Source organism: Lutra lutra, chromosome 1 (assembly GCF_902655055.1).
Source record: "Lutra lutra chromosome 1, mLutLut1.2, whole genome shotgun sequence".
NCBI classification, from domain to species: Eukaryota; Metazoa; Chordata; class Mammalia; order Carnivora; family Mustelidae; genus Lutra; species Lutra lutra.
Window position 1 is genome coordinate 207,519,543 of NC_062278.1, and position 61,359 is coordinate 207,580,901.

At 45.8% G+C, this 61,359-nt stretch overlaps 2 protein-coding genes across 3 annotated transcripts in view; one reads left to right on the forward strand and one right to left on the reverse strand.

The window, feature by feature from the left end:
• Positions 1-536: 536 nt before the first annotated feature.
• On the reverse strand, positions 537-11,140 carry CCR9 (C-C motif chemokine receptor 9). Of its 2 annotated transcripts, none has more exons than XM_047695893.1 (3): positions 11,032-11,140; positions 3,463-3,570; positions 537-2,268 (listed from the first exon to the last, which is right to left on the reverse strand). In XM_047695893.1, exons 2-3 carry the CDS (start codon positions 3,481-3,483, stop codon positions 1,192-1,194), a joined length of 1,098 nt encoding a protein of 365 aa, XP_047551849.1. In that variant the 5' UTR covers positions 3,484-3,570; positions 11,032-11,140; the 3' UTR covers positions 537-1,191. The 2 variants fall into 2 exon arrangements, with proteins under 2 accessions (XP_047551849.1, XP_047551860.1); XM_047695904.1 differs by lacking the exon at positions 11,032-11,140 and adding an exon at positions 3,690-3,981.
• A 43,751-nt stretch (positions 11,141-54,891) lies between these two features.
• The window catches only part of LZTFL1 (leucine zipper transcription factor like 1), a 13,597-nt gene continuing 7,129 nt past the window's right edge, over positions 54,892-61,359 (forward strand). The window contains exons 1-4 of the mRNA XM_047695918.1: positions 54,892-55,035; positions 57,085-57,209; positions 59,704-59,898; positions 60,252-60,312. Coding sequence (XP_047551874.1) covers positions 55,033-55,035; positions 57,085-57,209; positions 59,704-59,898; positions 60,252-60,312 — 384 coding nt within the window. The 5' untranslated portion in view covers positions 54,892-55,032. The remainder of the gene's footprint in view (positions 55,036-57,084; positions 57,210-59,703; positions 59,899-60,251; positions 60,313-61,359) is intronic.

Here is a 61,359-nt window from a genome sequence, read left to right on the forward strand (position 1 = left end):
AACTAACTTGAATAATTTTTTATTTTTTTAAAGAATTTATTTACATGAGAGGGGGAAGCAGAGGGAGAGAGAGAATCCCAAATGGACTGCCCCACCAAGCAGGGAGCCCCCTGCGGGCTTTGATCTCACCACCCTGAGATCGTGACCTGAGCTGAAATCGAAAGTCAGATACTTAACTGACTGAGTCACCCAGGCGCCCCTAGTTAGCTCGAATTTATAAAAAGTGAAAAGAAAAAGCAAAAACAAAAACAAAACATAACAAAACACAACCTGCAACCCAGATGGCTTTAAAGTGTTTCAGAGATTTTATTTCCTTATCCTGATCTGTTCTTCACACTCTAATGTGGCTATGGGACCCCTCATGGGGCACTTCTAAAATACAGAAATGACAAAGAAAATGCCCGGTAATGAGTATTTTACACAGTCATCAAAAAGCACTTTTTCTGGTATATAAAACATTTTCACAGGTGAGATAGAAGACACAAAGATAGAAGACACAAAGCAAAAGTGAACTGCGTTACTTTTTTTTTTTTCCCCAGCCTCGTCTCAGAATTGGAAGCCTTTAGACAGGTCAGCACTGTACAATAAGAAAAAGAGAAGCAGCAGGGAGGCAGATATCCTTCCAGCAAGCTCAGAAAAAAGAGGCTCAATAAAACCAACCCATTTTATAGGGAGGAGACAAAGCAGACCATTCCAAAAGCCACTGGGCAGAGGGAGCCCAAGACAGAGCCAGAGCCAGTTCTGCCAACTTGGGCTCTCGGGGTCTCTCCGCAGGCTGACCCACCCCTGTGACACGAGTGGACAAGCAGAGTCCTTGGGCAGGTCAACCCGGCAGGCAGGTGTGGAGTTACAGAAACCCCCCCTCCGAGGTCAGCTGCATTAATGCTCAGTCAGGTGACAAAAAGCCAGGGGGTTCCGTGGGACCGTGTGTTAGTCCTCCTTTGAAAATTGCAGCCATTGTAGCCAAGAGCCAAGCAACAGTCTCAGGGGACAGCCAGTCAGTTTGGAAAACTCTGGCTTGGAAATTCTAACTAAAGCAATCGTCCAAATTCATCCCTTTCCGGGTTTTTCTTTATCCCCACTTCCTTTTTCTTCTTCTTCATTGGTTTCCCTCCAGTTGCATCTGGCACAGGTGTACCCGTATTTCTTGTAATTTCCAAAAAGGGCCTTCCATGTCGGAGCGGAGACCCCTCAGTAGGAGAGAGCGCCGGAGGTCGTCTCCAGCAGCATGGATGACAGCTTCACGCTTCCCTCTCTCCTTGTGAACGAGACCCACTGTGCCTGGCTGATACAACCCAAGTTCTTCAGGGTCTTTATGAGATCCCTGCGGAATCTCTCACCCACAAAGACGTAGAGGACGGGGTTCAGGCAACTGTGGAAGAAGGCGATGGTTTGAGTGACCTGGAAGCAGATGTCAATGTTGATGGAAATGGCACAGTCGGAAATGAACATGGTGTAGGCATCGATGGTCCGCACCAACAGAATGCAGTTGTAGGGGAACTGAGACAGGACAAAGACTGTAAGGACCGTGATGGTCACCTTCAGGGCCTTGTGCTTGGAGGACTTCCTGGCTTGTAACAGAGTGTGAATGATGATGGTGTAACAGCACACCATGACCACGAAAGGGAGGAAGAAGCCCAGGAGGACCTTCAGGGTCAAGACCGTGGACTTCACTCTGGTGCTCTGGTCACTGGGGTAAACCATGGTGCAGATGGTAATGTCCGATTGCCTCTTGAGTCGACTGTACAGGATTTCTGGGATGCAGAGCGTGGCCGCCACTATCCAGACGGTGAGGCAGATCATTTTGCTGTACAGGAGCCTTTTCTGCCTCCAGGTCTGGGCTCTCATGGCCTGAGCGATGGCGATGTACCGGTCCACGCTGATGCACATGATCAACAGCACACAGCTGTAGAAGTTCATCTTGTACAAACTGTTGACCACATTGCACAGGAAGGGCTGGAACCGCCACTGGTCGGCGGCGGCGATGGCCCAGAAGGGAAGGGTGATGAGAAAGAGAAGGTCAGCGATTGCCAGATTCAAGAGGAACATGTCGGTCATGGTCTTGACCCGTGTGCAGTACCAGTAGACGAGGATGACCAGACTGTTGCCCACAGCGCCCACGATGAACACAAGCCAGTACAAGGGGGGGAGGAAGTAGCTCGCAAACCGCCTGACGTGGCTTTTCTCACAGAAAAGGTTCTCAAGGTCATCATCCGTGGTAGACGTGGAGTGGTAGTTGTAGTCGTCAGATATGTTAGAGAAGAAGGTCTGCAAGGAGATATCGGATACCGTTTGGTTAAGGACAAGCCTTTGGAAGATGGCGGGATGACAGAGGCATGGACCACGTGGTCCTCCCCATCCCAAAAGTCTATGTTGAGACAGAGACACATGTGCGTGGAAAGTAGGCATTTCTGAGAGCGTCTGTCTGGATCACCCGACAGATTTATATATTCAATGAATGTTATCGTGCGCTGAGGCTATGTCAGGAGCTGTGTGCATGCTAACACCGCAGCCACGGCTGAGTCAGACATGGCTCCCACTTGTGGAACCCACATCCTAGCGAGGGCACACACAAGCAAACCAACAGTGACAGGACATGTGGCAAGTGCTCAGACCCCTTTGGGACCCATGATGGGCACAAAACTTTTATCAAACCCTGAATGATTCTGATTTCTCCTCTCCATTCCCTACTTCTAAGGGGTCCTCAGAGGCTCCTAAACTTTTCCAAGACCAGATTCCTCTAAGTCTTCTGAAAGCTATGTAGCCTCTGCTCATGAAGCACCAACACACACACACACACACACACACACACACACACACACTCACACGCAAACTCACATCCATACCCTCTCCCATGCGCACACATACATAAGCGCTGGTACAAGCAATGTCATTTTCAGGATCCTTTGCCCAAAATTTGGTAAGAATTTCAAGACAGCAGAGCATGAAGTCAAGCAAGTGGCCCTTCTAAGTATGGGCCCTGTACAGTTGTGCAGGTTGAGCACTCACATATCATTCTTTGGTCTCTCTAAAGACTCTGTCCTGTTAGGCAAGACGCCTAACCAATGGGCTCACCAAGGGTTTTGTTTTTTTTTTTTAAACCAAATTATGGATCGTCCCTCACCCTTGTTTGTCTCAATTTCGGAACAGACACACAGAAGCAAGCACATCTAGTTAAAGATCATAAATACCCTTACCTGTTAATAAAATCGCAAATAGCATTTTCCTCTCACTTTGCCACATACCCCCAAGCTCTTCTGGTTTTGCGTGTTTGCAGAGCCCTCTGTGCTGGCGTCAACGGCCCCTCCAGGGCACAGCTCAGCAGAGATCTCACCCCTGGAAACCACGCAGAAAAATCGCTCCCCGCAGCAGTTTCCTTCCCACAAACCTCCCCCCGCCCCCCAACAAACAGGCAAGATGACAGTGTGTTTCAAGGAGCTCAAGGAATGTGGATGTACTCACCGTGAATTCTGTGGCCACCATGATGGATAAGATTCAAGCTCACTTCTCAAAAGAGAGGACACGAATCAAAAAGGGGTCTGCCTTGCAAAAAAGAACGGCAATGAACACCTAAAGACGAAGACTGAATGTTAAATTCATTTGTTCTTAAGAAAAGAAAGAATCCCAAGCAAAAGTTAGAGTCCGCCTGACACTGATATCAAACCAAATATTCTCAATTTCAAAATGACCTTGGTCGTTAACATAGGAATAAGAGAGACCGCTCCCCTGAGAGCCCTTTGGGGCCTTAACGTTTTCCAGCACGTCCTTTTCACATTAGTTCTTTCTCTCTTGACGTAACTTCGCAATCATGGTCTGTTTTGCTAAATGTCCCACCCTTATTTTATCAACCAGGGGGCTCCTGAAGATCACGGGAGGGAGGTCAACTTGAGAACCCTCTGGGCCCAGACTCTGCAGGATAACCAGGTGGCAAGGACATGGGGACAAGGGCTGGGTCCCTCTCCCAGAGGGGTTCAGAGCCCTAGCACCTGCCTACATGCTCTACTTACAAACCCAGGATAAAGAAATTGGCCCTATTTTCTCTGTCTCCTGACTCTGGCAGGAAAATGAGGTCCCAGGGTTTGTTTAGCAAAGAAAATATAGTCAGTTCCCTAACACAAAGGGCCTCCAAGCTGACTTAAATAAATCTTGGCTATTGTTCACATGTGCTTTGAAGGTCTGTAAACCCACCCCGATATGACTCAGGGAACAGCAGCTTGCCTGTCTTTAAGGAAGGGTCTCTCTACCTGAGCCAGGCATTTCTTTGTACGCCTTAAGCGAGTATATTCCAAAGAACCATGTCCAGCGTCACACCCTAAGTTTCTAGAAGAAAATAATTCCCCTTCATAGATCCAACCCTATCCTGTTGGTTTCCTTTCCATAACATGACATCGTGATTCAGCCTCCTTTTCTGAAAGTATAGTGGTTTTCAGTACCTGACGTGTGATGCAACCACTTTGGAAAATCGTTTGTCAGGTTCTTAAAAAGTTAAACAAATGCTTACCATGTGATCTAACCATCAAGTAACCGTGTACTTACCTAAGAAAAATGCAAGCATGTGGCCACAAAAGACTGATATACACACTAGCAGCTTTATTTATAAGAGCCGTTACTGGAAACAACCCAAATGTCCGTCAAGTCTCGGGAAGGGATAAGTGAACATTGGCATGGCCACACAATGGAATCAGAATGAACAACGGATACACACAGCAACACGGATGGCTCTCAAAATAATGAGGCTAAGTAAAGAAGCCAGACCAAGGCAGCACATACTTTGTGATTCACTACATGAAATTCTAGAAAATGCAAAGTAATCTATCGTGAGAGAACTCAGACCAGTGATTTCCTGGTAAGAGAGAGAAGAGGCAGGGGAGAGCGTGGGGGTGGGAGGTGCAAAGGCGCACAACGAAGCCTTTCGGGGTGATGGAGATGTTCGCTGTGCTCATTATGGGAAGGTTTCGTGGGCATATACATAAGTCAGGACTTACATTCTGTACTTGGAATATGTGCCGTTTCTTTGTAGTTGGACCCCAAAACAGTGGTTCAACTGAAGAAAGGAAAAACAGTGAAATTCTCATGAAAACTTTCTGGTTTTCTTCCCTCCCCAGAGTCCTCTCCTGCCTTTAGCAAGCGAGAAGGAAGGTGGCCTGAACTGGTTCCTTGCAACATTCTTGCCAGCAGCATATGCCTTGGAGTTCCTTGTGCTATTTATTGGAATTGAGGGCTCAAGATGAACAGTGTTTTTATTAATTTTTTTTTAAGATTTTAGGGGCATTTGGGTGGCTCAGTTGGTTAAGAGTTGACCATTGGTTCAGGTCATGATCGTGGGGTCCTGGGATCAAGCCTGCATCAGGCTCCCTGCATAGTGGGAAGCCTGCTTCTCCCTCTCCCACTTCCCCTGATCATGTTCTCTCTCTCTTTGTCTGTCGGTCAAATAAATAAATAAATAAAATCTTTAGAAAAATAAAAATAAAAAATAAAGATTTATTTATGAAAGTGAGAGCATGAGCAGAGAGGAGGGGCAGAGGGAGAAGCAGGTTCCCTCCTGAGCAGAGAGCCTGATGCGGGGCTCAATCCCAGGACCCCACGATCATGACCTGAACTAAAGGCAGATGCTTAACCCACTGAGCCACCCAGGCGCCCCTGGACTCATGTTTGGTTTTTTTTGTTTTTTTTTTTTGTTTTTTTTTTGTTTTTTTTTTTTAAGATTTTATTTATTAATTTGAGAGAGAATGAGTGAGAGAGAGCATGAGAGAGAAGGCCAGAGGGAGAAGCAGACTCCCCAAGGAGCTGGGAGCCCGATGCGGGACTCGATCCTGGAAGTCCAGGATCATGACCTGAGCCGAAGGCAGTCGCTCAACCAACTGAGCCACCCAGGCGCCCCTGGACTCATGTTTTTAAAGCTTAGATAACTTGTGTGTATACGCATGTGTATTGTCTCCTGAGAGAACCCAAGAACAATGACACAACAGAATAAGGCGTCCTTGCTCAGATCTTAGTTTCTAAATACCTTCTTCCACCAAAAGGAAGCAGACTCTAGAGAAATGTCTAACTCCAGAGCTGGGGCAGGAAAACTGCAAGATGAACCTGGAGCTGATTTATTTATTTATTTATTGCATCAGGAAGCAAGTGTTTGAAGGACCATGAGGGCTTGTCAAAAGGACGTAGGTGCCAAACTTCTGGGCTCCCACTAGCCAAATCGAAGGTGATTTGGGCACCAAATTAAGTAAAGCAATCATTCTAGCTCATTCAACTCTGTGAGGCTCCGAGAGTCCATACTGATGCAAATGAATGACAAAATAAATGAAGAGGAGAGAAAGCTCTTTTTAAGGTGCTAGCTATTAAATATAGAAGGAATCCTGGGATTGGAAACTTGCCAATGGTTGCTGAAATTAGTGGGTGGATGTATGGGGGAGCTGGGGTGTTGGCCGCATCTCATAGGATAGCCCCCTCCCCCAAATTTTACATTGTCCCGTTGATTTTACCGTCCTCTTTTTGTTTCTGAATCATGCCCTTAAGAAGGAAAATCTCTCTCTCTCTCTCTTTTTTTTAAATGCCCCAGTTAAGTGTGGAAATTCCCAACTCAGCTCATGTAATTCTATTACAGGTTGGGAAATAGGAAGATGGGTTTTTTTGAGACATTAGCCAGAAAACACTTTATATATTTCTAGTACTTGGTTCCTTTCTACCTGCATAAGAAGACTGAATGTTGGGCGCCTGGGTGGCTCAATTGGTTAAGTGACTGCTTTCATCTTAGGTCATGATCCTGGAGTCCCAGGATCAAGTCCTGCATCGGGCTCCCAGCTCCACAGGGAATCTGCTTCTCCCTCTGACTTTTTCCTCGCTCATGTTCTATCTCACTGTCTCTCTCTCAAATAAATAAATAAAATATTTTTTTAAAAAAGAAGAAGACTGAATGTTAAGAAATAATATGGAAGAAAATAAACTCCCAAGGGGAAAAAAAAGGTCATATAAAGAAGAAAGAATGGCATTGGTTATGATTAGTTATAGCTAGTTAGTGGGAAGTATAAATCATGTGTCCCCATGCTCTCCAGCCTTTAAGGGCCAGCAAAAAAAATGTCACCTCCTCAGTGAAGCCCTCTGAGGTTTCTCTGGTGACGGAGACAGAATGGTTGATATTTGCACCCCTCCTGCACAACCTTTTCAGAGGATAGAGCTATCTCTTGTCAAAATTTACAAAGCACAACAGCTCTGACTCAGCCCTTGATCCTGGAAACATGTCCTATTGTTATTCTCACAAAAGAATATAAAGATACACCTTGGGAGATGCGAGAAACAACCTTAATAACCAGCAGTTGGTAATGTTTTGATCCGTCCTTCAATAACACACAAGTAGTCCATAACTAGAATGTACTGACCTCACACAGATAAAAAGAGGTCACTAAGAGTATTAGGTAGCAATACAAAAGAGAAGACTATGTTGCAAGATCTTTTTTTAAAAAATATATGTAACAGTTACACACTTCATTGCTTATCAGTACTGAAACATTTTCTGGAAGGAGACTAACAATCATGACCAGTGGAAAGTGAGACTTTCATTTTTTTTCCCTTCAGGTTTTGTAAACTATTTAAATATTTTACTTTGTGCATGAAATTTTATTTTAGGAACTATTGTAAAAATAACCTGTCACCTTTTTTTTTTTTTTTAAAGAAGCCCCAGTGTGCTTCCGTTCCCTACACCGTACACCAGTTTGCCAAGCTCGGCCCCAGAAGGCCCTCACGGCCCTCTCCATTTGGCCTGGAAGGTAGCCACGATTAGTAATTAAAAGTAATTAAATTCTCTGGGGTGCCTGGGTGGCTCAGTGGGTTAAAGCCTCTGCCTTCGGCTCAGGTCATGATCCCAGAGTCCTGGGATCAAGCCCTACATCAGGCTCTCTGCTCCGCGGAGAGCCTGCTTCCTCCTCTCTGTCTGCCTGCCTCTCTGCCTACTTGCGATCTCTCCCTCTCTCTGTCAAATAAATAAAATCTTAAAAAAAAAAAGTAATTAAATTCTCCATGACTACTTTTTGCAACTTTGAGCTCCTACAGGAGCATTTTGGGAAGGCTTATCTTGCCGCCTCTCAATGTGTTTCGGGCTCATGGAAAATTTAGGGAGAGTCAAAAAGTGTAGAGCTCTAGAGCCACCGTCAAAAGACACTGCCGAGGGCCCTCGAGCTAGAATTCCCCTCTCCCATCAGAATACTCTTGGGAGATTTTACTGCACCAATCGCAAAATCTCCAGGCTCGCTTTCATTTTCTTGTCACCCCTGAGAAGGAGGCAAACACCCACATATAACAAAACATACTGAAAGTGGGCCCCTCTCGGGTCTGCTGGGAGGGCCCCAGCTGCTGGCTCAGCGCTGCCCCAGTCTCTCCTCACCGTGCTCAGGATGGCCTCATTATGGGGCTACAACTGCTCAAATCTGAAAGGCCTGGCCGCATCCTACAGCATAATGGGTGCGGTGAGGGGAAGCACGACAGACCCCCAGCTGTCCCTGGGTCCATCCCTTTCTGCATGGGGACCTTAGCAAGAAGGGGCATGTCCTCACCGAGACTAGATTTCCTTGGCTTGCAAGGGTTTGTGGCAAGGGGCGAGTGCAACACTCTTTGCAGAATGCAGAGGGCTATGGGAGAAGGAGGGAACATTCTTCGCCCCCCAGCTACTCCTTCAATGTGTCTTGACACCGGATACACCGGATGCACCTCTTCCACTTAAACACCGTGTGAGACCTGATCCGTGTCCTCAAGAAGCTGACATTCAAGTACAATGGATATGTCATCGCAGCAAATACCAGCAATGCTAAGTGCTACCAGTCGCTTTGGGAATCAGGAGAATGAAGTCATGCCTCCAGCGTGGGGGAAACCCAGGAGGGCTTCTTTGAGGAGGTGACATTTTTTTGCTGACTCTTTTTTTTTTAAAGATTTTATTTATTTATTTGACAGAGAGAGAGATCACAAGTAGACAGAGAAGCAGGCAGAGAGAGAGAGGGAAGCAGGCTCCCTGCTGAGCAGAGAACCCGATGCAGGACTCGATCCCAGGACCCTGAGATCATGACCTGAGCCGAAGGCAGCGGCTTAACCCACTGAGCCACCCAGGCGCCCTTTTGCTGACTCTTGAAGGCTGGAAAGGATCAGGACGTGCAATGAGGGGAGAGAACATTGCTCGAGGGCAGGGAAAGGTATGCACAAAGGCATGAAAGTCAGAAAACAGATGTGTACAGGAGCTTTGATGGTAGTAGAAAGAACGGAGAGCTATTAATTTACTATAAAAAAAAATAGGGAAAAAAAAGTAACTCTGAGAAAAGTTAGGCTGGCATCCATTACCATCCAACTGTTATTTTTCGGTTCTCTGCTGTCCTTAAGTAATCGACGTGAAAATCATCCTGGAGAGGCTCCTGGCTGGCTAACTCAGTAGAACACTGGGACGCTTGATCTCCGGGTCATGAGTTCAACCCCCGTGTTGGGTGTAGAGTTTACTTGAGAAAAACATCACTATGGAGCCCCAGTCCCCCTGGTCAACCGTCGTGGGTGAGCTGGATACAGACACTAATGTGAGTCAGGAACCTGGGTGTTGCTCTGATTTTTGTTCACTTTGCTACACTGAGATTGAATCATCGCTTGCATTTTTTGGTAGGCCTGGAAGCAGGGTCTCTGAGCTGTCTACCAGGCCGTCTGCAGGCCAAGCCTGGGTAGGGTCCCCACCCCCGGCCCTGTCGTGGGCGCCGCGCTGAGCAACCTATGAGCCCAGAGTCCTGGTGGGGGGTTTCAGAGCAGACAGATATGGAGAAAAGAGGCATCTAGCCCCAGGGGCTTATTCAGCAGGGGGAGGAGGAGACGGGCTCCAGCAGGCTAGCGGCCGCCCCCAACGTCCAGCTCTGGGCTTGGCTACAGCTCACCTGCTGCCCTAGCCAGCTACAGAGCCTCAGCTGCTGGGAAACTGGAGAGGGTGCGTGTGTTGGAAAGGACAAAGCCGTAGTCACTGAGGAGTCCTTAAAAATAAAGGAGTTTTTGGGGCGCCTGGGTGACTCAGTGGGTTAAAGCCTCTGCCTTAAGCTCAGGTCATGGTCTCAGGGTCCTGGGATCGAGTCTCAGGGTCCTGGGATAGAGCCCCGCATCGGGCTCTCTGCTCGGCAGGGAGCCTGCTTCCCCCCCTCTCTCTCTGCCTGCCTCTCTGCCTACTTGTGATCTCTCTGTCAAATAAATAAAATCTATAAAAATAAATAAAGGAGCTTTGCTTTTTTCTGATTCTAAAGGAGATTTTGTATATTTCATAATACACAAGCAATAACAACAACAACCCCAGAGCAAATCAAGACGATGACAGTTAAAACTGTTCCAACAGCCCTCTCTTGAGTTGGCTCTTGGTCACTCCCTGAGATGTATCCTTTTAGACATTTTCTCTGCAACATAACCTCACACACACACACATACACACACATAGACACACACACACAATGGGAAGGGAATCAGGCTGCAGAAACCATTATTGACCCAGCTTTCTAGTTAACACTCTTTCTCAGCCCACTTTTGCCAATTAACATGGAGCTGTCATCAGACTTGACAGCTGTGGGGTGTTCCATCGTCTGGCTACACCATAGTTCACTTAACCAGTCACATCCTGGTGCAAACTTTGCTTGTTTCTAATTTCTCACTGCTACTGAGAATGCCACCCCAGACATCTTTCCATGGGGCAGACTCTCGGACCCAAGGCCTGTCTGGGAGCTTTACTTTCCTAGTCCTGACCCTCTTCTTGTCACCTGTCCTGAATGCTGGCTTCTCCCTCCTGTAAGGTACAAATCACAGAACAGACTGCCTTGAATCTTTACTTCCCATGTGTGGGTGGGAAGGTATCTTATTACTCATCCTTGAAGCCTGGGCAAACCACTACCTGATTCACCTTTGCCTCCCTGGAAGCTTCTAGCAAAGTGTCTGGTGCTCATGAACACTGGACAAATAAGCAAAAGCCATCAAGGCAATGCACAAGGGAGGGCACGGGAGACCTGGGAACGTGCAGAGGAGAAGGGTGATACTCACTGCGGAGGGCAGTGGGCGAGGCTCCAGGAGAAGCTCGCCCCACCAGCTCCGTGTAGAGGAAGAAGGCTAGTCTGCTCTCTGCCTGGGATGAGGACAAGGCTTCTGTGGGTTCTGTGCAGGCAACTTTGCAAAAACACTATAAAGGAAGTCAGCTACCCCCAGCCTGTGTTGTCACGGGTGGGGTGACCCGGGAGGGTGGGGACAGGGAGTCACCAGCTGTAGCTCCAGCAATCAGCAGACCTGATGATTTGCAACCAGAAGTGAAAAACCAAGAACTGCTGGGTTAAGGGAAACCATCTTTTCTGAAGACTTGTCTATGGACGGGAGAGGCTAAGAACACAGTCTTTTCCTAGACAGCACAAATACTTGCAGGGGAAGGGGGAAAAGAGGGGCTGTTGAGGGCAGTCAGCTTCGCCAGCTTGCTGGGCTGGGGCGGGGGACGGGGTCTGGCCAGACCTGCCAGGGACCAGCACCCCTGCACGGCACATCACCGCATCACCCTTTCTGGCCTTGACAGCTTGACCCAAACCCACAGAGCCCTCCCACCGGACACAGACACAGTCGCTACTGGCCACAGGGACCTTTTCAAAATCAAACTAATTGAAATGTAACTAGTTCCTTGGTCGCAGCAGCCCCACTGGAAAAGCTCGACGGCCCCGCGGGCTAGTGGCTTCTGCAGCAGGCAGCACAGGTTTCTGAAAATTCTACTGAATGACGCTCCTTTAGAAAGTCATGCGTGTGATGCCTGTCTAGGAAGCCAGGGAGCATTGGGGGGGGGGGGGTCAGAGACCCCTTAAAGTTGGGGTCAGATACTGTAAGCTTTCATTTCAATGTGACCACCCTCCGTCAGATACACGGACACCAACAACGTTTCATCTGATTAACAATGGCTGTTTTTTTTTTTTAAAGATTTTTTTTTATTTATTTATTTGACAGAGAGAGATCACAAGTAGGCAGAGAGGCAGGCAGAGAGAGAGGAAGGGAAGCAGGCTTCTTGCTGAGCAGCGAGCCCGATGTGGGACTCGATCCCAGGACTCTGGGATCATGACCTGAGCCGAAGGCAGCGGCTTAACCCACTGAGCCACCCAGGCGCCCAACAATGGCTGTTTTGATGACGTTTTTGTAAAAGCCTAAACATACAAAATGGTATGTTCTTTTTTTTTTTTTTTAAGATTTTATTTATTTATTTGTCAGAGAGAGAGAGGGAGAGAGAGCAAGCACAGGCAGACAGAATGGCAGGCAGAGGCAGAGGCAGAGGGAGAAGCAGGCTCCCTGATGAGCAAGGAGCCCGATGTGGGACTCGATCCCAGGACGCTGGGATCATGACCTGAGCCGAAGGCAGCTGCTTAACCAACTGAGCCACCCAGGCATCCCCCAAAATGGTATGTTCTTAATGAGGCCTACAGATGAAGTTCTCCGGCCCCCAGCTCTGGTTGGCCTTCAATCACAAAGTGGTGGCCCCCCTCCCAGGTCCCAGGGTCAGGGGCTGTGCCTGGCAATGGAGGGGTGAGTGGGGGGATAATCGTGGAAAAGAAGCTACAGCTGGTAACCTCTGCTAACAGGGGAAAGACCCAAGTCAGTTCCTTGCTGTCATTACAAAGAAGACCTCTCTTTTATCTTTGTTCTGGGGGAAAATCACAGCGGCACTCTCGTGGAGACTGGTTCCCTCTCTCCAGTACGTTGCTCGTCCTGTGGGCTCACCGGAACAGCAGGGTGGCTGTCCCCTGATGCTTGACCCATCAGTCACCGTCTGTTCACGCAGAGCACCGTGAGGCATCAGCAGCTCGGCCGACTGTCTCCATGGGAAAGGCCAACGAGCAGCACATACAAAAGTTACAGACCATGAGCAGTAAGAATGAAAGTGCTGGTTGATTCAGCAGCCTTGAGGGGGCCGTGAATTCCCTGCTCTCGGCCCAGAGTCATTGAGTATTGGTGTCTAAAACGGTACCCTAGCCAAGGGCTCTGGCCTTTCATTTCTCCCTCCACATTGGCAATTCTGGACAGAAAAAAAGAAGGAGCAATAGAGAGGAGAGATGCTCCCTGAACTGGTTTTTGGCTGTCCTCGGGCCAGCGGGGAGCCGTGGACCTGCTTCACCCCCCAATGGCTGGCCCGGGGCCTAGGAATGCTTTCAGGATGCTGAGACACGTGCTATGGGTGCGGGAGCCCCCAGCCAGGAAGACACTCGGCTCCCACCTCCTCGGGACTCAAGCCATCACCTCACCAGGTAAGGGCATCCCAGGGAGTGGGATGAGGCTGGCAGGAGGAAGGGAAGTCAGGGAGGGGAGTCAGGGAAGAAGAGAAGGATAAATACACTGTCGTGGGGTGATGTCTTCCACTGTGTGGTCACTCGTGGTCCCGGTGAAGTAGGGACGCTCAGGCGGCACCAAGTTCTAGAACACCCGAGCCCCTTCCCCAGGGATGCGGAGAGGAAGCTCGAGGCTGGGGAGGCAGGGAGACATGAAGAAGGGAGAAATGGTTTTCTCCAAGGAGCCAAGAGCAACATGATTCCTTTCGCTGAGGTCCAGTGTGGGTTCATTCCTCACGGGGAGGACCCCCGACTTCTGTCCCCTCGCCATATGTCTCCGTGTGCAGGTGGAAGTCAGAGTTGGGTGTTTATGAGGTTGTAGGCGTCCTCTGACAGACAGCATGTCTCTCTTTGTGTTCTCACATGTGACGAAGGAGAGTTCTAGAGGGCAGGGCAGTATGTGTGCATGTCCCCTGGTGCCAGGGCCGAATGAGGGAGCCCCCGGGGCACGGATCCTGCTGCCCACACGCTCTGCTGCCTGCAGCAGAGGAAGGACCCACATACCTCATTGCGGGGGCCAGTGGGAGAGCTTCTGGGTTCCCTCCTGTCGGTGCCCCCCTCCACATGTCTGACACAGTCTCTAGCAGAGAGGAAATGCGTTTTGCTTGCATCCTCTGCTTCCCAGATTCTCCGTGCTTAAACTGGAGTCGTAATCCTGGCTCCTTCCCGAGCCTTCCATCCAGAGTGGGACAGTTGTATTCCAAAAGCCCTGTGGGGTCTTTGGAGGCAGGCTTGCTAGATCGCTCCTTATCATCGACCAAGGAAAGCCTCACTACCTTGGGAAACCCAAAGCATCTCGAAGGGGTTTGGTGGTGAGGGGTTTGGTGAGGGTCTGATCATTGCAGGTGCAAGGAGTCTCAGGGCAAACTTCCAAGGGACAAAGTTGGTGATGACCCCTCTTTGTCCACTCACTCCACGAGGACAGGGACCGTGGGGTCTTGGCCACGGTTGCCGCCCAGCACCCCATTCTAGGAGCTCACAAATCGTCTTTTGACTACATTAATGGAAAAGACACACCTCCCATCAGCGCTGGGGGTCCAGGATAGTGCCACCCAACAACAGAGCTTTCTACAGTGGTGGAAATGTTCTCTATCTGTACAGTTCAATGGGCAGCCACCAGCCACAGGGGGCGGATGAGGACCTAAACCGTAGTTCGTGGGACGGAGAAACTGATTTATTGTATGGTATTTGTTTTCTTGCAACTAGTTTCAATTCACATGTAAATAACTACAGGTGGCTAGGGGCCACAGAGTGACCCACACAGGTCTATGTTGTAGCTAGTATCTGTACCTTAGAATGGCTCATTCTGCTACAAGCCGGGGCGGCCAACCCAGGGCAGAGCCACTCTCCCCTCCCTGACCTCAGAGGGGCTTAAAGAAGGTGGAGGTCCCTCCTACCACAGCAGGCTTCAATCCAGCACAGGCTTGTGTCCCACTGGTTTTCCAGGACACCTGTAGATTCTTTATGTTGCTGATGTTTGGAGATAGAGAAAGAGAGAGATGGCAGGCAGGAGTAGGGGACCCAGCAGCAGAAGCAAGGAGAGGGATGGGAGAGACACGGGACCCACAGGAGCTGGCAAATGATGGGCTGTTGCAGGAGCGGAGGGAGCAAGATCATTCGGAGGCTCTGGAGACCCGGGGGGCAGCTTTCTTGAGAGGGCGAGTGAGAGGAAATGTTGGTTTCAGCGGATACGGGATGCATGGGGCGTCCATGTCAGCAGCAGAAGTATAGATGCTCCAGGGCAGGTCATGGGTTCTCGGTGCAGCTGCCAAGCTCTTGCAGGACACAAGCTACGTAGAAGAGAAATAAAGGTCATCCACACCCCGAGATTCAGTGTTCATAGCACATGGATCGTGAGACCAGCTGAGGGCTTGGCGATTTTATTTGCCCCATCTATGAGTGATAGATTCTCCCCTCCCACCCTGCCCCTCTCTGTCTCCTTGAAGATCTCACTGCAATCCTTCATCCAACACAGATTGGTCCAGTTCCTACGACCTGCCAGCTCTGATCGCAGAGGTAGGTGGAGCAGGAAATAAGACAGACAATATTACATAAAATTGCAGGGAATTAAAGAAGAGAGAGGTGACGAAGCGACTAAGAGACCTCTTGACACTGGGTGGTTAGGAAGAGCTCACTAAGGAGGTGACTTTTTTTTTTTAAATATTTTATTTGAATTTCCCTGATGGCTAGTGACATTGCACATTTTTACATGTGTCTGTTAGCCATTCATATGTGTTCTTTGGAGAAGTGTCTGTTCATGTCTTCTGCCCACTTTTTTTTTTAAGATTTTTTATTTTATTTATTTGACAGAGAGAGAGATCACAAGTAGGCAGGGAGGCAGGCGGGGCAGCAGGCTTCCTGCTGAGCAGAGAGCCCGATGCAGGGCTCAATCCCAGGACCCTGAGATCACGACCTGAGCCGAAGGCAGAGGCTTAACCCACTGAGCCACCCAGGTGCCCCTTCTGCCCACTTTTTGACTGGATTATTTCTTTTTGGGTGTTGAGTTTGACAAGTTCTTTATAGATCTTGGATACCAGCCCTTTATCTGTAGTGTCATTTGCAAACATCTTCTCCCATTCCGTGAGTTGCCTCTTTTCTTTGTTTTGTTGACTATTTCCTTTTCAACATCATGAGCCATCAGGGAGATTCAAATCAAAACCACACTGAGATACCACCTTAAGCCAATTAGAATGGCAAAAATGAACAAGGCAAGAAACAACGTGTGTTGGTTAGGATGCAGAGAAAGGGGAACCCTCTCACACTGTTGATAGGAATGCCAGCTGGTGTAGCGACTCTGGAAAACAATGCAGAGGCTCCTCGAAAAGTTAAAAATAGAGCTACCCTATGACCCAGGAATTGCACTACTGGGTATTTACCCCAAATATACAGATGTCGTGAAAAGAAGGGGCACAAGCACCCCAATGTTCATAGCAGCAATGTCCACAATTGCCAAACTGTGGAAAGAGCCAAGATGCCCTTCAACAGACGAATGGATAAAGAAGATGTGGTCCATATATACAATGGAATATTATTCAGCCATCAGAAAGGATGAATACCTATAATTTACATCAACATGGATGGAACTGGAGGGGATTATGAAAAATGAAATAAGCCAGTCAGAGAAAGAGAATTATCATATGGTTTCACTCACATGTAGAACATAAGGAATAGTATGGAGGACATTAGGAGATGGAAGGGAAAAATGAAGCGGGGGGTAGAATCAGAGAGGGAGACGAACCACGAGAGACTATGGACTCCAGGAATCAAACTAAAGGTTTCAGAGAGGAAGGGGGTGGAGGGATGGGTTAGCCCGGTGATGGGTATTAAGGAGGGCACGGATTGCATGGAGCTCTGGGTATTATATGCAAACAGTGAATCTTGGAACACTGCATCAAAAATTAATGATGGACCGTCTGGTGACTAACATAACATAATAAAATAAAATAAAAATAAATAAATAAAACTCCTCTAAGACAGGTTAAAAAAAAGATTTTATTTATTTGAGAGAGAGAAAGAGGGAGAGAGAGAGCACAAGCAGGAGGGAGGGGCAGAGGTAGAGGGAGAAAAAGGCTTCCTGCAGGTAGTCCAATGTGGGGCTTGATCCCAGGACCCTGAGATCATGACCTAAGCCGAAGGCAGACACTTAACCAACTGAGCCATCCAGGTGCCCAGGAGGTGTCATTTAAGATCTGAATCCCAAGACCTTCCCACGAAAGTGAAGACTGGGATGACCATTCCCAGCAGTGGGAACAGGTGGCAGGAAGAGCCTGAGGGGTCGGAGGATGAGAGGACCAGCCCACTGGGGAACAGAGAGATGTGAGGGGCAGCCAGAGAAACAGGAAGTGCCCGACCATGTGGGGACTTGAGGCCAGAGGCTGTCGTTTTGATCTGATGCCAGGCGTGATGGAAAGTCCCCAGAGGGATTCATGTAGGCAAAACGACATGACCGAGGTTCTACTTCTAATAGAGCATGGGCTGCCGCATGGGAAACTTCAGGAGAAACAATAATACCAGGTTTCTGGGCAGGCTTGCAGCATGAGTTCCCACTGGCCAGAAGCCTTAGAGCTTCCCCCTTAGCTGGACCACCACAGGAGCCAGAGCTCAGCTCTGTCAACACCTCTCCCCTCTCCCACTTCCGCCTCTGGGAGGCGTGGGGTGAATTCAAAGTGCTCACCTCCTCCCTCCCTCCCTCCCCACACCCCAGATGGAGGGAGGGCCCCTGCTAACAGCTGGGGAATCTTGGAAGTGAACCATGACAGTGATACAGTCCAACGCACTAACAGGATTTACATAGAGTTCCCACACATTCCCGGTGTCCGCGCAGAAGCAACCCCCACCACGATCAGAAGCCTGCACCCCACGATACATTTGCTACAATCAATGAACCTACACAGACACATTCTTATCCCCCCAAATCCATGGTTCACCTTAGGGTTCACTCCTGGTGTAGCACTCACTATGCATTTGGACAAATGCAGACTGTAATGACGTATATGCACCATTGTGTCGTCCTACAGAATCCTTCCGCTGTCCTAAAAATCCTCTCTTCTCCCCCCCGCCCCGCCCCCCAGTTCCTTCCTCCCCCACCCCCAACCCCTGGCAACCCCTTTCATTGTTTCCATTGTTTGCCCCCCCCCCCCCCCGCCCCGCCGTCTAGTCCTATGGTTGGAACCCTACCGGGTGTAGACTTTTCAGATTGGCTTCTCTCACTTAGTAAAATACATTAAAGTTTCCTTCCTGCCTTTTCATGGCTGGATGGCTCTTTTTTTTTTTTTTCCTTTTTTAGCACTGAAAACTATTCCACCGTCTGGATGGACCATCGCTCATTTATCCACTCACCTATTAAACGACATCTTGGTTGCTTCCAAGTTTGGGCAATTATGAGAAAGGCCGTTATAAACATCCATGTGAAGGTTTTTATGTGGGCGAAAGTGTTCAGCTCCTTTGGGTCAATACCAAGGAGCTCGATTGCTCCGTCGGGAAGTAAGAATATGTTTAGTTGGGTTTTTTCAAAAAAGCACCAAACTGTCTTCCGGAACGGCTGTACTACTTCGCATTCCCAGCAGCGCTGAATAGGTAATCCCATCCCCCCAACAGGCTCACCAGCTCCCGGTGCCGCCCATGTCCCAGATCTTGTCCGCTCTCATAGGTGCGTAGTGATACCTTATTGTTTGAATTTGCATTTTCCTGATGACATATGACGCGGAGCATCTTCTTGTAGGATTATTTGCCATCCGTCTCTCTTTTCCAGGGAGATGTCTGTTAAGGCCTGTGGCCCCTTTTTAAATCAGGTTATTTTCTTATTGGTGAGTTTTAAGAGTCCTGTGTATATTTTGGGGTCATAGTCCTTTACCAGCTGGATCTTTGGCAAACATTTTCTCCTAGGTTGTGGCTTATTTTCTTTCTCTCCGCATCGTGTTTTGCAGAGCGGGAGTTGGTAACTTGAGTCTGTTTCCAGCTCTCGGATGATTTCTTTCACGGTTTGGGTCTTCGGTGTTGTGTCTAAAAAGTCATCACCACGCCCAAGGTCACCTGGGTTTACTCTTGGGTTGCCTTCTAGGAGTTCCAGAGTTTTGCATTTTACATTTTGATCTGTGATCCATTTTGAGTTCATTTTTGTTAAAGGCGCAAGGTCTGGGTCTAGACTTGTTCATCTTGTTTTGCACATGGATGTCCAGACGTGGTTGTAGGAAAGATTGTCTCTGCTCCGTTGGATCTCCTTTGCCAAAGATGACTGTATTTATGGGGGTTGATCACCAGGCTCTCTATTCTGTTCCATTGATCTCTTTGTATATTCTTTTCACTAATACCACACCGTCTTGATGACCAGCAGGCTTTATACACATAGGGACTTTTTCGTGACCCTAAAAATGAGACCATTAAACTTTTCATGTCTTCTTTTCCTGTAAGAAATGTAAACAAAAATGGACCCCCACCCCACAGCCTCATCCTATCCCTTGTCCTCCCCACGATGCGGACCCTCGCCCTGTGCCTGACCCCATGCCGCACTGATACTTGATAATTTTTTTTTCACAAGCTGAAAGTTCAAAATGGCTGTTGTTTTTAAAAAGTCAGAAAATTTCCACAGCATTAAAATAGCTGTGTCAAAATGTCCTCAGTTTCAAAATGGCCACATCAAAACAACCACATCAGAGGCTCACGTCCCTATAATGGAGCCCAAAGTAGAGCTTCTTGGGGGGTTGGGGGAGGGGCAGTTGACCCCGAGGCCTCCGGGCTCCTTTTTTCTTCTCAGCCGCACACCGACCCAGTGCACAGAGGCCGACTGAGCTTCTACCAGCCGGATGCAGGGAATCACAAATTAAGACGCTATCCCGGGCCTCAGATTGTTCACAGGGTTCCATCTAAGAAATAATTATCCAGTTTTCAATATTAACCATGTTTAGAAAAATATGCCCCAAAACAACATGGTCGAGTCCCATGACCCAAGGTGTGCGTACGTATTCAGCAAAAGGCTCAACTATTGGTAAAAAAAGACAAAGCAGCATATTGAAGGTTGGGAGGGGTGGGGGTCCTGCAAGAGAGAAGATTCTGAGGGGCCCTAAAGGAAAGAAGGTTCTAAGGAGTCCTGCAGGAGAGAAATTTGCTTGATATTTTTGTTTTGTTTTGTTTTGTTTTGTTTTGTTTTATTTTATTTTTAAATTTTATTTTTTATAAACATATATTTTTATCCCCAGGGGTACAGGTCTGTGAATCGCCAGGTTTACACACTTCACAGCACTCACCATAGCACATACCCTCCCCAATGTCCATAACCCCACCCCCCCTCTCCCAACCCCCCTCCCCCCATCAACCCTCAGTTTGTTTTGTGAGATTAAGAGTCACTTATGGTTTGTCTCCCTCCCAATCCCATCTTGTTTCATTTACTCTTCTCCTACCCACTTAACCCCCCATGTTGCATCTCCTCTCCCTCATATCAGGGAGATCATATGATAGTTGTCTTTCTCCGATTGACTTATTTCGCTAAGCATGATACCCTCTAGTTCCATCCACGTCGTCGCAAATGGCAAGATTTCATTTCTTTTGATGGCTGCATAGAATTCCATTGTGTATATATACCACATCTTCTTTATCCATTCGTCTGTTGATGGACATCTAGGTTCGTTCCATAGTTTGGCTATTGTAGACATTGCTGCTATAAACATTCAGGTGCACGTGCCCCTTCGTATCACTACGTTTGTATCTTTAGGGTAAATACCCAGCAGTGCAATTGCTGGGTCATAGGGTAGTTCTATTTTCAACATTTTGAGGAACCTCCATGCTGTTTTCCAGAGTGGTTGCACCAGCTTGCATTCCCACCAACAGTGTAGGAGGGTTCCCCTTTCTCCGCATCCTCACCAGCATCTGTCATTTCCTGACTTGTTAATTTTAGCCATTCTGACTGGTGTGAGGTGATATCTCATTGTGGTTTTGATTTGTATCTCCCTGATGCCGAATGATGTGGAGCACTTTTTCATGTGTCTGTTGGCCATCTGGAGGTGTCTTCTTTGCAGAGATGTCTGTTCATGTCCTCTGCCCATTTCTTGATTGGATTATTTGTTCTTTGGGTATTGAGTTTGCTAAGTTCTTTATAGATTTTGGACACTAGCCCTTTAACTGATATGTCATTTGCAAATATCTTCTCCCATTCTGTCAGTTGTCTTTTGGTTTTGTTCACTGTTTCCTTTGCTGTGCAAAAGCTTTTGATCTTGATAAAATCCCAATAGTTCATTTTTGCCCTTGCTTCCCTTGCCTTTGGCGATGTTCCTAGGAAGATGTTGCTGCGGCTGAGGTCGAAGAGGTTGCTGCCTGTGTTCTCCTCAAGGATTTTGATGGATTCCTTTCTCACATTGAGATCCTTCATCCATTTTGAGTCTATTTTCGTGTGTGGTGTAAGGAAATGATCCAATTTCATTTTTCTGCATGTGGCTGTCCAATTTTCCCAACACCATTTATTGAAGAGGCTGTCTTTGTTCCATTGGACATTCTTTCCTGCTTTGTCAAAGATTAGTTGACCATAGAGTTGAGGGTCTATTTCTGGGCTCTCTATTCTGTTCCATCAATCTATGTGTCTGTTTTTGTGCCAGTACCATGCTGTCTTGATGATGACAGCTTTGTAATAGAGCTTAAAGTCTGGAATTGTGATGCCACCAACTTTGGCTTTCTTTTTCAATATTGCTTTGGCTATTCGAGGTCTTTTCTGGTTCCGTATAAGTTTTAGGATTATTTTTTCCATTTCTTTGAAAAAAATGGATGGTACTTTGATAGGAATTGCATTAAATGTGTAGATTGCGTTAGGTAGCATAGACATTTTCACAATATTTATTCTTCCAATCCAGGAGCATGGAACATTTTTCCATTTCTTTGTGTCTTCCTCAATTGCTTTCATGAGTACTTTATAGTTTTCTGTGTATAGATTCTTAGTCTCTTTGGTTAGGTTTATTCCCAGGTATCTTATAGTTTTGGGTGCAATTGTAAATGGGATGGACTCCTTAATTTCTCTTTCTTCTGTCTTGTTGTTGGTGTAGAGAAATGCAACTGATTTCTGTGCATTGATTTTATATCCTGACACTTTACTGAATTCCTGTACAAGTTCTAGCAGTTTTGGAGTGGAGTCTTTTGGGTTTTCCACATATAGTATCATATCATCTGCAAAGAGTGATAGTTTGACTTCTTCTTTGCCGATTTGGATGCCTTTAATTTCCTTTTGTTGTCTGATTGCTGAGGCTAGGACTTCTAGTACTATGTTGAATAGCAGTGGTGATAACGGACATCCCTGCCGTGTTCCTGACCTTAGCGGAAAAGCTTTCAGTTTTTCTCCATTGAGAATGATATTTGCGGTGGGTTTTTCATAGATGGCTTTGATAATATTGAGGTATGTGCCGTCTATCCCTACACTTTGAAGAGTTTTGATCAGGAAGGGATGCTGTACTTTGTCAAATGCTTTTTCAGCATCTATGGAGAGTATCATATGGTTCTTGTTCTTTTTTTTATTAATGTGTTGTATCACATTGATTGATTTGCGGATGTTGAACCAACCTTGCAGCCCTGGAATAAATCTCACTTGGTCGTGGTGAATAATCCTTTTAAATGTACTGTTGAATCCTATTGGCTAGTATTTTGGCGATAATTTTTGCATCTGTGTTCATCAAGGATATTGGTCTGTAGTTCTCTTTTTTGATGGGATCCTTGTCTGGTTTTGGGATCAAGGTGATGCTGGCCTCATAAAATGAGTTTGGAAGTTTTCCTTCCATTTCTATTTTTTGGAACAGTTTCAGGAGAATAGGAATTAGTTCTTCTTTAAGTGTTTGGTAGAATTCCCCCGGGAAGCCGTCTGGCCCTGGGCTTTTGTTTGTTTGGAGATTTTTGATGACTGTTTCAATCTCCTTACTGGTTATGGGTCTGTTCAGGCTTTCTATTTCTTCCTGGTTCAGTTGTGGTAGTTTATATGTCTCTAGGAACGCATCCATTTCTTCCAGATTGTCAAATTTGTTGCCGTAGAGTTGCTTATAGTATGTTCTTATAATTGTCTGTATTTCTTTGGTGTTTGTTGTGATCGCTCCTCTTTCATTCATGATTTTATTTATTTGGGTCCTTTCTCTTTCCTTTTTGATAAGTCTGGCCAGGGGTTTATCGATCTTATTAATTCTTTCAAAGAACCAGCTCCTAGTTTCGCTGATTTGTTCTATTGTTTTTTTGGTTTCTATTTCATTGATTTCTGCTCTGATCTTTATGATTTCTCTTCTGCTGCTGGGTTTAGGCTTTCTTTCTTGTTCTATCTCCAGCTCTTTTAGGTGTAGGGTTAGGTTGTGTACCTGAGACCTTTCTTGTTTCTTGAGAAAGGCTTGTACCACTATATATTTTCCTCTCAGGACTGCCTTTCTTGTGTCTCACAGATTTTGAACCATTGTGTTTTCATTATCATTTGTTTCCATGAATTTTTTCAATTCTTCTTTAATTTCCTGGTTGACCCATTCATTCTTTAGAAGGATGCTGTTTAGTCTCCATGTCTTTGGGTTCTTTCCAAATTTCCTCTTGTGATTGAGTTCTAGCTTCAGAGCATTGTGGTCTGAAAATATGCAGGGAATGATTCCAATCTTTTGATAACGGTTGAGATCTGATTTAGGACCAAGAATGTGATCTAGTCTGGAGATCTGCAATGTTCCATGTGCACTAGAGAAGAATGTGTATTCTGTTGCTTTGGGATGAAATGTTCTGAATATATCTGTGATGTCCATCTGGTCATTTAAGGCATTTAAGGCCTTTATTTCCTTGTTGATCTTTTGCTTGGATGATCTTTCCATTTCCGTGAGGGGAGTGTTAAAGTCCCCTACTATTATTGTATTATTGTCGATGTGTTTCTTTGATTTTGTTATTAATTGGTTTATATAGTTGGCTGCTCCCACGTTAGGGGCATAGATACTTAAAATCGTTAGATCTTCTTGTTGGACAGTTCCTTTGAGTATGATATAGTGTCCTTCCTCATCTCTTATTATAGTCTTTGGCTTAAAATCTAATTGATCTGATATAAGGATTGCCACTCCTGCTTTCTTCTGATGTCCATTAGCATGGTAAATTCTTTTCCACCCCCTCACTTTAAATCTGGAGGTGTCTTTGGGTTTAAGATGAGTTTCTTGTAGGCAACATATAGATGGGTTTTGTTTTTTTATCCATTCTGATACACTGTGCCTTTTGATTGGGGCATTTAGCCCATTAACATTCAGGGTAAGTATTGAGAGATATGAATTTAGTGCCATTGTATTGCCTGTAAGGTGACTGTTATTGTATATTGTGTGTTTCTTTCTGATCTACTACTTTTAGGGTCTCTCTTTGCTTAGAGGACCCCTTTCAATATTTCCTGTTGAGCTGGTTTGGTATTTGCAAATTCTTTCAGTTTTTGTTTGTCCTGGAAGCTTTTAATCTCTCCTTCTATTTTCAATGATAGCCTAGCTGGATATAGTATTCTTGGCTGCATGTTTTTCTCATTTAGTACTCTGAATATATCATGCCAGCTCTTTCTGGCCTGCCAGGTCTCTGTGGATAAGTCTGCTGCCAATCTAATATTTTTACCATTGTACATTACAGACTTCTTTTCCCGGGCTGCTTTCAGGATCTTCTCTTTGTCACTAAGACTTGTAAATTTTACTATTAGGTGATGGGGTGTGGACCTATTCTTATTGATTTTGAGGGGGGTTCTCTGAACCTCCTGGATTTTGATGCTTGTTCCCTTTGCCATATTGGGGAAATTCTCTCTAATAATTCTCTCCAACATACCTTCTGCTCCCCTCTCTGTTTCCTCTTCTTCTGGAATCCCAATTATTCTAATGTTGTTTCGTCTTATGGTGTCACTTATCTCTCAAATTCTCCCCTCGTGGTCCAGTAGCTGTTTGTCCCTCTTTTGCTCAGCTTCTTTATTCTCTGTCATTTGGTCTTCTATATCGCTAATTCTTTCTTCTGCCTCATTTATCCTAGCAGTGAGAGCCTCCATTTTGATTGCAACTCATTAATAGCTTTTTTGATTTCAACTTGGTTAGATTTTAGTTCTTTTATTTCTCCAGAAAGGGCTTTTATATCTCCCAAGAGGGTTTCTCTAATACCTTCCATGCCTTTTTCGAGCTCGGCTAGAACCTTGAGAATCGTCATTCTGAACTCTATATCTGACATATTACCAATGTCTGTATTGATTAGGTCCCTAGCCTTTGGTTGCCTCTTGTTCTTTTTTTTGTGGTGAATTTTTCCACCTTGTCATTTTGTCCAGATAAGAGTATATGAAGGAGCAAGTAAAATACTAAAAGGGTGGCAACAACCCCAGGAAAATATGCTTTAGCCAAATCAGACGAGATCCAAAATCGTGAGGGGCAAGAAAGGGGATAAAAAGAGGTTCAGAGGGGCGCCTGGGTGGCTCAGTGGGTTAAGCCGCTGCCTTCGGCTCAGGTCATGATCTCAGAGTCCTGGGATCGAGCCCCGCATCGGGCTCTCTGCTCAGCAGGGAGCCTGCTTCCTCCTCTCTCTCTGCCTGCCTCTCTGCCTGCTTGTGATCTCTGTCTGTCAAATAAATAAATAAAATATTTTAAAAAAAAAAGAGGTTCAGAAAGGAAAAAAAAAAGAAACAATTAAAAAAAGAAAACCAATAAAAAAATATAAAAAGGAAACATATATATATATTAGATAAACTAGTTAAAAAACATTAAAAAAGAAAAGGGTAAAAGTTAAAAAAATTTAGCAGAAGAAAAAAAATTGAAAAAGAAAAAAAATTAAATTAACTGCAAGGCTAAAGAATCATGGGGAGAAAGCCATGAGTTCCGTGCTTTGCTTTCTCCTCCTCTGGAATTCCGCTGCTCTCCTTGGTATTGAAACTGCACTCTTTGGTAGGTGAACTTGGTCCTGGCTGGGTTTCTCGTTGATCTTCTGGGGAGGGGCCTGTTGTAGTGATTCTCAAGCATCTTTGCCCCAGGCGGAGTTGCACCGCCCTTAACCGGGCCGGGCTGAGTAATCCGCTCGGGTTCGCTTTCGCTTTCGGGAGCTTTTGTTCCCTGAGCGCTTTCCGTAGAGTTCCGGAGGGTGGGAATGAAAATGGCGGCCTCCTGGTCTCCGGCCCGGAGGAGTCGAGAGCCCGGGGCCCCACTCCTCAGTGCGCCCTCAGAGAACAGCGCCCAATTACTCCCATCACCCTGGCCTCCGGCCGCGCTCCGAGCTGACCGAGCCTGCGACCGGTTCAAGGTAACCCCGAGCTGAGAGCTCACTCCTTGGCTCTGTCTCTGTAGCCGGCTTCCCCGTTCTAATACCTGTAAGCTCTCTGACACTCAGACACCCCTGATCCTTCTGTGACCCTGCGGGACCCGAGGCCATGCTGACCCTGTGTGGGCTTCACCCCGGTTAAGCCTCTGGAGCGATGTCCCTCAGCGGAACAGACTTTTAAAAGTCCTGATTTTGTGCTCCGTTGCTCCGCCGCTCGCCGGGACCGGCCCCTCCCCCCGCAGTCTATCTTCCCGTCGCTTTGGATTCACTTCTCCGCCAGTCCTACCTTTCAGATAGTGGTTGATTTTCTGTTTCTAGAGTTGCTGTTCTTCTTCTCTTCGATCTCCCGTTGGATTTGTAGGTGTTTGCAATCTTTAGATAAGCTATCTAGCTGATCTCCCGCTACCTGAAGTAGTCTCAGCCTGCTACTTCTCCGCCATCTTGACTCCTCCCTCTGCTTGATATTTTTTAAACTTGGAATTTGTTTTTCCATGATGTTAAACATTTTATTCAATATATCTCAAGCTGCAAGAGTTTGGGACCCCTCTTCTTGTCCCCTTCTCTGACACATATTGATAAAGACTTTTCTCCCTATATTCCAAGTGATAGAAGAAGGACACATCTGCTGTCCTGCATCCAAGGAGCTATAAGGAGAGGTTGGGGGATAGGTCTCCTTCTATTCCTCAGTCCCAACACTACCTACTACTACTAAGATGACCCCTTCTTCCTTCCTGTTGCCCTCAAAGATTTCACTCATTTCTCTTTCCTTTTCAAGGCTCCTACTACCTAAATAATTTCTAGAACCCCCACCCCCACCTCTGGGGGTGGCCAAGAAAGAGAGTGAAAGGTCCACACTCAGCAGAATAGTGCTGGGGTGACAACCGCTTACTGTGTATCTCAGGCAAGTTCTTCCCTTATCTGTAAAATGTAGCAATTGCCATCCCTCAGAGGGTTGCTGTCAGGGCCAAAAGAGCTAACATGGGCAAGAACCTGGCACCTGGTCAGAGCTCATGAGCATGGTTTGCTGTTGGAGGATGTCCTCACAGAGTTACAGTTATATCTGGGAATGTCCAATGTTACATGTACTGCATGGTCTGTGTCCCAGAGCCTCAGTTTACTCTTTTGTAAAAGAGGACGTTAATATCTATGCCCAATGGTTGCCTGGCATTCTGCGGGTACTGAAGCAACAGTGCTCGTCCTTCTATTAAAAGACTTCATTTCTCAACGTTACAGAGAAATCCAATCAATGACAATGCAAGAACATGACTCTAATTCAGGGGAATTAGGAGGCTTGCTTGCTTTGTTCTCCCACCCTGAGTTTCCCTTTCTTCCCCCATTCCCCTTCAGCCATTGTGCCCAACCCCACCATCCCCCATGGCAACTATCAATTTGTTCTCTGTACTTATGGGTCTATTTCTGCTTTCTGTTTGTTTGTTTGTCTGGCTCCCCTTTTCCAGCAACCTTTCTTCTTATGGTTCCAAAGTCTCTCAGGGCTTTCTCAGGACCTTCTCTCCTGTTCCTGAGGAAGAACAGCTCAGGCTTCCTCCTGACTGTGATCCCCACTCTGCTCCAGAGGAAGAGAAAATAAATAAATGTCCTGGGCGCCTAGTTTGTGCAGGAGCTTTACAAACATCATCCCATTAAGTATCACAATAATTCTACAAGATAGAGTGTGTCCTTTCTAAAGATGGGGAAGCAGAGTCTTTGAGCAGCTAGCAGAACTCCCCAAGAAGTGCTCTGAAGGAAATAAACAAGGTGTATCAGTTGGCTCTTGCTGCCTAATGAACAACTCCATGATGATTATCATTTATCTCCTGATTCTAGAAGTTGCAGTTTCAACTGGGCTCAGCTGAGCAGTTCTGGTCTCAACCAACCACAGCCAACCTCAGCTGGGGCTGCTCATATTTCTGTGTCTGCAAACAAGTCAAACAAGTTGACCGGGGTTGGCTGTGCATGACGGCCTTCGTGCTCACCCACATGGTCCCCCATTCTCCGGCCGGCCAGCCTTGGTCTGGACACATGGTGAGGATGAGGTCCTAAGAGACAGGGTAGACATGCACAAGACCTCTCGAGATCTGGGTTCAGAGCTGGCCATGGCCACTTCTGTCCACATCCTAGTGGTCAAAGCAAGTCATAAGTTTAGCCCAGATTCAGGCAATGGGGAAATCAACCCCACCTCTCCATGTGGAGAGCTGCCAAGTCCGCTTCAAAGGGTAGGGATAAAGGGAGACTATTAACTGGGGACACCAGGTAGTGACATTTATGTCGAAGTATGAAAAGAAGGGCCATTCCAAGACAAAGGGAGAAGCTTCCTCTAGGAAAAAGTTATTATAAAAGATACAAACGCTATCACCAAATGTCCGTATCCCATACACGGACTTATTAGATAGACATATATCAAATGAAGGACTTAACAGCTGACACACAGATGAGCCGCACAGCACAAACACAGCATCAACACGCTCACTCCTTCACCTCCCCCCACTGCCACATGGATGCTGAAAGCCAGAAAGTTTTTCCGGTGGCTGTTATTTTCATGAATTAGTTTTGGTTCCATAGAGAATGATGTCTCTTAAAAGAGGGACGTGAAAGAGAGGAGGAAGCAAAAGGTGGTAAACCATTGGCAAATTCTTGATGCGCAGTAAACCATTGGTAAATTCTTATAGTGGTCACTGTCTATCACATGAAACAAAGCAAATACCAAGTAATTAACATAAGACAAAATAAGAAAACACCATGAGGCATACGCATGTATGTATATACACATGTATGTATAGAAGTATACTAGTGTGTGTGCCTGAACTGGTGCACATGCAGATGAACAATGGAGGACTAAGGGAGTTAAAGAAAAGCAGAGAGAGACGTCTCTACTGATGGGGGTAAAGACGCTAAATAGCTATGGAAAGTTGTGTTACAATTGAGCAATGAGTTGCACATAGGAGATTTTAGGCGAAGGGATGATTTCCTGAGTGAATGGCTTGAGGACTGCTCCGGAGCAGAAAGGGACTGTTTTTAGATTTAGGGAAAAATTAAAGTGAGTAGAGGTAGGGAAGTCTTCCAGAAAAAAGGGGACTTCATAGAATATCTGCTCTGGTGAGCTTTTGGAGGAGAAACAGAAGATTATTATGAGCAAGACATTGTAAGAAGAAAAGAAAGACAATTCAAAACTCTGGGTAAAACAGAAGGCTTTGTAAGAAATGAACTGCAGTAACCGTTCACTACTTGGCTCTTCACTGAGCAACTTTATTTTTTAAAAGATTTTATTTATTTATTTGATGGACAGCAGTCACAAGTAGGCAGAGAGGCAGGCAGAGAGAGTGGGAAGCAGGCTCCCTGCTGAGCAGAGAGCCTGATACGGTACTTGATCCCAGGACCCTGAGATCATGACCTGAGCCGAAGGCAGAGGCTTAACCCACTGAGCCACCCAGGTGCCTCGCAACTTTAGATCGTTATTATAAATAAACATGGTCTATTAATATTGGTAAAAATACTGAATAAGAGTATATCATAAAGGTGGAAAAATAAATAAGGATTTAAATCCTCATCTATTATAGTAAGAAGCATATGAATAATGTCTAAAATTGATTATACCAGAACACAGGATTAAAACAATGATTTAAAACCTTCCCGTACATAGTCTGGCCCTCAGGCCAACATCAGCATAACCTGAGGATTGGTTAGAAAGGTAGGATCTCAGGCCCTGCCCTGGAGCCACTGAGTCAAATCGGCATTTTAAAGATCCCCACTCCGGGCTCTGTGCACTCCGTAAAGTCTGGGAAGCACAGAAATGTTGGTTTGGGGGAATAAGATGGGAAGCCAGGAAAAAAGGAACCAGGAATAGGAGTCTCTTGTCTTCAGGCTTCAAAGAATGACTTGACCTTTATGTGGCCACATGCATAGTATTTATTACTTCAATTTTACAGGATTTTAATGGTTAAAATAATAAATACCTGGGTGGAATGTGGTCTCTTTCTCACTTAGGTTTTATTCTCCATCCCAGCTTAGTCTAATCCTGGGCCTGGCCCTCGGTTTCAACTAGGGTGATCCTTCTAAGACATCACAGCCCCACAGCAGGTAACCTCTGGGGACTGGAGCCTCCCTTGCCTTTAGAAGCTCATCAGGCAGATGTGGTCCGTCATCTGCCATCTGCAGACTTTGCCATGTTGCATTTGTGTCCACCGACCCTTCTCCTCTGACTTCCCTCCCCCCATCAGCCGAAGGAGAGATAACAGACACAACTGTGTAAAATACCTCTCAGCCTCTGTTTTCTCCCTGATCAAAGGTTTCTCTGGCAACTTCTCTCTAGCCCAGTGGTTGTCAAAGTGTGTTCCCCAGAGTGGGAGCAGCAGCACCCAGACATTTGTTAATGCTGTGGGGGTACATCACACCTGCCGAATGAGAAACTATAGGGATGGGTCCCCTAATCTGTGCTCCCGGGAGCTGTCCAGTGGGGTCCTGCCTCTTACCAAACTGTCTGCGCTCCATCTTGGATCTGTTGGCTACACACCTCGGCTGGGCTTCCTTTTATCTCACTAACCACTTTCACAAAGGCTGGAAGCATGACCTCTCTCAAGCCTGTTTTGAAAAATGGCTGGAGCCTCCCACCTTGAGGGTCTTTTGGAACGATACATAAAACAGAGGGCTGAAGGGATTCTGCCACTCATCCCCAGCACCCTACTCCACACCACCCCCATCTTTGGAGATGATCTTTAAATCTGCTCCTGGGCCTCAACCACACACACCTGTCAGAACCGACTGCAGAGAGGACGGCTCTCCTGCCCCCTTCCTCCTCAGCCCCTCTGCACCCCCTAAGTGCCCTGCTTTCTCAAGCCCCCAGACTTTAGCTTTCACCCAGGAAGATGCCTTGTGGAGATAAGTTCCCTTGTGGTTGAGGGTAAGTCAAGAAGCCCGGGCTGCCACTCCCCGTTGTCATCTGGTGCGCTCCTCTGTGTCTGTCACTGCCAGGGGTGATGAGCCTCTCAGATAACCCCAGCTGGGGGCCACAGACTTACGTCACTTCCTTAGATGGGCAACTGCTGGGCATGAACCCAGATCCTAAGCTACTGGTAACAAAAAGGTTTCTACGGGAAGGAGCCCAAGGAGCCAGCCCTGGGATAGCAAAGCGAGCCTTGGGCGGAACACGAAAAAGCCACATTTCACCTGTTGACTAAAAATTGCCCTTGTTGTTATTAAGCGTCTAGTAGAACGACCTTACTTTTCTTTGTCTTTCATCTTTGCTGTTGCAATCTTTGGGGGCTTCACTCCGTTTTAACTAAAATGTGTGTGGGTGTTGAAGTCACGCTATGGAAAAAAAACACAGACGAAGACACACACCACAGGCTTTTTTTTCCCTTCTGTTTCTCTGCAAGCAGATGCTTTTATGACTTTCTGAAAGAGAGAAAAACTGTCTGTCACTACTTGCTGTTTGCAATATCTCTCCAAAGAGGAGCGTTGCTCCTGCAAACCCCAAAGAAAAAGACAACCCCAATTTTTAAAACTTGCCAAAGTGTGCAGAGTCCTTTCCCAAAGAGGGAAGCAAAGCATCTTGCAAGGAAGCTCTCTCTAACTCATCATCAGGGAAATGCACGTGAAACAGCAGTATTTTCACTCTTCAAAAGGCAAATCTCCATAAGTTTAATATTGAGCACTGGGGAGGGGAGCTCGGCTCTTGTGCTCCCGAGGGTGTGGGAACTGGTTCAGCCATTGCAGCGGATCAGGGAAGGGTGTGTTAACGTATGAAGCTTGCATCCCTGTGTCTCAGCCATCCCACACCGACACTGCTGTCTGCTTTAGAGAATATTCATGCGTGCTCTTGAGAGGGTATTACAACAAAGGCACTTGTGTTGGTGCAAACAGAAAACATTCTCCACGTCCATTAATAAGATAATGATTTTGCAAAGGCTGGTATAGTCATTCTATGGAATACGATGCAGCAGTTAAAAAGAATGAGGTCAGGGTGCCTGGGTGGCTCAGTCCGTTAAGCATCTGCCTTCAGCTCAGGTCATGATCCCAGAGTCCTGGGATTGAGTCCCACATCAGGCTCCCTGCTTATCGGGGAGCCTGCTTCTCCCTCTGCCTGCGGCTCCCCATGCTCTAGCTCGCTCTCACTCTCTCACTCTGTGTGTGTGTGTGTGTGTGTGTGTGTGTGTGTGTGTGTGTGTGTCAAATAAAAAAAATCTTAAAAAAAAAAAAAAAGAACAAGGTGTATCTCTATTTATTCACAGGGAGAGATCTCCAGGGTGTGTTTCTGAATGAACAGAAAAAATTCTAGACGACATGTTCAGTAAATGGTGTTTCTGTTGGAAACAAAACAAAACACCGAAATGACAATTTGTCTAGGAGCATGTACGTGTTTATCATCGCAGAGAAAGAACTTTCATACCCAAATGACCACACTGCCTACCTCCGGAAAGAAATTAGGGGGTGGGGGGAGGTGGTCAAGGGAGAAATTCGCTTTGTCTATAACCACTGAATATTTTACTGGGAGAATATATTTAGGACTAAATCACAGAGTTAAATAATTAATACTAAACATTTTAGATTCTGATAAGTGTTTCTATCTGTTGAAGAGCACAAAAAGTTGTCTTAAATGTACGCTTTGAATTTGTGCAAATATATGACTAGTTCCCTATAGAAAGTTGTTACAAAATCATTCCCATTTGTCGAAATCTCTCATCATTCATCTGATTGTTAAGAACAAAGGTAGGTTCTCTGTGTTCAACCACAAATGCACACGACGCACACACACATCCCCCATCACTCATCCTGGGCATAGCAATTTCCACCCTATGCCACATTGGGCTAACTTTCAGGATGTCTAAAACCACATCCAAGCACATTTTTCTGATTAGCTGATAACTTTGTTGACAGATTTCCGTGCCACCTGACTGTCGGCTCATAATTTCTGAGCTGCCAGAATCAAGAAGCACCTGACTTGGTAGTGGTGCCTAAGTTTGTGGGTGTAGCCTAACAGCAGGCACCTGGTTTCCTGACCCCAAACCACATGGCTCCCCATGTGGCCTCATGAGCATCTTTGTAACATCCTAGCCCATCCCTCGCACCAGCCTGAGCAGCGGAACGGGCACCGGGGCAATAACGAGAGTCCTAGGTGGAGGCTGGTCTGGCAGAAGTAGCCTCTGGAAGATCTTCATTATAACTTTCTAATGTATGTCCCATTCAGTGAGGCTCATGGAAAGACGTGAAAATTTGGAGGAAGATGTAAAACTGAGTGTCTTGAGTATGTCGGTTGGCTTAAGTGCTCTCCGCTGGCGGCCCCATTGGGGAAGCCAAATGAGAAGTCTGGAGGAAATGGTTTTAGACAAGAGGTAAGAAGGTGATCTAAATGTCAGCTTGCGTTCTATCGGACTTTGGGATGACCTCTCCTCTCTGTCATATCTGAATTCCTTTGATTTCAATGAGATGGGGATATTAGGGCACCAAAGAGAGACCCATCAAAGCCTTCTTAGGACCTTCATTTCCTACCAGGACTGTGGCCAAGACATCCCCAGACACGACCCACAAGGCTTCCCACCCCGTTCCACAGAGGAGGGGCTCATGAATGATATGAACAATCCCAAGCTCAGAGTTGGCCACGTTCCCTTAAAATTGAGAGGTGAAGGGGTGCTGCATGGCTCAGTGGGTTAAAGCCTCTGCCTTCGGCTCAGGTCATGATCCCAGGGTCCTGGGATCGAGTCCCAAATCGGGCTCTCTGCTCAGCAGGAAGCCTGCTTCCTCCTCTCTCTCTCTGCCTGCCTCTCTGCCCACTTGTGCTCTCTGTCTGTCAAATAAATAAATAAAATCTTTTTAAAAAATGAGAGGTGAAGCACAGGGAGGAGGCTCCATCTTGCAGCTGTGTTCCATCGCAGGCAGGGGAGAAGAGAACTCGTGGGCACGGGGTGACATCCAACCACTCCTGCGTCACTTGAGACGTGGACAAATTCCTCCAAGAGAGACACAAAAGCGTAAGGCAATGTGATTTGTAAGGGAAGAGGAGCTTTAGGCTGGTATCAGCACACATCGCATCTTCTTTACCCTTCTTCCAGGAAGGTCTTCATGAAGCTTGAACCATGAAAATGAATTCGAGTCCACCCTATCCTCTGGTCCCAAGGTCTGCATGACAGTATCAACAGGTATCAACAGGCTTGGATGCCTGGTGCGTGCCTCAAACGGCAGGACTGACCTTGCCCCTGACCATCCTCTAGAAGCCTCCATCCACGAGCACTGCTGGGTTGGCCTGCCAGCGGTCACCTCTGTGACATCCCTTTCTAGTCCTCCCTGCCTGACCGGCCCGATTCAACACCTGTTTTCTGTAGCGTTTCAACCGGTGTCACACCAGACCTGCCAGCCTGGGGGGACCCTCTGTCTCAATGACTCTGTGTGTCTCTGCTCTGGCCAGACAGATTCAGGATGCAGACCTTTGCTGGCTCACTGGAGAGGGCTTTTCAAACTGTAATGTGCCCACAAGTCCCCTGGGGAGCTTGTTAAAATACAGATTCTGGACGGAGCCTGAGTGTCTGCATTTCTAACCAGCTTCCCGGTGACATCTGTGCTGCCGGGCGAGGACCACACTTTAAGTAGCACGAAATTTCGGGACACGTAGAGAGAAGCCCAGCATCACAGCAGCCACCTGGCAGGGCATAGCTGTCAGGACCCAGACAGACAATGTCCCTAAAGAGTTTTGCAAACTATGGTGTGCAAGGAAAATGTTGACTATTGCTACTTTATATGATGTAAACCACACACTTACTTTGGATTCAGAGAGGGCTGGATTTCCTCCCTGTCGACGCTTACTAAGGGCAGTTTGAACAAGTCACTCGATTTCCTTAAGCTTCAGTGTCCTGAGCTATAGAATGGGAGGTGATTGTTTAAATGAAAATACGTTTGCAGATATTCTAAGTCAACATGTATTTACATATTCCTCTTCTCGAGTTCATCTAAAGGAATAAGAATCTTATCTGCGTGCGTGTGTGTGTGTTTAGCTCTTCATCAAACAGCTCTGTCAGGGGGCACCTGAGTGGCTCAGTGGGTTAAGCCTCTGCCTTTGGCTCAGGTCATGATCTCAGGGTCCTGGGATCGAGCCCCACATCAGGCTCTCTGCTCAGCAGGGAGCCTGCTTTCTCCTCTCTCTCTCTCTCTCTCTGCCTGCCTCTCTGCCTACTTAGGATCTCTCTCTCTCTCTGTGTCAAATAAATAAATAAATAAATAAATAAATAAATAAATAAAAGCTCTGTCAAGGGTCACCTGATTTTCTAAGTTTTACAGAGCTTAAGAAATGATTTACGGTTTGCTACCCTGACTCTGCAAAGCTACTGGTTTCAACTAAGAATCACCTACCCATGAAATTCAGCAGAAGGCTGGGGGATTCCACTGGAGAAAGAAAATTGTTTCACTCCTGATCACCAGAGCTTTCTAGAATTTGGAATCCCACTGGGGCCAGTGTTTATCTTTGGCTAAAATGAGTATTCTAAGGTGGTCTAAAGGGAAACAAAAAAACTACCCCAAAGATTCTTCAAGCCAGGCTGACAGATGCTCTTAGACGGGCAGATCCCAAGATAAAGAATTTGAACTGAAGGAACCGAGAGGGGACCGCAGACAATTCTGCAACAAGAATGACCCGTAAGTGCTGGCACTTACTGGCTTTGCTGGTTTTACACCCTCACCTTTAATGCACAAGAGGTAGAGACTATTATACTTCCATTTTACAGAAGAGGAAACTGAGCAAAGATGTTTCTCAACAAATGAATTTAAAAGACGGGAACTGTAACTGTCTTAACTTTTATCTGGGCCGTGTAAAATTAAGACTTTAGACAGCTTCCTCGGGTCCAATTCATGGTTTGGAAATTGGCTGCCATAGAGACGAACCTTCCATGACACACCCAAGCAGGTGCCCACAGAGTAGAATATCACAGCATGCGACAGGTGACATTGAAACCTGGTAAACGAGCCAAGTCCAAAATCAAACTTAATATATACCCAGACAGTGAAAGGGTGTAGAGTCACAAATATATATTCAAAGCATGTTCAGTGACATGAAAAAGTTCTAAGGAGGGGAACCTGGGTGGCTCAGTCATTTAAGCATCTGCCTTCAGCTCAGGTCATGATCCCAGGGTCCTGAGATCGAGCCCCGCATCGGGCTCCCTGCTCAGCAGGAAGCCCGCTTCTCCCTTTCCCTCTCCCACTCCCCCTGCTGGTATTCCCTCTCTCACTGTCTCTCTCTCTCTCTTTCTGTGAAATAAATAAACTCTTCAAATAAAAAAGTTCTAAGGAGATCATATGCAATAGAGTAGATTATTTTCTCACTCACTTATTTATCCAAAATAGTTTTGGAACACTCGCTCCTCCGGCATAGTGCTGGGAATACAGCTGCCCATTCACGTGGACTTGTCCTCATGGGGCTCACAGTCTGGTAGGTATGGAAAAGCCCCACCTGTCAGCTGTTGTCTTCTCAAGGGAGTAAAGGTGCTATTTCTTTTTCTTCTTCATTCTTAGGTTATTTCCAAATTTCCTATGTTAAACATGCATGACTTTTTTTTTTTTTACAGATTCATTGATATAATTGGCACATAATTGATCGTACCTGTTTAAAGTGTGTAGTTGGGTAAATGTTGGCGTAGCTACACCAGTGAGAGCATCAGCCCAGTGCAGGGTGCGAGTGTATCCAGCACTTTCCTTGGGCTCCTTTGGAATGACTTCCACCCCTCACCCCCCTCGCCCTCCCCATTCAACCACTCATCTGCTTTCTGTCACCAGGGTCTGGTTTGCATTTCTAGAATCTTCTATCCGTTGAAATCCATGGCATGGACTCCTTTTCATCTGGCTTCTTTGACTGAGGGTCATGATAGTGAGATCCATCCAAATTGCTGTGTGTGTCAGTTGTTGGACAACATTCAGTCACACGTCATACGCGTCTGCTAATCCATTCAGCAGCTGGGGGACATTTTAGTGGCTTCCATTTTCCATGACGAATGGGCTTCTATACAAATGCGTGTCTTTCTGACGACATAGATTTCTTTTTCTCTCGGGTAAACACCTCAGAGGAGCATGGCGGGTCACATGGTAACTCTATGGTTCATTTCTGGGGAACTGCAAAACCGTTTTCAAGGGACTGTACCATTTTTATATTTTTACCAGGGGCAGGTGAGTTCATCTTTGCTTATTTTTTAAAAAGTACACAAGAAATCAGTAAATACCGGCAGTTATAGAAAGAAAAAAATATTTTAATTCAGAAATCTAGAGAGTAAGAAAAGGTCAAGTTCTCTTTTCTTCCATTCCTTTCCTAGTTCCTCATACATATTTATTATTAAAATTTTGGTGTGCATTCATCCAGAGGCTTTTCTTTGTAGGTGTGGGTGTGTAAGCGAGATTCGGTGAGGTCTGTCCTTCTGGCTCTGGCTTCACCCAAGCGACACACAGGGAAGCCCAGAGATCTCTCCTCGCCAGTGCACGAAGCTTTACCTCAACCTTGAGAATTCTTGCGGAGAATCCTACCTCCATAATTGGGATTGGTAGGGGCTGTTTGACATAGTTAGACTTTTATTTCCCCATCCCATGAACAAGGTGGGTCTCCTCAACATTGTCAATGAACTTGACACTGTTTCTTCTCCGAACAGAGGGAAGACTGCCCATGAGAATGGAGTCTATTTCTCACGGTTGATCCCTATCTCCTGGCAGCACCACAGGATCGGCCGTCCCCCTGGAGAGTGAGAGAATGTTCCAGAACAATGCAATGGTGGACCGTATGTTTCAACAGCTCTGCCCCACGGTGATGGGCCTGCTTCTCCCAGGTTTGTCGGGACAGAATCGTCTTCTCCAGTCAGCCATCTGGTCCTGTGCCTGGCAGCGAGGAGGCTCTCTTGAGTTTAGTTGTTCTGAAGGGCAAAAGGGCTTCAACTCTTCAACTTTCAGTTTTGGAGATGAGTAAAATGAGGGGGTTCTTTTTCTCATGACAGCAAATTTACCACATCTGTCCCATGTGGTGAGACATCTCGCTCTTGCTTGAAATAGACAACAGGGTAATCCATGCCTGGTAAGCGCTATAGGCTTTTTTTACCATCTCCTCTGTGGGTTTTTTTCCTCTTATTTTCCTGCAACAGTCACGATGGTATAAGGGCAGCATGAGATGCTCCCTCTTTATCCTCTTTCAGCAATAATGTGGGGCTAAATCATGTACATTTACATAAAATCGTGACTGTTTGGTAAGAGAGTTGTATCTCTTCCACTTCTCATTGTATGGTAAGACTGTGTTCATCTTATTAAATAGAATTCCAAGTGTTAATTTAATTAATTAATTAATTAAAATTAAATTAAATTAATTGTTAATGACTTCACAATATTTCCGACAAGGGCATATGCTGTAATTTATCTAACTATTCCCTTACCACTGATCAATTTTTACTAGCAGATGAAGAATCTGAGGAGCACTAAGTGAATACAAGTTATAAAAAAGTCTTAATTGTACACTGTGAGAATTAGGTTCTTGTGGGAGTACTAAAAACTGAGTTAGTTATGAGGTCTTGAATTTTTTTTTTACTTCTCTTCTCATGATTATGCGTTCCTTATTATTTTGAATAAATTTTCATGTTAGTCTTTTTCGTGTTACACTTCAAAGACTTCAATCTTTAGAAAATGTTGTAACATTTTTTGCTCATTATTTGATAGCAACTTATCATTACACATTACTTGCCAGTCTCAGTGGTTGGTTCCAAGTCTGTGTATTTATAGGATAAAACAGTATGTGTGTAAAGAATAAATTAGAGACGTCATGACATGACCTCCTAAATATTTCAAAATGCATTTCTAATCAATTAGTAATGCTGGCCCAAGTAACAAAAAAATAGCACGATCACACCTAAAAGTAATAATCATACTCTAATAGTGGATATATATTCAAATTCCCCAAATGTCCCCCTAAATGTCTTTCACAGCCTTTTTGTTCATACCAAGACCCAGTCCCAACCACACATTCCACGTGGTTGCTATATGTCCTCAGTGTCCTTTGATCTAGACGTTAGCCTCTTCCTTCATAGAATCTTCTTACTGCTGTCAGTGGGCCGGCCTAGAGAGCCCCACCCCCACCCCCACTTGCTTAACCTGTGGTGTCATTTAGCTTCTTCCTCTCTCCTCAGTATTTCCCAGAAGTTACATTTACAGGTTGATTAGACCCCAGGTACATATTGTTGGCTTTACTGTATCCCAGGGGATTCTGTGACCTCAGAATGCATGATACCAGGAGAACAGGGACTCTCTGGTTGTCCCACCATTTCTGATCCTAGATCAACCACAGGTTAGGGTGATGGGAGTCTGAGCTATCCATTGTACAACTACCTTTTTCTCGCAATGACCCGAGCTTCATCATTGTGACATTACTTTGGATGCATAGAAATGCCCAGGTCCCATCAACTATCCTCCTCATGTCCTTCATGCAAGCTGATAGTCTTTTCTTGGATCTACACTCTCATGGGAATGGCAGGACTATGATTTTCTAAGTCTATCCTTCTACATCTAGTTGGCATCCTTCTGTAAAATAGTTGTGTCTTGTCAATGAGAGCTATTAGGTTACCCTGACATAAAGTTCCTACTGGAAAGACATTAATTGTATTTCCCCTTTAATCACATAGTGTCTAAATAAGGAGTCAGTGCTAGTTCCCTCAAATGAGTTTCTGCTGGCTTTCTTCTGAGTACCATTACAGACTCATGAATTTTCATATATTCACTGAGTGTGTTTTTATTGAACTATTCTTGGCTCCTGTGATAAGATTCTTCTCATCAGAACCCAACCCAGCCCAGACTAAGTTTCAAAACAAGGGTAGTTCCAAATATAACCTTCACATATTCCAAATATAACCTTCACATATTCTGGAAAGAGGAAGCGCTACTTTCTAAGAGAACAGTGGTAAGATAACCTAATAAATTACTGTTATCATTTTTATTCACATGTATGTTCTCTCCTCCTTTTTAAGATATGGGAGAGTTGCAAATGTGTGCTTGAAGGAGGGTTGCAAGCTTCTACCTGTTACGTTCACTTAGAGACACTCAAATTCAAGAGCTAGTTGACTGACCCGTACTTACAGATGCTTCCAAGCCACAATAACCACTAAAATTTTTTTCTTACTTGCACCCGGTCTAGGGTCTTTCTTTCTGATCTAGCAGATGGTAGAAACAAGAGGATCAGAGCCTACCCTCACCAAGTCATGGTTTCCCCACCACGGTTTGAAAAAGAAACAATGAGGAGCGGGGGGGGGGGGGGGGGACCAAGCGTTGTTGTTATTGTTCTTGTTAAAATAACTGTTGAAGAGGGTGTATTGTGGAACCCTCTCTCCTCAACGGCCAGCATGGTCTCCCAAGTCTGCCTTTTCATTTTGTCCTGGGTCACTCCTGGTCCCTTCTCTGGGGAGCAGACTCATCTGAAAAGAAATCAAGCATCCCAGACCCTCACCTTGTGCACAACCAGGCTTTGGTCCCCTTCGGCAGAGGCTGAGACCATCTCCCAGGCTGTTGCTCACATCCCTAGCCATGCTGAATGGAGGCAACAGAGCCTTCAATTAAGCTGCAATGGAAGAGCAAAGCCTTAGAACCAATTCACACAACGTTAAGACCCACTTTACCTTCCAGAGTGGAAACTGTATCTGTTTTCCCTACTATTGTGACGCCAGAGCCTTAAGGTGTGCCTGACATACATACAGGGTTTCAACATACATTTGATGAACAGATGAATGAACTTGGCATCCAAAAGTCCATAGCTGGTCATATATAATTTTATATTCCCATGAAAAATGAGCTTCACGAAACAACGATGATCATAATAACCAGCGGGGAATAAAACGCTTTGTCAGTGGCTTGGTTCCTTGGGCTAGACTTCTGCTGTCCCCAAGACAGGTTCATAATAAATGACATGAATGTCCCTCGCAGCTTTCCACTTCTGTCTTCCTTAGGTAAGGAGTGAGTAAATCCCTCCAGTTAGTTACACGGAGAGGGATAATCAGGGAAACCTAAGAAAGTAGAAGACCTCAAATCGGTTATTTGCTTTAGCTTGTCATACAATGCCAATCACGTTGGGTTATGGTCCCATCCAGGGTCTTACTCATCTGTGATTCTGTTCCTTCTTCTACAAAGAAACGGGCATCACACACACACACACACACACACACACACACACACACACACACACACACTCCTGAAGTTGTAGTATATGTTTTTTATCTGAGACTGGCAGCCAGTTAGAAAAACCTTTTAGGAATCAAGCAAATCTGTTTGACTACCTTATTGTCCCGGAAGAAACAAACACTTAGCAAACCAAATGGCCCTTCTGGGCTTTCTGAGCTTTCGCATTTTTACCAGTGCTCTCGAATTCACTCACGATCTGTCTTCCCTTTTAACATTAAAAATAAATCCTCCCTTGAACTTTTGCCCTCTGAAGGTTTGCTCTATAAAGGTTTTTTTTTTTTTCCTTTTTGCTTCTTTGCATTCTTTCAAAATAACTGTATTACCCACAAGTGGTATCTGTACTGAGATTAAGTGGTTTGGAATAAATGCTCCCCTTGGACTCTCTCTGGTTTTCCAGAAGGGGTGTCGGCCTCTCCAGCCTCGGTACCCTCCTGCGAGGCCAGTGTGCTTGGACCCCGTGCTAAAGAGAGTTACTTTTCTCTCTAAAAATTATCCCCAGTAAAAGACCCGGAAGAAATCCACCTGAAGGAGAGACGAACAGCGAAACGGCATTTCTGAGAACAGATGAAAGCTCAGGCTTCCCTGCACCCCGAGGGCCCCCCTGCACCCCGGGAGCTGTGTCTGGCTTTTGTGGTCCATTTCCCAAATTGCTCATGTGTTCCACTTGCTTTGAATGTTGCAGAGTGGTTTTTTTACAGAATTGGAGCCTGGCCTGGGGATGTTGCCAAAATCTAAAATAATAAAAGATTAATCCGAGGCACAGAAAACCTTTGCCTACCAAAGAGAACTCCACAGCTCTATAATCAGAAAAGTAGATTATGTACGATCACTAATGCGACTATGTTCCTCACCTACAAAAGGCAGGTATTAAGATAAGATTCTGATAAATTCTCATCCACTATCTGATTTATTTTAGGGTTCCAAAGTCCTTTCCTTTTCCCTTCTGTTCTTCCCCACTAACACACACACACACACACACTCCAATACATTCATGCACAGCATACACACATATCCACATATGCATGCATACAAACACCTATATGCAACACACACACACACACACACATCCATACACAACACACACACTCATACACATGTAGACACACCCCATACACATTCATATAGGACACGTACACACACACGTGCAGAAGCATACACACCCATACACTCACACCCACACAGTCACACACACATTCATACACAACACATACACACATCTATAGAGACACACACATACACACATATATATGCACACACACACACACACACGCATACACACACAGACACACACTTATCTTTCATTCTTGGTGTAATTTCTCAAATAAATTCTTACTTGTAGGTGCAAATTTTTAAATCTACACTGAATCTTTATTTTCTCGTTCTAAAATAAGAGTGTCTGTTCATCGTGCCCTGATCCTTGGAGACTCTTGGCACCATATTCTGTGATTAACATACAATTCGTATGTTATTCCATGTCAGGTTTCCCAAATTCTTTTCTTTTTTTCAAGTGTTTATTTCAATTCCACTTAGGTAACATACAGGCTAATATTAGTTTCAGGTGTGGAATTTAGTGATTCATCACTTTCTTACAACACCCCAGTGCTCATCACAACAAGCGTCCTCTTGAATGCCCATCACCCTATAGCCCATCCCCCACCAGCAACCCTGAGTTTGTTCCCCATGGCAAAGAATCTGCATTATGATTTGCCAACCCCCAGCCATGTTCATCTGCTTCGTTTCTTAAATTCCACATATGAGTGAAATCATATGGGGTTTGTCCTTCTTCCCTTAGCATTATTCTCTCTAGCCCCACCCTTGTCATTGCAAATGGCAAGATTTCATTCTTTCACACATTCTTATTTCTCAAAAAGGAAGTGGATTTTATTTCAATCCTGCACACTATTTAATAAGTATCCCACGTAATGTTCTTTGAAAGAACCACATTCATCCATTCATTACCAGTTTTGCTATTCGGGAAGGAGAACTCAGCCCCGTGGCGTCTTTTGTCAGTGCAAGATGAAAGTATTCCCGTAAACCGGGGCCTGAGTCACACGTCCTTCTGATGGGTGTGACTGGAGTAAAAAAAAAAAAAATTAGACCTGACTTGAAGGTTAATTAAAAAATTAAAAATTCTTTCTGCACAGCATATTCTTCTAAAATACAGGAAGACATCTGAAACTAATATTACACTGTGTGTTAACTAACCGGCATTTAAATAAAAATTTAGAAAAATAACACAGGAAGAGATCAGTTCTCATTTCTGCCCTGCACATTGAATCAGTCCCAAGAGGCAAGATTCTGCGTTTTGTCTTTCAGTTTGGCTTTCTGTTAGAGCACTGTTTATTTGTCCCTGCAAATAATCTCTACGAGGAGCAGTATTCCCACCTGTGTCCCTATTTCTCAGAGAGCGTCCTGACAGCTCATAGTTCGTAGTTGGTGGGTTCATCTCAGGGATGACGAAGTCAATCAACCTCGTCTGAAAACCACAATTTACAACTCGGAGTGAACAAACATCAGTGTCTGTAGTAAACATCCCATAGAAAACCATATTCGACCTCAAGGCTCAAATCAACAATTCTTAGAATTTTTTTTTTTTAATGATAGCATTACAAGAACTCTCTTTGCCTTTTGAGTAAAGACTGACTCACCCTTCTGATGGTGAGATAAAATAGGATTTAACAAAGTTCCCTCGGCTTTTCCTTTGGATCTAAACAAAGGCTCTTTCAAAGAAGTAGTGTCGGTATCCTCGTTCTCTCCAGATTTGGATTTCTTTTTCATTGAGGTGACTTTAAAACAATATATATTTTTACTTCTATGGCATATATATATAGCATACGGGTAGAGTTTACAAAATACAGCATGTGATGGTGACTTTAACAAAGGATAGGAAAGATAGGAGGGATATTAGAAAGTTATCTCCATGGTACGAGGTAAAAATGTAAGCAGGTGTATCCTGTCATTCACCTGGCGCTTTGAAGGCTGTCAGCTCCTGGAACTATGAGTTGAGGACACAAGTGACAAGCAGGGGTTGATGGGGAAGGTTTCATGGTCATCCTCAGATAGGACAGATGAAACCTGGGGAAGGAGTGGAATGACATACACAGGGAGGGTACAGTGGGCAGACAAAACCGATGAGGACAGAGGTCCACGGGACACCGCTAGTCAGAGGTGAGCAGAAGAGGAACCAACCATGCGAGCCAAGCAAGCCAACGGCCATGTCAACGAGGAGGACATGGTTTCACGGTGAAGGTCTCAAAGCCGCCAGATGAGGCATCCGTTTCAGGAAGGAGGGGATCCTTTGAGGGTTTGGTAGGAAGTCTGTGTCAGGAGGGAGGAAAGGGGGAAAGCCAGACCAAGGGGTGATTGACAGGTGAGGCGTGCACAGTCAGCAGGGAGGCCCCTCCCCCCCCCCCCCCCCCCCCCCCCCCCCCCCCCCGCCCCGTAGCACAGCAATAACCTGTAGGAACAAGTTAGGGCAGGCAACGCTAGGTAAAGTTTGAACAAAGGAAAGGGTGGGTTTTCAGTTGTTTGTCGTTGTTTTGGTTTGTTTTTAACAGGGAGGAGATGCGAGCCCAATTTTCAACAGTGGAAGGGTCAAAGAAAGAGGAAGAGAATGAAGGTATAGGCGCTTACCAAAAAAAAAAAAAAAGTGAAGGGATCATTCATGGAGCTGGGTCTCCCTCAGGGTAGCAGAAGGGGATGGCCGGGGCCATGAGAAGAGGATCCTGCTTAGCTTTGGACAGCAGATCCTCCAAGAACCAGTGAAGCCAGGAGAAGAAGTACAGGGGTTTCTAGAAGATAGGATGAGAGCTTAGATTCTCTGTGTGGCCACTGTGAAACTTGACATACATCACCTAAGTATGTCTTCTGTTTCTGGAAAAAGGCTGACAGTAATAAATCCTGATTGATCATCATTGCTCTCAAAGTAAGTCACACGAAAATTGAAATACACCCTTCCCATAAAAGATACCCTCCATAAGGCAGTTAAAAAATAAATAAATAAAAGGAAAGGACCCTAATGGCTATAATATTCCCATAAGATACATCTTTGTATCCAAAGATATATGCCAACTTCTTGTTTAATTTTGCTATAAAATATCTGAATGGGACCTGCTCAGTGAACCTAATTCAAATCAGACAGAAATTTGACCTTCCTTCTCAGAGAGGTCACGTACAAGGTTATGCAACAGTCAGCCCAGGGCCAGTAGAGTCCTCCCTTCGGCTCCACCCTTCTCACCTCCAGTGTGGGAGAGCCTAGGGCTATTCCGGGGACCATCGGGAGAGAAGGGGAGAAAGCCCACCGCAGAGGACACCAACCAAAGTGAAAACATCTACACATTAGCAACAACGTTTGGAGCGAAGAATAAAAAAGAAAGGGCATGTTCCTTTAGGCGATCTCTATCCAGGGCTCTTGGTGACCTGAAATTTCTGACCTGAGATTGCTGACTGAAAGGGAAGAGGAAAGAGGCCTGGGCCTTTGAAGGAGGGTGTCTTGGTTGTGGTGAGCGCTAAGACAATGGCAGATGTGGCAAAGACTGTGTTTGTATGGGCTGCGATTTTATTTTCTCTTTGATCATTGAATTATACAAGTAATGCCCTCATAATCACAAAATCCAAATTACAGGTGTGTATCAAGCAGAGGTCAACCACCCCCCAAATGCCTGTCATCATTCTATCACCCTGCCTGCATTCGAGCATAAAAAGGGGATCTCTTTACCTTTCTGAGTTTCTCTGTCTGTGCATTTACAAGCAAGTCTCCCCCCATGACTATCCTTCTCGATCGATTTTTTTTCATTTTGTTGTGTATTGTGGATATCTTTCCATGCCGCTGGGCATGGATTCTTCCTCCTGCTTTGTGACAGCTGCAGAAAGATCCCACTTTCCCATAGCATCATTTATTTGGTCATTGGGCCAAAAGAGAAACATTCACACCTACCTCAAGATTGTTACCACATCAAAACCACAGTAAACATCTTCGTACACACATCTTTGCACTCTTGTTTTTTCTTAAACACTTAGGAGGGAAGGCAAATCACTGGGTCAAAGGGCGTGTGCATTTTCAGTTTTGATAGTAATTTCCAGTTTTGATAGTAATTTCCAGTTTGCCCTCTCGGGGAAAAAAAAAAAGGCCATACTATTGTATCCTCCTACCGAAAAGTCTTTTGTTTTTAATGTTTTTTTTTTTTCCCTCGTACCCTAGGCAATACTGAGTGTTAATAATCCTGAAATAGTTCCTCACTCATTGATGAAGGAACTCACTTTGAACAGCAATACAGAGACATCGGGAGAGTTTACCCCTCTGGAAAAGCAGGAGGGGAAATCATCTGTTGGGACTGAAGAGGGAAAGATGGAAGAATATTTGAGGACGAGGAAAACTTTAAGGGACAGCCCCTTGGATGAAGAAGGATGGGAGCTGACCAAAAATGTCTAAGCAGCTGTATTGCCCAGAGGACATTGGGGGTTGGAGGCAAGGAGCCTAGATGAATTTCACGTTGGAATCACTCGGGGTGGTGTTAACAGTGAGTCAATAGGTGAGAAAAAGAAACTTCTCATGCTTGAGTCATGACCTGGAGCTTTAGAGCGGGGACCAAGAGAAGTAAGTCAAGGAGGAGGGATGAGAGGGCAGAAAAAAGCCAAAGGTTGAAAAGATCACATGTGGTGGCGTGCCTGGGTGGCTCAGTTGTGTGTCTGCCTTTGGCTCAGGTCATGAGGCTCCTGGGACTCAAGTCCCACACTGGGCTCCCTGCCCAGCAGGGAGCCTGCTTCTCCCTCTCCCTCTACTGTTCCCCTCCTCCTTGTGCTCTCTCACTCTTTCTGTGGAATAAATAAAATCTTAAAAAAAAAAAAAAGATCATAGATGGGTCACCCTTGGGTCTGAGGTAAGGTTGGGGGACAGTGACAGGACTGGAGCTGGTGTTCAGATGGTAGGTGATGATCACAGAAGGACAGTTCTCTGGGCCAGCCACTGGCTCCGAGGAGATGTGGGAAGCAGAGCAGGTGCTAAGGCGATATCGAGTCAAAGGCCACCAGCTGGCAGCTCACAAAGTAGGACCAGGGACGGCAAGACAGGCTGGAGCCAGATGTCATGGGCCTCAAGGAATGTGTGTGAATGGAGGAATGATCCAGAGGTTGGTGGAAGGTGGTTGATGGGAGACAGGCAGTGGTGAGGTCACTGGAAGCAAAAGCTGGTTGAGGGAGGCCTAGGTCAAGGGGTCGATAGGTGACTGTGGCACACCTGTCCTACCAAGGAGGACGCTCCCTCTTGGATGAGTAGTGTTTGGGGGGAAAATCTGCTGCTCTAAGGTCATCAGGTAATGGCATATTCTATGGGGCACAGAGGAAGCGGGGGTAGGGGGACAAGAGTTGATTAGGATAGCCAATGAGCACTTTAGGGACCCCGAAATGATTGAATGGGGATCAAGGGGTTCTGGAATCAGGGCATCAGAATTTAGATGGAAGGAAGGGACAGTCCACCTGGAGCTTCCAAGTGAAGGTGTCCTGGTTACCCGCTCTGGCTCTGTTGCCCGGATGTGTGAAGTGAGACAGTTGAAACTGTCCATTCTGGAGGAGGGCTGAGGGACCATGCTCCTGGCCACACATTCATTCATCCATGTCCCAGCCCCTCCACCAACCAGCCCCACAACCTTGCAGAAGTTACCTACACTCCCTAAGCCTCTATTTTGTCCCTTCAGGAATGAGAGTAATCATAGTATTTAACTCATGGCGTTATTTTTTTTTTAAGATTTTATTTATTTATTTGTCAGAGAGAGAGAGGGAGAGAGAGCGAGCACAGGCAGACAGAATGGCAGGCAGAGGCAGAGGGAGAAGCAGGCTCCCTGATGAGCAAGGACCCCGATGTGGGACTCGATCCCAGGACGCTGGGATCATGACCTGAGCCGAAGGCAGCTGCTCAACCAACTGAGCCACCCAGGCGTCCCAACTCATGGCGTTATTTTGAGGAGTCAATGAAATATTGCATTTTTTTTAAAGATTTTATTTATTAACTTGACAGAGAGGTAGAAAGGCAGGCAGTGGGGGAGGGAGAAGTAGGCTTCCTGCTGAGCAGAGAGCCCAATGAGGGGCTCTGTCCCAGGACCCTGAGATCATGACCTGAACTGAAGGCAGAGGCTTTAACCCACTGAGCCACCCAGGCGCCCTCAAAATATTGCATTTTAAACAGGAAGCGTTTGTTACTGGCCCACAGCAAGTACGCAACAAATGACAGCTAAAATGACTCACAGTGTGGACGGCTTAAATGTATAGATCCATTTTAGAGAAGCAAATCATCACAATACTGTAAATGCTAAGTCTTTACAAAGCACATCGAGCATCTGGACAATCTCTCAATACACAGACAGAACTTTCTTATGCAGAAACAAGCAGAGATCCTAGTTTTAAAAAAAAAAACTCCATGATTTTCATGGTTTCGCTCACACAGAATCAAATACAGAAATCCATACTTTGAATTTCTTCAAATGCAAACTTGTTTCTATCCTATACAGGGAGATACTGAAGTTGTCGTTGTCGTTGGGTTTAGGCTCACATCTCACTTTTTTTAAAACAAGACCAGATTTTGTCAGATAAGAACAGTTGCGGACCTTTTATCTCCAATCTAATCATAAAGGTATCAAGCTTATGTGTGCTAGATGTTCAAAGTTACCCCCCACAGATTGGTTTGTGGAGGATTTTATGAAGCTGCCCCTACGTCATATTTCTTCCCCACCTGTACTTGAAAGGGACAAATCCCATCTAGCTCATCATTCCCTTCCCCACACTGTGTTCCCCAGGTTTCCAGGGGGAAATCGCCGGAGACGAGGCCTGAGCCATAGATCTAACACACACAGCTATGTTCGTGTAAGGGTGTGAAATAAGGATTCGGGCCATATCCTCATATTTACAATCATCCTTTCTCATACTTCACAAGAAGGCATTGCCCGCCACCGGTTCCTAACGTTTTCAGACTTCCCTTTTTGATGGGTCAGGCATTTTGTTTCCTTTGGGGTGTTTTAATACATGGACATAATCACTGAAACAGATCTGTCATTTGGGCTAAGAAGTTGCTGTCATCTACATAAGCTTAAAGGGAGTTGTAGTATTTTATGGTGAACCACTTCCTTGCCTGACCTCTTTTAATGCATGGGATAGTGATTTCACTGAGCGAATTTGTCAGCACCTGCCAATACCCCACCAGTCACTGGAGCATTCTGCAACCAAGCCACTGAGGCAGTAAACAACAGAAGAACCGGAAGTAATCTCTTGCCCACCAGAGACCCACTGAGCTGCCATAATTTATAGCTCCTATAAAGACCCTTCCAGTCCTGGCTTCTTCCCTTCTTTAAAGTCTTGGCTACTTTCTCAGTTGTAACCAGGTAGGGCTGGGGAAATCGGAGGACCCTGGGGGTATTACATGCCAGAGCCATACTCCAAAGACTCAAGAGAATCCCCCACAATGATTTTCCCCCAAACCATTCCCCCACAGGCTCAGTGTTTCTCCAACATTCCCCTTCCCCACCTTGCCTTCAAGATTTTTGCCTTTTCTTGGGGCGCCTGGGTGGCTCGGTGGGTTAAAGCCTCTGCCTTCGGCTCAGGTCATGATCCCAGGGTCCTGGGATGGAGCACCGAATCGGGCTCTCTGCTCAGCGGGGAGCCTGCTTCCTCCTCTCTCTCTGCCTGCCTCTCTGCCTACTTGTGATCTCTGTCTGTCCAATAAATAAATAAAATCTTTTTTTTAATATTTTATTTATTTATTGGACAGACAGAGATCACAAGTAGGCAGAGAGGCAGGCAGAGAGAGAGGAGGAAGCAGGCTCCCCGCAGAGCAGAGAGCCCGATGTGGGGCTCGATCCCAGGACACCGGGACCATGACCTGAGCCGAAGGCAGAGGCTTTAACCCACTGAGCCACCCAGGTGCCCCAATAAATAAATTTAAAAAAAAAAAAGATTTTTGCCTTTTCTATATACCACCTGTACCATGTTTTACCAAATCCCTTCCTCCATTATTTGGCAACACCCCCCCCACCCCATCCTGACCTTAACCAAAGCTCTATAGAGTAGGGAAAGTTGGGGCCTCCTGAATCCCCCTTATCTCTTGTCAGATTCTATCACAGTCACAAAAACTAACGCACATGGCAGGGGTGGGGGTGGGCTCTGTAAATAGTGGCAAATCGGGTAAATCTCTCAACACCGCTAAAAGAGCACAATGACCTTCCCTTTCCTTCTTTTGCCCAGTGTGGGTTGCAAAAGCCCTGGAGTTGGTAGTGCCCATGTTAGGACTGGTAACCTATGAACCCACAAGTGTCTCCCTTCCTAATCATCTGAGGAGACAGAGTTGGTCTTTGCTTTATTTATCTTCAGCTAGGCTAAAAAGTATATAATGGCCTCCTTTGCATGCCTCCCATCTACTCCTTCCAGATTTACACACACACACACACACACACACACACACACACACACACAAGTTTTAAAGGGTCACAGCAATTTTTTTTAAAGTGTGAGACTAAGAAACTTGCTATTAAGGTAAGGCAGAGCTGTTCTCCCCTGCAGCTTGCACTGTTTGCCTTGCTAATCAAGCCAAGCTAGGAAATAACTCAAAGCACAAGTTCAGTCTCTTCATGAGCCAAATTCATCAGCTGAAGGCTAAAAATCCGTGTTCATATTTGCTGACACTATTTAGACAGCTTATGTAACAACAATCAACCCAGCTGGGTAGATGGGCTTATCGTGATTATTATAACCCCCTTGGTTCAGAAAATTTTAGATTAAAAAGGAATTTTAAATTAAAACAACTATCCGTCTGCAGGTTTGCAGAGCAACTCGAAAAATCCCCAAGCCCCAAACATACTCACGAATGACATATTTGCATGATCTACCCACTCTTTTCATCTCCCAGCATTAATAACACTTAGTAAGCACAGACAGGAGTTTGCCCACGGGAAAATACACTTAAGTTGCCTTCGATACACAAACTGATAACTTCACCTAAATGTCATAAGAGTGGTTATGAAACTCATTTTTTATCTTGCATCCACTGTACCCAGTAAAGTGACCTTCCCTCTATGTGAACTCATGAATGTCCACTGTAGTAAGAAAGAGCCAGAGATTGTGAAGCTGAACTATTGCCCTGGAGTATGGCTAGCCCATCATGGGCACTAAGCAATGACGACCATTATCAAATTCAACAAACACTCAACAGAAATGTGAGAGATGGTGTGATCAAGCAGACATTTAACTGAGCTTGGAGTGGGTCATGTTGCAGGGGGTGGGTATTGAGACGTTGATGTATGGACCTTGCAGGGAGACAAGAGCTCTGCCCAGATGCCCCCGGGAGGGAATGGTGAAGTGGGGTGGCCAACCCAGTGCCTCTAGAACATCCTTCCTTGCCTGAGGGTGCTCCAGGTAACACGCAGGGACACCCTGCCTTCTGTTCTTCTTGTCCCTCAGGCTCAAGGTCCTTCCATGGGTAACTGCATGTATAGCAACCCTTAATCATTTAAGTGAAGGATTCCTGACTGTGCCCCAAGACTTTGCCAAGCCCCACACAAACGGGAAATCTACACCTTTGTCCCCTGCTTTTCAACAGCCACGGGACACCCATAAGCTCCCCCAAACAGAAGTTAAGGTGCCCCACGTTCACAGGAGTGGCGCTAAAACTGAAAGAGAAAGCCAGGGCACCTATATTTGGGTAGGATTAAATGGTTGAGAAACTCTCACCGGTGATCATGAGATTTGGATTCTAGACCTGACTCCACTCTCTCTTCTACTGGGCAAGACCCTTTACTTTTCTGAGCTGTCTTTCTGCATTGGAAAATACTGTTTCCTCCTAGCTCTTAGTTTGTCTGAATTGAAACTTACCCATTTTGATTATTTCCATTGTACCATATTGGCCATTTAATTCAATAAACCTGTGATCATTGTCGCGCATCTTTTTCTAAAGACATCATCCCTTCGTACATTCCATAGGATATATCTGCTCCCACTTTGTTCTAGCAATGGAAGTTTCAAGTTTATTTTTTAAAGCACCGAACTTGCGTCTTGCGACAACTCCTAAGCCTGGTGCGTAAAGGAAGGTGGCAAGAAACGAAAAGAAAAATGAAATTCTCGAAACCAGAGTATGATTTAATGTCCCCCATACCAGAAGACTTCACACCTACTTTCTGGTTTTTCTCCTGAAAACTTAGCTTCATCACGCACTCCAACTTCAGATCCCTCTGCCTAGCCTCCAAGGACCTGGACACGTGGCCATGGCTCTCAATCCCCCCATCCATTAAGAATCAGGCAGAACCGGGACTGTGAAGTCCTTTCTAGACTTTTAGGTCCCAGTTGTGACCCTCTTTAAGTAGCACTATGTAGTCGCCAAAATCAACACAAAGCCAAAAGCGTGACCTAAGTTGGCTTATCTATTCCTGAGTCAGGACTAACTCATGCCAGATAGCTTCTCCTGAATTTTAAGTCTCCCAAATTCTCAGGAAGTTCCCCACTCTGTGCTCCTTCCTATTTATTTCCCATTTCCTATTTGCTCCTTCCTTTATTATTTCCTGTCAAGCCAAGCTCATTTTTTAGCTTATTCATTCCCTCCTCAGTGTGTCTGGCTCATGCTTCTGAGCCTGCTGAAACGCCCACTCAATGGCTTTCACCCACCCAGCCCCGAGCCCCGGGCACACGCAATAATCTATTTCACCCTGCACATTTGCCTCTTCTAGGACAATCTCCTTCCTTCCTCCCTCCCTTCCCTCATGCTTTTTTTATATAAAATTGACAAAGAAAATTCTAAGAAATACATTGTAAAACGATTCCCCTCTTTGAGCTCATTAAGTTGGCCATTTCCTCATCACCTCACATATTTACCTTTTTTAAATTTATGAGAACACTTAAACTCTACTCCCAAGGAATTTTAATTATCCAATACAGTGTTATCATCAACCACCACATTATGCATGAGATCCTCAGAACTCACTCATTTTATAAATGAAAGATTGTACCTTTTTGCCAGCATCTTATTTCCCCCACTCTAAGCCCCTGGCAATCGCCTTTCTATTCTGTTTCTATGAGTTAGAATTTTTTTCCCCCCTAATTCTACATATGAGTAATAACATGCAATATTTGTCTTTCTTTTGTGGCTTACTTCACTCAGCATACTTAACACCCTCCAAGTCTATCCATGTTGTCCCAAGTAGCAAAATCTTATCATTTTATGGTTGCATAATATTCCACTGTGTGTGTGTGTACACATCTTTTTTTAAAAAAGATTTTATTTATTTGACAGAGAGAAATCACAAGTAGGCAGAGAGGCAGTCAGAGAGAGAGAGAGAGAGAGAGAGAGAGAGAGAGGAGGAATCGGGCTCCCTGCTGAGCAGAGAGCCCAATGCAGGGCTTGATCCCAGGACACTGGGATCATGATCTGAGCCAAAGGCAGAAGCTTTAACCCACCGAGCCACCCAGGAGCCCAGTACACATCTTCTTTATCCATTCATCTTTGGTGGACACTTGGGTTGCTTCTGTATCTTGACTGTCATACAATGCTACAGTAAACATAGGAGTGCATGTCTTTCTCAGGGCTTTTGTTTTCTTTGGGTAAATACCCAGTAGTGGAATTACTGGCTCATATAGTTCTGTTTTCAACTTTTGAGTAACTTCCATACTGTTTCTTCCTGTGGCTGTACCAATTTATGTTCTCACCCAGAGTGCACAAGGGTTCTCTTTCTCCACATCTTCCCCAACACTTACTTCTGAGTCTAGCCATTCTGACAGGTGTAAGGTGTTATCTCATTGTGGTTTGATTTGCATTTCCCTGAGGACTTAGGACAGTGTTTCTTAAAGAGTGCTCCCTATCCCTCCTGGTGTGTGATAAAAACTGCAGATTCCAAACACCCAAGCTAGACTTCCTGATTCAGAATTTCTGGAGGGGTGAGGTCCAGGAAGCATTTGTTCAACAAGTTTCCCTGATGATTCTAGGCATAATTTGAAATTCACTGCTCTTTCACCAACTCACATTTAAGATTTATTTACCTATTTATTCGACAGAGAGAGACACAGCGAGAGAGGGAACACAAGCAGGGGTAGTGGGAGAGGGAAAAGCAGGCTTCCCGTTGAGCAGGGAGCCCGATTTGGGGCTGAGTCCTGGGATCATGACCTGAGCCAAAGGCAGATGCTTAATAACTGAGCCATCCAGGGACCCGTCGCGTTTAATTTTTAAGGATAAAACAAGACTGTAAGGGCGGGGGGGGGGGGAGGGAATTAGCTGGGCGGGGAGACCGCTATTCAAAAGTCTATCGTGGCATCAGGCAGAGCAGGAGCTGCCGGCCTTGGAGAGGAATCAGTCCGGCCACCCACGCCCAGGCCCCCTGAGACCACTAAAAAGTCGGGGAGTCAGCCCTTCAAGCCCCAACCGGCGTCGTCACCAAGCCCGGGAAGGGACAGCCCTTCCCGGCAACCCAAACTCCGACGCTCCAGAGCGCCCCTGAACGTGAGGGTCCTGGCGGCCTCTCCTCTCCGGTTACCACCAGCAACAGCGGCCGGGTCCCAAAGTCGGCGTGGCGCAGATAGGTGGGACTTCCGGCTCTGGAAACCAGTGCGCATGCGGCAGTTGGCCGGTTACACTGTACTTCCTGTACAGTGATCGTGAGGGCCAATAAAAGTGTAGCACTTAGGGCCACGTGCCTCCGTTCCCATTAGCAACCGGAGGCTTCTAAACAAGTTGCCCTCCCTCCGCATCTTCTGCGCCCAACCGCGGCGACCCGGGGCTTGGCGGGGCTCCGCCTGGCCTCTCGGGCTCCTCTAGGCTGCGACTCTCGCCGCCGCCATGGTGAGTAGCCGGCCGGGAGCCACAGAGCGCGGAGTAGATGCAGAGCGGGGCCGAGGGAGGGCGTGGCTGCGTGAGCCCGCTCATGGGCCTCCCGGCTGGTCCCCAGACTTCAGTTAACCTCGGCCGCAGCCCCTCCTGCATAGGAGCAGCCTCTCTCCGTCGCGTGGCGCCGCGTCCTTCCTCGCTCCCGCCTGGGACCAGTGGCCCAGGTCACACCTCGGAGGGAACGGCCTCCTGCAGAAGGCGCAGGGCAGGCTTCTCGTTCCTAAAACTCCCCAAGTTTTTAAGACACACGCAGGCACACCATTGGGCGGCATGAACAGTTATGTATGATAACGAGTTGAGGAGGGAGAACGTGATGGAATCTGGCTTTCGGGTGTGAGAGCGTCATTAAGAGTCCACACCGTCCACTTGACAGCCCAGGACACTTGAATGATTTCTTCTTTTGTTTTGACCTGTTCAGAAGAGGCTAGTTGTCCTGTGTGCTAAAATATATACATTCATCCTTCCAGCGGTTATAGGATGTCAGCTTAAATAGCCTTACTTAGAGCAGTGCACGGTGTTCAGAAAAAGGGCTGAAACCAGAGTTGGGGCACCATTGAAATGGGCCACTGAAACACATCAGCAATGAAATGAATTTAACATTGTGGGTCAGCTGTACTCAAGTTAAAAAATAAGTAAAAGCTCCCAGGTGATCATAAAGATAAAAGAAGTTGCTAGTGAGCTTTACAAGAGCAATTTGAGCAGCATATGGGTTTAAGGACTAGGGGATAGCATGGGGATTGCCACAGTAGAATGGACATGGAGAAATGCAAGGGTAGCTATAGGGATTCTCAGGTTTGAGGTTTTTTGGTTTTTTTTAAGCATGAATAAAGTTTATATATATATAGCCTTCCCCATAGTCCGAAGGAAGAAGAAACCTGTAGCATGTTGAGAGGGGAAAATAATTGGTTAATCAAGTCCTCCAGGAGTCTGAAAGAGAACCAATTAAGGCATGATGAAGAAGTGACCTTCAAAAGGAAGAACGCTTTTAAGTGCATCTGTTGGCACATATCTATTGCTTGGAGGCACTGTGCTTAGTACTGGGGACGGGGTTACCTCGGGGAACAGGGTGGGCAGGGTCCTGGCCTTTAGAGACATATGTCCTAAGGAAATCGAGTCTGCAGAGAGGAGGTGTGTGGCTGCAGAAGGGCCACCGTGAGCAACTTGGGAGTTGAAGGAGATCATTCCTGATTGTTAGCCTTGGTGTTGGAGGCATCCCAACCCTGTGTGTCCACAGTGACAAGCCTGAAAAAGGCTTGGAATTTAGATCTTAGTCTCCCGTAGGAAGGCTATGATAAATGATAGATCATTATTCCTAAAATAAAAGATCATTGCTGACTCATTTAGTCCCTGCATTAGATGTTCAATGGCATGATGTCCTTTTCTTTTCAGCATAGCTATAAAATGAAAACTTCATCGATTTCTAGCTCATAGTTGTCAGACTCTCTGTTGGTTTAAAATAAAGACCCAATTACTGTCTGTTTCAAAACCAAATACATTTTTAAAAGCTCTATTAGCTAGGGTAAGGTTAAGTTGGTGTAGTAGATATTTAAAAAAAAAAAAACCACCAAAAACAAAAACAGTGGCGTAAAGAATGCAGAAGTGTATTTTGCTCATTTAACAGCCATCTCACGAGTCATCTGAGGTCTGTAGGTCATTGCTGCTCCACAAAATCAGGAATGCCAGTCTCTTTCATTCTGCTATCTGCCCGACCCCTCCAGAGAAATAGGTGTGACAAAGACATACCACAACAGAAGGCTCAGGCTTTGAAGATGGCCCACGTCTCTTCTGCTCACATCCATTACTGAGCAGTAGTCACGTGGCCAGACCTGGTTGCAGGAAGAGCTGGGAAGCATCATCTAGTTGGGCAGTCATTTACCCAGGAAGAAGGGAAGAGCAAAATTTGGTGGACATCTAGCAATCACTACACCTAGATATCTTGTATATTTTCATTGTTGGTTCCTTCATCACATCTTCAAGACTAACAATTACTTCTCTCTCTTTTAGGCAGAGTTGGGCCTAAACGAGCACCATCAAAATGAAGTTATCAACTACATGCGTTTTGCTCGTTCAAAAAGAGGTCTGAGACTCAAAACTGTAGATTCCTGCTTCCAAGATCTCAAGGAGAGCAGGTATCAGAGGACTTTAAGGAAACCCAGAGGGAAACATGGATCCTTTCTGGGAGCCATAGTGGGGATGCTGTAGCAGAGACCATACAGACCATGGCTGGGATTACTGTGGTCAGTTACTCACTGAGAGTACTCACTGAGTACTCACTGAGAGTAGCTACACCACGCCTTGTGGATGTGGGAAATTCAAGAAAGTGGGTTGTGGTGAGAGGAATTTATTACTAGACATACACCCGTGATAATTATGAGATTGCAAAGTTTCAGAAGAGCCCTTAGGAAGTAGTGAAATGCATGTAGGTTAGTGATCACTTTGCTGTATTAAAGATCCCAGAACTTTAATTACCGGAGTTATGAATGAAAGGATTAGAGCCATAAGCCATGACAGTTTGCAAGAAAACCCCTACGTAGTTCATATTGAAGAATTAGAAGGGGGTAAAACAGCAGAAAACCCTGAAAAACCATTAACTAACAGAAATTGTTAATAGATGATAACTAGTTGGGTTGAACCCATCATGGAATATAATGAAGTCTATAGAAAATGCATGTTTTATCTAGAGAAAAACAGGGGAGTCAACAAAAGAAAAGGACTAAGTAATAAAGAGACATACGACTACTTGGGGGTCAGACTTTGGCACAGTTAAATGTCCGATGAGGTGGAAATGCACAAGGCCTCCACGTGAGTGCTGAGTGTCACAAAGCCGTGCTCCGCACTCGGTAACAGACAGTGTCAGCTCTAAGCCATTACCGAATATAATCTGGTCGGCTGGTTTCCTAACCCCCAGCTGATGAAAGCTGCAGGCTCACTGGCCCAGCTATGAGTCAGAAGAAGTACTTCAGTACTCACTTTATAAATCGGGTACCTTAATTGTTCATAGTCATGAACTTGGGTTGCCAAAAAAAAAAAAAAAGTTGAAGCAGATTTGGTATGTTCCATTAAAGAATACAGGAAGACTCTTAATATATTGAATAAGGACTTTCATCAAAAATAGTTAAAGTTTTGGGTTTTTTTAGACTGATTAAAATCAGGCTAAATGAAACGCTGAAGAATGGTAAATCAAATACTGTTGACTTGGGTATAGTATAACTCTGATAAGATTTTGTGGCCCCTGTCTTCATTATGTCCTTCTGGAAGTGAGGAAGAAAAACTGGGGCTGGGGGCCTTGCTCCTTATTCCCTGAGCAGCTGGGAGTGGGTCAGAAGCGGGGGCAGGGCAGGGTAGGGTGGGACTTGGTGGGGGTGGGCGGGGAAGGGAGAGGCCCTTTTACTGCTGAATTTCCCTTGGAAGTAGGAGCCATGTGCAGATACTTTCTCAGGATTCAGCTGTCAGGCATGTTAACTGAGATTGCTGGAAATGCATGTGGGGCTGAGTCACCCCACTCCCCGCAGGACCAGCGGCATACCACCTCCGAGCCTGTGTTCCCATCTGTAAAGTGAGGGGATTGAAGAACATGGTTCTGAACTTCCCTCCCACGTTCTATAGTGTAATGGTTAGCACTCTGGACTCTGAACCCCCCTCCAAACCCAAACACTGTCTGTGCAAGAGTAGGTTTAATGCTACTGGTGATGTGATGAGTGGTCAGTGCTCAGAGGAGCTTTTTTTTTTTTTTTTTAATTCAATTAATTAACATATTGTATTCAGAGGTATTCATATTCAGTTTCATAGGTAGAGGTCAGTGATTCATCAGTTGCACATAACCCCCAGTGGTCATTACATCATGAATCATGAGCCCTCCTTAATCCCCATCACCCAGTTACCCCCTCCCTCATCCATCACCCCTCCAGCTACCCTCAGTTTGTTTCCTGTGGTTAAGAGTCCATTATGGTTTGTCTCCCTCTCTGATTCCATCTTGTTTTATTTTTTCCTCTCTTCCACTGCGATCCTCTGTTTTGTTTCTTAAATTCCCCATATGAGTGGAATCATATGGTAATTGTCATTCTCAGAGGAGCTTTAACTAAGAGAAGTCGGTTTCTTTTTCATTGGGGCCTAAATGCTAGGAGAAGCAACATGTAATTGACCGTTGATTTTCTTACAGTCATTTACTCTCATGTGGGTAGTTCATGCAATTATTGAAATGCTAAACAAATAATAGAAAGAAAAGAGAAACTATACCTTCCGGGTGACTTTTGAAACCACTAAATGGGCTAAAACTAATTTTAGCAGAGATTAAAGTAGAAAAAATTTTAAACTGAAAAACTAAAGAAAAACGTAAATGCTTGGGGGACTGTTTGCAAGCATGGACCTCGTAGTAGAGGATGTGCTCATCCACTGCGTGGTCATTTAAGTAGACTCAAAGATTACCTGAGCTTAGAAGAAAACTAACTGAGCTTGAGTTATTTTTAGTGTGTCTTATTAAGAAAGAAGATCGCTCCCAGAGAGACTTCCACTATAACCCTTGAACCCTTCCGATGACGTGAATGTGGGTTTCTTAATTTTGTTGTATTTCGTAAATGGTCTGGGTTGTTTCTCCTGAAGCCTGGGACTGTGGCTGTTTTTCAGGCTGGTGGAGGAGACCTTCACTGTAGACGAGGTCTCCGAGGTCCTGAGCGGGCTGCAGGCTGTGGTCTACAGTGAGGTGGAGTCTGAGCTCATCAACACAGCCCACACCAATGTCCTGCTCCTGCGGCAGCTCTTCTCCCAGGCTGAGAAGTGGTACCTCAAGCTACAGACCGATATCTCTGAACTTGAAAACAGGTACCCACATCTGTACCTGCAGTTAGGGTAGGAGGGGCCCAGGCAGGATCTCAAAAGTTAGCGAATGCCTTTGCCACTTCTTAAGACCGGCGTGTGAGAAAGTCTGGGGGGAGCAGCAGCGAAGCATCCGGTCACCGAGTGGTCTCTTAGGTGCAGGATGCTGGAATTTTCCAGTTCAGTCCATGTGGTTTGGATTCCCATTAGTAACTATTTTGGATATGGTAAAGTTTCCTTCATGGTGCTCTGTCCTCCTGCCGTGTTGTAGTAGATTGGGACCCGTGATTTTATTCTGGGTGTGGGTCCAGATCTAGTCTAAATGAACTTTTTTTTTCATATTTGTTTTGATCTTCAAGAGAATTATTGGAACAAGTTGCAGAATTTGAAAAAGCAGAATTTACATCTTCCAATAAAAAGGTAATTTTTGGTCATTCTAAGTTCATTTCTGAACAGCCGGTGTTTCAAATCCTGAAGTTGCACAGAGCAGTCAGGGGTGAAAGTGAAAACCATCAAGGAAGAGCCTTCAGTTCAAGAGCAAACCTCACAGATTGCCTTGTATTTTCAGGCAAAAAAAGGAACAGTTTGGAAGGAACTCTGGAAACCCGCTTCAGTCTCCTCTTGCTCACTTGTGTGTGCTCTCTCTGTCTCTCTCTGTCTCTCTCTGTCTCTCTCTCTCTCTCTCTCTCTCACACACACACACACACACACACAGAATCCCTGCAGTCCATCTTACTCCCTGCCCTATAAACTCTTCACTTGGTTGACGCTCAGCGCGGGCGTCGGTCCTAGCCCTTTCTCTCCCGCCAGGTGACCTTGAACAGGTTGCCTTCGTCGCTGAGCCCTGTTTTCCCCATCTGTTAAGTGGACACAATCCTCGCAGTGACTCTTGACCTGCTTCTCTTTTTAGAGAAGCATCATCGTTTGCAGTGACCACCTCACACGGCGTTGGGCGGGCGCCCCACAAACACTCCCTGGTGTCCGAGCGAGAGAAACGGTGCTGACATGAGCCCATGAACAGACACGTACAACACAATTTTCCAGTGATTCACTTGGAACATAATTCTGGCTAAGAAATGTCTGGGCCGGAGGGCGTGGATTCACCTGTTTTTAATGTGTATTGCTGAAGGGCCGCGGTATTTGCGGCAAGTTTCTCCTTGCCCGCGGCGTAGCCACACGTGACCGTTTTCCCCGACGCAGGTTCAGGCAGAAGTCTGTTTCATCCCCCACATGTTAAAACTCCTGTCCCTAGAGGCTGGCGTCTGTATCTGCTCTAGCTTCCAGCACCTTCCGTCCTGCCTTTCTTCCCTCCTTTCCCTTCCATCTGAATTTATTTAAAAGGATATGGGGAGGACGGGTTCCCTCACATCCCTAATCTGTTTGGAGCACCGCAGGGCAGGCACTGTCCTTGTCACTGGGGTGTAGCAGAGAACCAAACCTACAAAAACCCCCACCCTGTGGAGTTGG

Bases quoted from the DNA above. Each gene is read 5' to 3' on its own strand.
- CCR9 (XM_047695893.1), bottom strand. From the start codon at position 3,483: ATGGTGGCCACAGAATTCACG. The intron at 2,269-3,462 runs GTGAGTACATCC...ATCTCCTTGCAG, and splicing joins TGGTGGCCACAGAATTCACG to ACCTTCTTCTCTAACATATC.